General features: G+C 37.3%; 2 protein-coding genes and 1 non-coding gene across 6 annotated transcripts; 1 reads left to right on the top strand and 2 right to left on the bottom strand.

The window, feature by feature from the left end:
- Nucleotides 1-28833: 28833 nt before the first annotated feature.
- Nucleotides 28834-31708, bottom strand: LOC145121852 (uncharacterized). 4 transcript variants are annotated; one of them, XR_013714607.1, is made up of 4 exons: nt 31404-31708; nt 30424-30733; nt 29476-29829; nt 28834-29402 (listed from the first exon to the last, which is right to left on the bottom strand). XR_013714607.1 is itself a non-coding variant. In XM_079057547.1 (2 exons), exon 2 carries the CDS (start codon nt 30688-30690, stop codon nt 30055-30057), a length of 636 nt encoding a protein of 211 aa, XP_078913673.1. In that variant the 5' UTR covers nt 30691-30733; nt 31404-31682; the 3' UTR covers nt 29887-30054. The 4 variants fall into 4 exon arrangements, 1 of the variants encoding a protein (XP_078913673.1); XR_013714606.1 differs by having other exon boundaries at nt 28834-29104; nt 29197-29829; nt 31404-31706; XR_013714605.1 differs by having other exon boundaries at nt 28834-29829; nt 31404-31677.
- Nucleotides 31709-51287: 19579 nt separating this feature from the next.
- Nucleotides 51288-51394, bottom strand: LOC145122953 (small nucleolar RNA R71). Its single transcript, XR_013714836.1, has one exon. It is a non-coding gene; the product is annotated as a small nucleolar RNA R71 (small nucleolar RNA).
- Nucleotides 51395-52022: 628 nt separating this feature from the next.
- On the top strand, nt 52023-52751 carry LOC145121484 (uncharacterized). The gene has a single exon (XM_079057222.1). It carries the CDS (start codon nt 52023-52025, stop codon nt 52749-52751), a length of 729 nt encoding a protein of 242 aa, XP_078913348.1.
- Nucleotides 52752-72089: the final 19338 nt, after the last annotated feature.

Here is a 72089-nt window from a genome sequence, read left to right as displayed (position 1 = left end):
CAACCTCAGGTTGAGACAAAAAATCAAACGAATCAAAATTTGGGTCGGGTTGTGGTTGTGTTTATGGAAGTGGTTGTGTTGGTCGTTGTGGTTGTGAGAATTGTTGTGGATAATACGATAGCATATCGTCATAGTGATAATACGGGGGTGAACAAAATGGTTGATCATAAGACTTGGGGTTGTGGTATTTCTAGTAGGTGTTTTTTGGTTGTTTGCCTTGTTGGAGACGACATGTTGAGAAGTTTTGAAAAAAAGAGAGTGAAAGATGTAGAAATTAAGTTTGATTAAAGTTTGGTAAATTAAGGGATGTATATATAGATAAAATAAAAGAAAAAAAATGAATTTTAAAAAATTTGACCGTTCAAACGGTCAATATAAGGAGAACTAATCAAAAAACACAGCCAAATTCTACCGATGCACGGCAAAACCCCACTACAAGCCGTATAGAAGGCGGTGTTCCCTTGCCAACGTGGCAAGGGTTGTGGCCAAACTGCACCGCACTCCCTTGAGTCTAATTAAATTTCTTTACCAGTTATCCTTTTAATTATTTATTTTCATAAATTTTAGTAATTTATCCTCACATTTAAAATATATTATAAAATTCTTATTGTTTGTTCTCTCAAGCACAAACAACGCTTAGACAATTGTTTGATTATCACGTACAAATAAAAATATAAATAAAAGTATATTCTATCTTTATTTTATATATATAATATAGAAAAAATTATTATATTATAGTTATTGAAAAAACATTAGAAATATTATATACTCATATGAAATTTATATTTTATAAGTAAATCAAGTTACAAGTTGATATTTAATAACTTTGGATGATTATAATATAAATAGGATACAAAACGATGTAGAATGATGAGGTTGAGTGTCTAAGCTTATATAAGACTTTAAGGTGTATTTACTTTTCACACACACACACACACACACACACACACACACACACACATATATATATATATATATATATATATATATATATATATATATACACACACACTTCCATACCCCTCAACCCTCAGTATATGCAAATTCATCCCTCCTATCTCACATAATATGATTCAAATATAGAAGCACAAAGGTAAAAGTTGAGAGTAAAGAAAAGAGAACAGGAGTGTCGGGCTCTTCAATCCTCTCAACCCACACATTTGGCGGTACCTTGTTGGTCAGAATCGTATTCACTTCCCACTTTCCAACTCGTATGACTCCTTCATCTCTAATAGTAATTAGCTTTAAAAACATCTTTCATTGTAGATGCTTTGAGGATTATTGAGAAGAGTGATTCTACTAATATCTGTTATACCCATATATATATATATATATATATATATATATATATATATATATATATATATATATGTGTGTGTGTGTGTGTGTGTGTGTGTATGTGTGTGTGTATGTGTTTTATAATGTATCGTAAGTGATGACAAGATGATGAACATGATTATGTATAAATAATTAGACATAAATGGTATATAAATATATAAAAAAAAAACATTAGGGATTATACTTAATTGGACCACATTCGGAGCTAGGAGTTAGATATTTTGGGAGGTCTTGAGAATCATTTGGTGAGATTAGAAATTCCTGAGGTTTCATATGATTCCATTAGAAGGTGCGTATATGCTAAAACGGGTGGAACCAAGTGATTTGTGTTCTAGTTGCTAGATACGTATAGACGAAACGATGTGACAAGGATACTTAGGTGACTTTATGAAAGCTACAATGATTATGGTGATCCTAGTTGATCTATATGTTTAAGAATCATTCTAGAATGATTTTTACCAGTAACATATGATCTTATTAGGTCAAACCTTTATAAAGCTGTCACTTATTGAATATTTATTAAGAATTTGATTATTAATAAATACATTTAACTCTTATGGAATGATTTAATCATATGGTATGATTTAATATGGTGTGTACAAGTTTCTGGACTCTTTGCATTCCATTAGACTTATCAATATACATTAGTTTAATGAGGTGAAGTGTTTAACAATCTATTCTCTTCATCTCTCTTCTTATTGGCCGAAAATTAACAAGAATGGGAAAAGGTTGCTTGTTATCTTTTCTCATACACACACCATACCCTTAAGAAGACTTAGTGTTGACTCTTTGAAGGTGTGGCCCTTGGATTTTGTGTATAAGTATATAAGAGAGTAAAGACTTTCATTTGAAGTTAGTTTTTCCTTTTCTTTTCTCTCTAGGTCGAGAGCATCCCCATCCTCTCTATTCTTCATCTCTTTTGAAGTGTAATGGTAAAAGTAAGTCCTTATGAAGTTCCTCTCCTTTAAGACTTATTTGTGATAAAATCTAAATTCTTAAGAAGTATTTTACAAGAGAGAACTAGCATTCTTGGTGAATATAATCTTGTTGGTGGATACATTATAGAGAAACTCTATTTCTGGTTTTTGCAATCTTCGTTAACTCGTCAATTGCTAAGTGGGATCAAAGTCTTTGAAGGTTGTCATCTAGACATCCTATGGTTGTTTGTAATCTTTCTAATTCATGTAATTGGATCCTTGATGATTTTGTTTTAAAATGGTCTTAAAATAATAGTTATTTTTAAATCGTGTCAGTTTTATGTTAATAAAAGTTTTATTAAAAATATTGTTTTTAGCTTATCAAACCTCCTTAGCAGTATCAGAGCCTCTATTACATATTAAAAAGATTTATTATTATGTTTGATAACCTTTGGATTTCGAAAATATGTTTGGTATTTCTTTTAGCTGAGAAATTACCAAATATATTTATTGTATGGAAACTTGTTATTTTATAATTGTTATTTTTATACAACCAAAATTTTTATGCATTTTGGTTGTATAAAGATGCATTAGAAAAACAAAAAGTTTGTTTGTATATTTCATATGATTATATTGTGTATAAACAAGCCATTAGGACCCTTATATTGTGTTGGTTGTTATTTATTTGTTCATAAGATGTAATAGATAAATATGTATTTTTTATTTATTTACTTGTTTGTAATAAATTAGCTTAGACTAGTTTTATTCTTTTTCCAATTGTAAAAAGATGAAAACTTTACCAAGTCTGGAAGACTGTTCCATGTCTTAACCACTTAATACTATAATCCTAACCTTGAGTTTGTACTCATAGTTTTGGACTTATTTATGGTCTTAATGGTTTAAGTGTCATGTCATCACAACACCTGGAGTCTTGAAGTCCTTTTGTAAGAAAGATTTGTTTTGGCAAATGGGAGCTAGATCACGTTTTAAAATGTCTCTTAAGTTCTTTTGAAACTACTTAATAATTCTTATGTTGGCTCACCAAAATTATTTCTAATATACTACTCGGTTTATAAAAAAAAATTGATGCATATTTGTGATGTTTATTTTATGATGTTATATATAATGTTATGTGTATGGAAATGTGTTTTGCATGCTAAATAATATTTTATCATAAATTAACATCATTGGGAGTTTAAGAATTAAATATTTTGATTATACATAAGACGTTTAAAATGAGTTTTCATTAAAAGTATTTTAAAATGTTTAAAATTGAGTTTTTGTTAAAAATATTTTTTATTGTAAAACTCTTAATGCCAACTTTTAAATATTTAAAATGTTTATAATATTTTTTAAACTAAATCTAAACTTCATGTCTTTTATAATAAAAGAATGTTTTATTAAAAAGATTAAAATTCTATTTATAGTGTTATAATGTCTAACTATAATATTAGATATCATTTTTACCTCAAAACTATATATATATATATATATATATATATATATATATATATATATATATATATATATATATATATATATATATGATATTGGGTTTTAAAATTTAACGTGTTATGTTGATGTTATGTTTATGTATGCTAAACACGATTTAAAACATAATTATCAACACAAGATGTATAAAATAAGATGTATATGTTTTATTCTATAATTAACGTCAAAAGATTTTTATATATGTTTTTTGGTTTATCAGAATATGACTTTTAACATAAGATGTATAAAATAAGTTTTATTCTATAATTAACGTCAAAAGATTTTCATTATTAAAATGAGATTTAAAATAATGATTTTAAAACTCATCCAAAACTCCAAGTTTGAACTATAAAATAAAGTTTTATTAAAAGAAAATAATTGGTTCTTAAAGTGTTCAATCGCTAAACCTTAATATAAAATATTAGTTTATAATTGATTGTGGCTAAAGGGTTCATAAAATAAAGTTTTATTTAGAACCAAAAGAACCTAATATAAGAATTATGTTTATTACAAAATATAACATGAATTAAGATAACATGAATTGTTGGATGAATACAATATTCATGAGACCATGATTTTAAAATTAGATTTGTAAAACATATATAAAAACTTTTCTTAAAAATGCATGTCTATATCATCGTTTTTAACAACACTGATGCATCATTGTGCGATCATTGTGAGTGATGGGTCACCTAACCACTTGGATTTTGTCTTGTGATGGCTGAGGTGGTTTTCGTATTTTTTTTGGTGGGATAAAAGTCACTTAACCATTAGTTAAATGTCGATACCGCAAGTTTTTCAAGTAGGATGACTTGATCTGTAACATCCTATTTTCACAACAAAAAAAATCATTTTTATTAAGGTAAAACTCCACATTATAAAATTTGTATTAAGAAAAACCATTTTTCCAAATTACATTTGTAGAAAATCAAGGTAATATAATAACGCGAAATCTTCAGTGTTGCTGATGAATGTGTACAGTCACGCATTCGCCTTCCCACGGTAACCGATGATACTTGAAACCATAACAGTTGGGTAAGCACAAAGCTTAGTGTATTTCCCCCAAAATACCACACTCAACAAACAAACAAGCATGCATATCAGGTCTTCAGTCATCGGACTGGAATACCCCCAGTCCACAGTCTCCCGAATGGAATGCCCCAGGTTTGTTGGCTTGTCGCCTTAACCCAACCACTCCTCCCGAGCCTCGGTGCCTACGGGTTACAGTCGACCCGCACCTGGTATCTTGGCCTACAGCACACAACAATATCGCCTCAACTCGATCTGCCGCCATATGTAGACATATAAACAAACAAGGATTAAGTAGGCACATAATATAGGCAATTATCAATCATATAGCTCACTACCGCCTACTAGACCCCTCATAGCACACTGCTCCGTTACTAGTTAACCTCCATGGAATATGTAATCATAAGTAACTAGAGGCGAGATAGCCACCCGAACAGATGATCCTACTCTAGAGCCACAACCAAACAAGGAACAGATACGAAAGCCTAAATCAAGAGTTCTCAAGCTATCCTACATTACTACATACAGCCCCTAGGACACTCCACTAGACGATAACCAGCCTAAGGTTATATATAAATCTAGTATATCACTACAACACAACAACATCCTATACATAAGGATACATAACCAACAATCCAAGGAATGCATAACCATATGGACCCAGAGGTGAGATAGACACCCGGACAGATGATCCTACTCTAGAGCCACAACCAAACAAGGAACATGCAAGAAAGCCTAGATCAAGAGTCCTCAGTCTATCCTATGGGACCAAATACAGTCCCTATGACATCTCTCTACTAAATGGTAACCAAAACTAGTTGTTCGGCATTGGTGCCTTCGACCCACGGGTACAGTGAGGAAAACTCACTTGAAATGAAGAACCTGGAATACTGCAACATGCTTCTCTTTCTGCACTGCTTTCTCCCGCGATCCCTATAACACCAAAACATGGAAGAATCTTAACTAACAGACCAAATCCTTCAAGTTTAACCCAAAGTCAAACTGGTCAAAAAGTCAACGGTCAATGATCAATGAAAGTCAACTGTCAACTATCACTCACGGCGTGACAGGCATAGCCTCACATCGTGTGATCTGTCTGAATGACATTTTGATGAATAAAACCCTTTAATCCATTAAGCCGCTAATACATCTTCTCCAGAAGGCTTCCTAATGTCCCAAAGACCATAAAAATCGATGCTTTAAGGTCTTGCATGTCCAATGCAAGACTTGACTCAAATTAGGGCATCTATGAATAAGAGGAGGTCAAAACCTCATGCATAATCTCAAACATCACCCAAACTTCAGATCCACCACATATAATCACCAAGGGACTCCAAGGACCTATAAAGTTGCCAACTTTATAGAGTCCCGACACTCTAACTCATCTAACCATGGCAATAAAGTTTGAATCTTGGTTACTCACAATGGTCCGGAGATGTTGCTAGAAGATGCAAATGAAGATTCCAAGTTGAATCTAAGCTCCAATGGCGATCCCTTTTTCTTCAAGCCACCAAAATACCACCAAAAGCTCAAAAATCACAATGAGAGGCTAGGATTTCGTTTCCAATGAAGAGAGGCTGAAGAATGTACCCTAGGTTATGAGATAAGTTTCTTAAATATGGAGAAAACCCTAAAATTTGTAGGCTTAGGCTGCAACCGGCCTCACGACGCGCGTATTATAATGTCATGCCGTGACTTTCATTTACACGTGTCACGTCGTGACCTCCTTATGGTCACGTCATGACACCTATTTTCCCTAAAATTCATGTCTTTGACTCCTTGATGCCCTAAACCGATCTGTTCTAGAAACTGGGTTTTACAATTCTCCCCCACTTAAATTAGATTCCGTCCTCGATATTGGGTCTCACTTCCACTCTCTGAGTAACCCCTTGTGCGTCCTTCAAACTCGACTCCTTCCAAGCGGTCTGAGCTCACTTGAATGCTAGCACTTACAACCAGCAACAACCAAGTTTTCAAAATCAGACCCATTAGCCACTTCGAGCAAAGACTCCAGTGGTATGGATAGCAACTACTACAACATCCCTTGATCAGTTTACCACCTCCCGACACCTCTGCAAACTTTAGCAGGAAACAAGCAAACTGATGAAACTACTACTCTACACAACATCCTTAACCCGTAAGAGAAGAATCCACTTCTCAGGACCTGCAAATCCTGAAACCATGGACAACCTTCAGGTGAACCAAACCACCCCAATTGTCACCCACTCTAACCAAAACTCCCAACCTGATCTGACCAAGGTATCTTGTCCTTATGCCGCTCATCGAACACCCAAAATAGGAACTACATCCTACACCATAGCTGCCAACCCCACACACTGATGCAGACAAGGCTAAACCACCCTTTCTATCAACTATGCATACCGAAATCTACAGATTTGATCAGTCCTAATCCTTCTCAGCCATACAAAGTCCTTCTAAACAATGAATCTTAGAACTCTCGGTCGGCCGTCTTATGCTAATCCCGCATATGAAGCACCAACGCAAGGAAAACCAACGATCACAGACTAACTAGACCATACTTTTACTCGGCTCTAACAGCCTTGCTCTACTATCCACTGATAACACTCAGGCTTACCCCCGATCTGCTAACCAATAACTGCAATCAGGCTTACCCCCGATCCTCTATCCAATAACTACACTATCAAACATCGACCCCAATAAAACTTAACTAACCCTACCAGGCCTTTAGGTTGTAACTCAAACTTCCAAGCCTTAATCAAACAAGAACATACAAGGAAATCCTCCTCACAACCCTCAACCTGGGCTCCTAACACCCTAGAGTCTAAAATGCGAGGACGCCCTACAAATTACTATCACAACTAAAACAAATACAATTCAAAAAGAAATCCAACAACTGATGATGATTCCGATGTGAAATCAAAAGATTAAGTAGTTGTGCGGAGGTCTTGATCTTGGAGAAATCTGGCTGAGAATAGAACCTTGGCATAAGGTCTTACTGCTATGAGGTTTCCACTCTTCCCCACTTGGAATATGCTAGACTCCGACAACTTCAACAATCCTTCAAATCCTAGGCCAACGTGAATTCTACTACTTGATCCCCGTCCTTAACATTCAGATGCTCGTGAAAATCTATACCCACAACAACATTCACAAATTCCAACACGCAAGCAAAACTACCAAGGATAATAATCCATCTCTTCAAAATAATAAATTACATAAAACCATAGCTAAATAAGTTAATTCCATTCCATTGATCATTCAAGATTACAGCCGAATTTCGAAACATAAACACAAAATACATATGAATACTAACACGGCAGTAACCGACTAAATCATAGAACTGATAACTTAATCCTCAGTCTCTGGGACTCCGACCGTCCCATAACGTCTGTCAGGTAACTGCCAAGCTAAGGGTGCAGGGTTCTGAACCTCGCCAAAAAAAAGGGACAAACTGCTCTGATCTGGCCCTAAACTGATCTGCTAGACTTATCAATATACATTATTTTAATGAGGTCAAGTGTTTGACACTCTACTCTCTTCCTCTCTCCTCTTGTTGGATGAAAATTGACAAGCATGGGTAAAGGTTGCTTTTTAGCTTTTCTCTTACTCATATCATACCCTTAAGAAGCCCTATATTTGACTCTTTGAAGGTATGGCTCGTGGATCTTATGTGTAAGTATATAAGAGAGTAAAGTCTTTTATTTGAAGTTAGGTTTTCCTTCCTCTTTTATCTAGGCCGAGAGCATCCCCATCCTATCTCCTCTTCCTTTCTTTTGAAGTGTGGTTATAGAAGTAAGTGCTTATAAAGTACCTATCCTTTAATAATTATTTGTGATAATTTCTTAAAGGCTTAAGAAGTCTTTTACAAGAGAGTACTAGCATTCTTGGTGACTTCATTTTTTTGATGGATTCATTATAGAGAAACTTTACATTGAGTTTTTGCCAATTGACATATTCATCAACTCCCAAATTTTCAAGTAGGATCAAAGTCTTCTACGGATGTCATCGAAACATTCTATGGTTGTTTATAATCTTTCTATTTCATGTAATTGGAACCTTGGTGGTTTTGTTTTAAAATGGTCTTAAAATAATAGTTATTTTCAAATTGCTTTCATTTGCCATTAATAACAGTTTTATTAAAAATATTGTTTTTAGTTTATCAAAACCTATCAGATCCATGGTTCATGTTAAGGTTAAGGTGAATGGAGCCTTAACCATACATAATGGAATATGTCAAGGATAAGAGGGTCACAATGGACTGAAACTTTGTACATTGTAACTCTATGTTCAGGATGATGGGATTATAATACATTGAATAAGTGTAGATTTTAATGGATTAACGTATCATCATTTCATTTTTCATGCAATTTTATTATTTTTCATTTTTCATGCAATTTTAAAAACTTTTTTCCCATTAAACGCCAGCATTACATCCCATTATGGTTGAGTTTAATATGTTGAATGTCAACTAGACATTCCACTTCATTTAACTGTTTCATTAAAATGTTCATTGTAGATGCTATAAGAAAGAACATGAAGAGAAAGTTAAGATCGCTAAAAAAGTACACTCATTATAAGAATTGATTAAATTTTGGGGTCATCATTGGCTATGGTGAATCTAAGGAACCCTATTTGAAAGATGGTATATATGAATCGGATAATACAACTAGGTTGAGTTTTCATGTGAGAAATTTGGTGACATATTAATAAAGAGGTATATATAAGCTATCTCATGAACTAGAGATGTTACGAAGTAAAAGCTATTTTTAGGTTGATAACAAAGTGACTCTAAAGACTTTTAAGAGGAAAGTTATATGACACCTGCAAATCAAGATGAGTTATATTTTAGCATTATGGTGATCTAATACTCATTTTTTGTGATTATTATGGGTACATTATGTAGGTGAATAATTAAGGACAAAATGGTGATTTCAGGATTGTGTATATTCTGTAAAACTTATAAGGCACAGTAAAAGTCTATAATACATTGCCATTACGTTGATTCTTCATTAATTGGTAAAAAAATATGTGTCATTGAAAAATGTTGTCTGAGAAGATGAGTCATTAGGGAACTAAATCTATTAATAGATTTAATTATATTAAATTAATATTCAAGAGTTTTAAGAGATTTTTAAAAAAGGTTTAAAACACAGATATAGTGTTTTTTTACAAAAGTTGACCAACAGAGTTGACAGGGGAGGATTATGATGTTGATGCATTAATGAATGAGTAATCAAGTTATGATTGATGATCGATCAAGAGCATGAGTTTTGGCGTGGAAAATATTTCATTCACATTGTTTTTGTGGTAAGTGAGCAATCCTTAAAACCCCAATTAAATCGCAATCTTCATTTGGTCTAGTGATAATTTTTCGTGTTAGGTGTGTTATGATGGATTTATTAGGTTACAACAAAATGCTCAATGCAGAAAATAACTTAACATTTAATAAAGGGCACATACAACGTAAGAGGATCTATGTATTTCACATTAAGGCTACATACTTTAAATAACAAAATCTAGCATAAACCCTAGCAATTTTGAAATCTAGAAGTTAGGGTTACATACCTCAAACTTGTTACAGCAAACAAGTTACTTCAATCCTTCCTTTGAAGAGCTTGGAAAGTTAGCACCAAAAGGATGATTCATCTAATGGCTCACACCCAAACCGTAGAACTAGAAGACACTTGAGGAGAGTGGAAAGAGGTATAAATTTCGTTCACCACATTTAAGGGAAGTGTATCAAAAAATTTGAGGTCCTAAGGGTTCATATTTATAGTTTAGGTAACTTAGGGACAAAACAAGATTTGAATAATTAAATAATTGATTTAATTCTAATTCAAATAATTTCCTTAATTACATTCAGGAGGCTTCTGGAAACCCTAAAATAGCTTCCAAAACCGTCCTCCCGATGATGGTTCTAGAATTGCCTCTTTTGTTCAACTACTGAACAATTATAATTCACCTCTTGCACCTTTAATTAATTCCAATTAATACCAAATTAATTCTGATTAATAATTAATCAATTCTAATTGATTTCTCATTAGTTTAGTAATCATATAAATTAACAAATCAATTATAATTGATCTCATATTAATTTATCAATGACATAATAAATTAACAAATCAATTGTCTATTTCCAATTAGTTTATTAATCATATAATAATCTAATAAATCATCCTATGTATAATTGTCATTCTAATCAAGTTCTATTTATGAGGGCAACCCAAAAAGGACTTTGCTTCTATTTGCAAGTTTATAGCAATTTAGTTATGAGCTTAGACAGCTTAATCCAACATGTTATTCATCTTAATGGTGATATTTAGGTGTTTTGTATCATGACATATAGTCCAAAACATGGAAAGCCATAGTACTAGTAGTGGAGTGGCTTGTTATTTTCAATCAGAAAAGGAAGATTGAGCAATGCAAAGGAGAAAGAAGTTGTCCCCTCTTATCTGGTAACCCGCCGCCGCATATGTCGAAAAAGAGGGAGAGGGGAAGGAAGAAAAACCGTTTTACTTTGGCACATGAGGTGGCAGGTTTGGCTAGGTAACATAATGGAAATGTATCGGACTGCAAATCCTGGTATGACGGTTTATGAGATTCCAAGGGGAGAATCGAATACGGTTTTAACAGCATTATTGTTCCCAACAGGCATCAGAGTATGATAACCTTGAGGTTGGGGTTTGTAAATAGTAGATTATCACTGTAAAAATCCAATGGCGTGGGATGACATAGTCGTCTCATCATATAGCCCATGATGTTGATCACGAAGCTAATAAAAATAAGCATAGAATTTGGAGGAACATAAAACATGAAAGTTATAGGTAATTGATATGCCACTTTATAGCTCTTTAAATGAGCCTAACTGCCTGTTGTTGGTTCCAGATAGTCATAAATAGAGTAAATTTGAAAAATAATATATTGGAACTACATAATTATTTAAATAATTTCAATAACAGAAAGACAAACAAATTGAGACACGCATCATTTTGTTAACATACCCTCTACTATTAATTAGATAACTTAAACACATAACTGTCTAGTGAAAACTATTGTGAACAGAAATATACCATGTCTAAGCTTAACATTACAATATATAATAATCACTATATAAACATGAATAACAACCCATAAGATCCATATATAACTTTAGTGCATATCTTTCACATGGTTTTCCTATCCTTATTGCTAAATTTTTTATCCAACTTAGAACTTTATCTTCAATCCAACTAAGACTTACTTAGAGTCAAGTTGTATTCAATATAGTTTGAAACTAACAAGTAATCCTTAAAAACAAACCATTCTAATGCAGCCCACATTGTCTTTGTTATCCAATTACTAATATAATCATATTTCATTGACTAAGTCAATATTGGTTTACTATCATGTCAGCTTGAATTATACTATTACAAAATATATCATCAAATATATCTTAACAATCTACTCCTATTTGATGATGTTAAAACCATACATATATATATATATATATATATATATATATATATATATATATATATATATATATATACTTGAAGAGTAATTGTCTATGCATAGTCCTTATACATTAAAAAATGAAATATTTTTGTTTTGTTTTTTTCAATTTTTCTTAATTACTAATGAAAAAAAACATGAGCATGATTATACCAACCTCAAAGGATTCTCAATGCCTTCATCCTCATCCAAATTTCTTTCTTAATCTAGATGAAATATTCCTCCTTCTATTCATCTTTCATTTTGAACAGATCCGAAGATATCAACATATACGATCCTTAAAATTTCCAAATGTTTGATTTGATTTACTAGGAAAATTAAGTGAGAGGTCGTATACAATTGATTATTCATCTAGAATTTCATTTATTGAAAGCATCAATGTTGAAGATTCTATAAATCAGGCTTGGTGAAGAACACGTTCTCAATAGGATCAACTCCAGCAGGCAAGAACTTGTTAAGACTTCAAACACCATGAGGAATCATGCATGCACTCACTTCCCTAAGAATTGTTTTTCAAGAGTGACCATGGCTTTTCTTTTGTATGTAATTCTCTTTCAATGAGCATATTTGGAAACTTCAGTAGCTCTAATAACTCCATCTAGTATTAGATCAAAATCAAAATCAGTAATATTCATGAGTCCCTCGGTAATTATGGTATTAAGTCCATGATTGTTTTATGTATAGCTCCTTACAAGAATTTCATTATCTACATCCACTCACTGAAGCTATAACCAATAAGTTCACTAGCCAATATGCCTTCCTTATACATCATAATCCATCGTCTAAACATGAAAATATAGGTCTCAATCAGTTTAAATCAAATAGATTTTGATAGAACCGATCCAATCCATTTATCTATTGGATGGTGATTGGATAATTATTGGAGTCATATTGGATATCCAATTGGATGGATATTGGATTGGTTCGGTTATTCATTGGATTATTGAGGTGATCCAATAACCAATCTAATCCAATTGGATTTTGAAATTTTGAAATAGATCCAACCCCATTGTAATTGGATATCCAATCTAGTCGATCGGTTCGTAATTAGATCAGTTAAATTCTACACACCCCTACATGAAAACATAAAGAACTCAATTCCTAGTAGGTTTGTTACATTCATAGCCACAATGTCTTCTGCATGCTTCCTTGTGTTGTAAAGATTATGATATCTTTGACAATTTCTTTAATTATTTCTTTTTATAATTTCCAATCGGTTAGAACTAGGGCTATAAAAGAACTGAACATTCAACGAACTGTTCGTGAACCGTTGGGAGGAAGTTCGTTTATTTAATAAATGAGTGAACATGAACACAAATTCTCGTCTGTTTAGCTAAACAAAGGAACATGAACAATGATCTTGTTCATTCAATTATGTTCGTGAACATTCATTTATGTTGTTCATTTACGTTCTGTAACGTCCCAAAAATCATGATAAAAATTTTCATTTTCCAAAACCATTTTATAACCCATAAGTCATATAAAACATTATTTCCAAAACATAGTCATAAAATCAGAGTATCCAAAAACATCTTTCAACATAAACCCAAGGATGATGCGTATGATTATGCCTTCTCCTTGTCTCGGTCATCTGATGTACCTGAAACCATGAAATCAAACTGTAATCCAAATCTTAGTGAGCTCCCCCAAAATACCCCACACAACAAAACATATACAAACATGCATGTTGGGTCCACAGTCATCAGACTGAATTTTTTCTGGCCTACAGTCATTAGACTGGATTACCCTACACACTGGGTCCACAGTCATCAAACTAGATTACCCTCAGGTCCACGGTCATCGGACTAAATTACCCCTGGCCCACAGTCATCAGACTGGATTGCCCTGGGTTTGTTGGATTACAGCACAGAGCAGTAAAGCCTCAACCCAAACGCACTATGTCGACATATGCAACAGATGAACAATAATCAACAAGTACATGTAATCATACAGTTCTACCAATATAACAGATCACTACCGCATAGCAACATTCTATAAACAAGGATACATAACACAATCTAGTGGGACGATATTAGTTCCTTTGACCCACGAGTACAGTGAGCAAAACTCACCTCACAGAACTGGAGAAGCACAACAGTGCTCTAGCTCCTTGCATTGATCAATCCCTCAAACCGACTAACACCCAAAATAGATAAATCCTCAATTAACACCCAATTTTTCCAAATTTGACCCAAGTTCAAACCGGTCAAAGCTCCCAAGTTCAACGGTCAGCTTATTCAAAGTCAACGTCACACTGTGACCATTCCTTGTTCGTTGGGATGCAAATACAAAACAATCGTGATTCTGGGCATCGTCATGTCGTGACACATACTACGTCATGTCGTGACTTCTGGTCAAAAAGTCAAATCTTCATTAAGTGCTTAATCTCTTTAGACCAAGGCCCATAATCTCATATCTACTTCCTAAATAGCTTCATAATGGATAAAGTTTCCAAATTCATCCATTAGGATGGTCCAAACAACCAAGATCTAATCTTTAAGTCTTAAAAAGGGCCAAGAATGCATCTTTCTCAAGTTAATCCATTAAGTCTAAGTTTCCAACCTTCTAATCTGAATCAACATGATGTTTAGATGGATAAAGTTTCCAACTTTATCCATAATAATGTCCCAAACTTTCAAGATCTAAACTTTATGATAGCTTATTTTATTTCCTTATTTTTTATTAGTTTATTTTAGATTTTTAGCTCTTTTTATTAGTATTGCATTGTATATTCTATATTTTCTTCATCATGGATCGTATCAGGGACTTTTTATTTTGCATGAGGAATTTTGCACGGTTTTGGAGCTTATCGCGATTGTGGATTAGAGTGAAGACGGACTTGTGGGCTCTCGAGGCGCTATTGGGCTTGGCGGATCCATAAAAGAAGACTTCGGCCTTAAAGAGTTGAAGACTTGGATATTTTGGGCTTGTGAAGATGGGTCATAAACTTCTATTTTTGGGTTTGGAGCATCCATTTTTGTAGCTAAATGATGATTGGTTGGTTTAAATCACATGGATATGGAGGGGACCAAAGGAATCTTTAGTAGTGGAAGGGTAGAGTGGAGGAATGAAGGACCAATAGCATTCCAGCAGCACTTGTGCGGGTGGAATTTTTGTTGCGCGGGTACCCGCGCAACTGCCCAGTTTTGGGCATTTTGGTCATTTAGCTTGCCATTACCTTGGGGGGATTGGATCTTTCAGCTATTACTTCGATTTTACACCATTAGAGACCAGAAGAAGGCGATTTTGGAGCTTGAGACTCATTTCTTTTCATCTTTCCAAGTTATTGGTAGTTTCTTTATGCAATTAGACTTTTGTGATTGTTATTCTATTGCCATGAGTGGCTAATTTATCTATTTTGGTTAGCCTTGGCTAAAACCTTCGAATGTTTGTGGGTTTTTGAAGGATTCATGTTTATTTATCATTTATCTTATGTCTATGATTCTAGTTCATATTTCCTATGTTTGTTTAATGCTTTGATCATGAGCTTGGTACTTGAATAAGCAATTGTTGGTTTATTTCTTTGGTTTAGCATTGAATCATTGAATTTACTTAGAACAATGGCTTTATGATGGTAGAAATCATCTCTAGCTTATGAATCATAACTCCTTTATGGATGTGTAAGCATTGACATCCTCTAGGAATTGGGGATTCCTTCATTCTTAAGGCTAATCAACTTCTTCGGTTCAATTGCTTCAATTGGATCTTTGATTTTGATTAAGAAGGTGTGTTGTGGGCTTCCCCAACCTCCATACTACCTATGAGGAATCTTGGCATATCATGCTTCATGATTGCTATAACCAATTTGGGATTAATGATAAGCTTCATATTGAATCCTAATGATAAACACACAGATGTTCATTGTGTTGAATTTCCTTGGTTAACCAATTCTCACCAATATTTGAGCATCTCATCATATTGCTTAATTGCAAGCTTTTTAGTTATTCAAGTCTTTTAGTTTTCAAGCAATCACAACACCCCCCCCCCTTTTAGTTTAATTGTAGTTAGTTAGTTTATTTACACTAGTTCTATTGGATTGCATTGGTGATTGAATACAACCATTTTCCCGAGGATCGATACTCCTTTTTACCATTATATTACGTTTTATTTGCAAACAAAGGGTGTAATTTGCTTGTTGGACTTGACATCCCACCAAGTTTTGGCGCCGTTTCCGGGGAAATTGGTTATTGTTATTTGATTGTTTATGCCTAGGTCTACAAGAACCGGTGAACTACTCTACAATCCAGAAATTAATACACCAAAATGACCAAAAGGACCAAGATAACTTGCATGGCTAAAAGGGGAGGAAAAATATCATACCTTTCCTAGTTCATGAGGTCCAAGAAGCATTCTAAACTGATCAAAATATGTTAGAGTTCACTAAACTCCAAAATCACCCATAAAATGGACCAAAAGTACCAAAACCCACAAATGAAGAGATCTAAAGACCTAAAGAGAAATATATGAACTTTATACTCACAATAGTCCAGAAATGGAGTGACTTTGATGGATCCAAACTTGAAATAACATTCCTTGCAACCAAAATAACCTTCTTGATCTTCAAGCTTCATCAAAATATCACCAAAAGCATCCAAAAGAGGAGAGAGGATAGGGGAGGAGCTCAAATATCGAAAAGGGGGGCTAGGTTTGCTCCCAAGGAGTTCTAAATGTGATGGAGGCTACAAAAATACCCTAAAACATCAATCCTTACCTTTAAATATGTTGAAAACCCTAAAATCCATAGGCTTGGACTGCACAACACTCACCTCGTGACAACTCTTGTAACGACGTAAAATTTTAAGACAAATTTTAAATTTCAACTACGATAAATCACATGTCACATTTCACCAAAACCTCAAATTTCAATATCAAACATTTTTCAAGTATTGTTTATCATAAAACCAGGATCCAAAAACAAATATAACTCCATCTCGGTTGTGTGTGTACAATCAAGCCGGTGCCTTCCCGCGATCATCGGTAGTACCTGAAACACATAACACATAACACGGTAAGCACAAATGCTTAGTGAGTTCCCCAAAATATCACAAGTAATGCATTAGCCACTCGAGGCTATAACTCTGAAAGACCCTCTAGTCAATGTGTCTCATTGGGACCCTCCAGTCCCACAACTCTGGTGGACCCACCGGTCCTAACTCTTAACAATACATAGCATAAATCACATAGGAATGATGCAGTATATCACAATCAACATACAAGATACTCTGGTCACATAACTATAATTACCACTCTAGGTATGTATAGTTGAGAAGACTCACCTCGAGCTAGCAGGTAATAGACACGTACTCGGAAACCACGAACTAGCCTCCGCCTAACACATTAGACATGCATCACTAATCAATACCTATTCCTACTATGGAACACCACAAGTTCTCTTATTCCCTTTATAACACTTGGGATGGGTAAAAGACTGTTTTACCCCTCCATGGTCTCGAATGCTCATAAGTGACTCATCTTCAAAGTCAACAGAGTCGATACAAGTCAACTGTTAGAGTTGACCTAACTCGCCGAGTCCACTCGTCTCCTCAGAGGTCTTGCTAGGGTTTCTCTCCGCTCGTCGAGTAAGACCCCCAACTCGTCGAGTATCACTGGGTCAAGAACGCTGGAACAAACCCGACACGACTCGTCGAGTCCTCCTATAGACTCGACGAGTCTATCCAATAGAGTTCCATACTTGGGCACTTGAAATCAGATCTGCAACTCCAATCTCTAGATCTAGCCTCCCAATGTCCAAAAGTTACGTAAAGTTTCGATCTTGATGGTCATGCATGGCGTATTTTGCTCCATATGCCACCATGACTCCATTAATGTTTCCACAATGCAAATCTCTTCATTTGGGCTACTAAAGTTCTGAACTTTTCGACTCTCTGGACCTCACAAGGTCCAGATCTGAAGTCTAGACTTAACAAGGGGTTTGATGCATTCAAATCCCCAACAAAAGGTGATGCAAGCCCTAAATCTCAAGAACATGAGATCTAACCATTCTACAAGGAAAGGTAAAAGCTTTTTACCTCTAACTGAAGCCTGAGATGAAGAAGAACAGATCCACTGGCCCCTCCTTCTTGCTCTTGTGATGAAACTCCCTTCCTCTTCAATAGAATGAACCAAAAAGATCACAAGATTAGCTATCATCTCTACTCAAGCTCACTAAGGACGTTAGGGTTTCTCTCAAGGGTGTAAGGGTGCTGGTGAGACGGAATGGAGGCTATAAGTGTCCTTAAATAGGGCACAAACCCGAGAATTTAGGGTTTCCATCAGCAGCGCTGACTCGGCGAGTCAGCTCACAGACTCGTCGAGTCACCTCATTAATCCACATCACCGAATGCGACTCTACTCGACGAGTTGAGGCACCAACTCATCGAGTCACTCCACAAGTCGAAATAAATACATTAAAAACATTATACCTGGAAATCTGGATGTTACAATTCTCCCCCACTAGAATCAGACTTCGCCCTCGAAGTCATGCCCCTCAAATAGCTCAGGATGCTGCTCCCGCATCTCTGACTCCGACTCCCAAATCATATCGGATCCCTTCCGATACTGCCACTGGACCTGAACCAGAGGCACTTCTTTTTTCCTCAGAACCTTCACCTTTCGGTCTAAAATCGCGATCACCCTCTCAATGTAGTTCAGGCTCACATCCACCTGAATGTCCTCTAGCGGTACTACTGCCGTCTCATCGGCCACACACTTCCTCAACTGGGACACGTGGAAGGTGTTATGAATCTGGATCAACTCCGCAGGTAGCTCCAACTGGTATGCTACCCTACCCACTCGGGCGGTCACTCTAAAAGGACCGATATATCGGGGCCCCAGCTTGCCTCGCTTCCTGAACCTGAACACCCCTTTCCATGGGGATACCTTCAGGAGTACAAAATCTCCGACCTGAAACTCTAGCTCAGATCGTCGCCTATCCGCATAACTCTTCTGGCGACTCTGGGCTGTCAGTAACCTCTGTCTGACTAACTGAATCTGCTCAGTCATCTTCAGCACTATCTCTGTGCTGCCCATCACCCTCTGACCCACTTCTCCCCAACAAATGGGAGTCTGACACCTCCTCCCATAAAGAAGCTCAAAGGGAGGCATATCAATACTCGAATGGTGGCTATTGTTGTAAGACAACTCGGCCAATGGTATGTAGGTGTCCCAACTTCCTCCGAAGTCCATGAAACACGCACGCAACGTGTCCTCAAGCGTCTGGATAGTCCGCTCGCTCTGCCCGTCTGTCTGTGGATGGTACGCAGTACTGAAATGTAGGCGCATGCCCAACTCCTCATGAAATTGCTTCCAAAACCTGGAAGTGAAACGCACGTCTCTATCCGATACGATAGAGATCTACACCCCATGCCGTGCTACCACCTCTCTCACATAAATCTCCGTTAATCTCTCCGCAGAAGAGCTCTCACTAATAGCAAGGAAATGAGCACTCTTCGTCAGTCGGTCCACAATCATTCAAATTGCGTCGACTCCTCGCGCAGTCCTCGGTAAATTGGTGATAAAATCCATCGAGATTTGTTCCCACTTCCACTGGGGAATCTCTAGAGGTTGCAATGGACCATGTGGTCACTGCTGCTCTGCCTTGACCCGGCGGCAGGTTAAACACCTCTCAACCACCCAAGCAACATCCCGCTTCATACAGGGCCACCAGTAATCTCTCTTCAGGTCTAAATACATCTTAGTGGCTCCCGGATGGATCGAGAATCTCGATCTATGAGCCTCTTCCATCAATATACTCTGAGCTCCGCCCGTATAGGGCACCCAAATCCGCCCTCGGAAGGTCATAAGCCCTCGGCTATCCGTCACAAACGCGGATACCTGTCCAATCACCCGCTCCCTCTTGCGGTTTTGTGGTCTCACGGCCTCTGCCTGGGCCTCTCGTATGGTATCCAAGACCGCAGTCATCATTGTCATCCTCATACACACATCTCGGATCGGGGCATACTCTGATCTGCGACTCAAGGCGTCGGCTACCACGTTAGCCTTGCCCGGATGATACAAGATCTCACAGTCATAGTCTTTCACCACATCCAGCCACTTCCTCTGGCGCATATTCAGGCTGGGCTGATCCATGAGATACTTCAGGCTCTTGTGGTCCGTGTATATGGTACACTAAACCCCGTACAAGTAGTGGCGCCAGATCTTGAGGGCGAACACCACCGCCCCCAACTCTAGATCGTGAGTGGAATACCTCGTCTCGTGAGGCTTCAACTGCCTCGAAGCGTATGCTATCACGTGCCCTCGCTGCATTAGCACCGCACCCAGCCCAGATATAGATGCATCACAATAAACCACAAAGTCCTCCATCCCCTCGGGAAGAGCTAACACCGGGGCTTCGCACAACTTCTGGCGAAGAGTCTCAAACGAGGTCTGCTGCTCAGGACCCCAAGAAAAAGTAACGCCCTTCCGGGTCAACTTGGTGAGGGGGACGGCAATCTTGGAGAAATCCTGGATAAATCTTCGATAGTAGCTGGCCAACCCTAGAAAACTCCTGATCTCGGTGAGGGACCTCGGAACCTCCCACCTCATGACTGCCTCAATCTTGGCCGGATCGACCAAAATCCCATTCTGGTTAACGAGGTGTCCCAAGAACTGGACCTCTTGTAACCAGAAATCACACTTGGAGAATTTGGCATAAAGCCTCTCCGATCTCAATACCCCCAGAATCTCCCTCAAATGCTCCTCATGCTGCTCTCTAGATCTCGAATACACCAAAATATCGTCGATGAACACGATCACCGACCGATCCAACATGGGCCTGCACACCCTGTTCATGAGATCCATGAACGTTGTCGGTGTGTTGGTGAGTCCGAATGGCATCATCACGAACTCGTAATGCCCATAACGAGTCCTAAAGGTCGTCTTCTGGATGTCTTCCTCCCGAACTCTCATCTGATGATATCCAGATCTCAAATCGATCTTGGAAAACCAAGATGCACCCTGCAACTGATCGAACAGATCGTCGATTCTCGGAAGTGGATAACGGTTCTTGACCGTCAATTTGTTCAACTCCCGGTAATCAATGCACATCCGGTGTGAACCATCCTTTTTCTTGACGAAAAGGATCGGCGCTCCCCAAGGCGAGCTACTCGGTCGGATGAATCCACTCCCCAACAGCTCCTGAAGCTGCGAGGATAACTCCTACATCTCCGGCGGCACAAGGCGATAAGGGGCCTTGGCAATACGCGCCGCTCCCAGAATTAAATCGATCCAGAACTCCACCTACTTCTCGGGAGGCACACCCGGTAACTCCTCAGGAAAAACATCTGGAAACTCACTAACTATCGGAACCTCGGCGATAGAACTCGATCTCTCGGCAGCAACTTGCATATCCATAACATACACTACGAAACCCCTGCAACCCTGCTGTAGACTCTGTCTCGCTCTGGCGGCCGAGCAAAATGCTGACCCAGATCGGGTACCCTCGCCGTACACTGTAAGCGCTCCCCCACTAGGGTCTCGTATGGTCACCAGCTGACGCTCACAGTCGGTCACAGCTCCGAATCGACTTAACCAGTCCATGCCCATGATAACACAGACATCCCCCATCGCGATCGGTACCAGATCTATCGAAAACTCAACTCCAAAAATCTCAAGCACACATCCCCGGATCACATCAGTCGCAAATACTGCACGCTCGTTGGCTATGGATACTCTCAGAGGTCGACTCAACGCCTCTCGCCAGATACTGATATGACGACTAAATGCTAATGACACGAAAGATCGACTCGCACCCGAGTCAAATAACACCAGGGCAGGCACAGAACTCACAAGAAAAGTACGCATGATCACAATATAAGCACAAAATGTCTCAAATAAAATAAGCACAAGAATACATACTGGCTACAACATTAGGTGCTGCGCGGACCTCCTCCGCTGTCAGCTGAAAGGCTCTCCCGCGGGCCTTAGGTGCCTCGGCCTTCACTGGCCGACTCTCTGTAGCTCGAATAGCAGTAGGTCCAGATCCCTGTGCTGATTCCCGAAGCAGATGGGGACATTCGGCCTTCCGGTGGCCGGTCTGGTTGCAGTGAAAGCAAACTGCAAATCCCTTGGGGCAATCCTTAGCCATGTGCCCCTCCTTGCCACACTTGTAGCAAGATCCTGCTCGACAAATCCCCTCATGAGCCTTGCCGCACTTCCCACAAGTGCGACCCTTCTGACCTCCAGATCTCGAATCAGCGGGCTTAGCCCGCTTGGCTGCCGGCTGAGACTGTGCCAGTCGCCGATCCCTCCCCTGAGACTCCGCCTCCTTCCTGGCCTGAGTCTCCAGCTCAATCTCCCTCTTCTGGGCATTTTCCTGAAGCTCAGCAAATGTCCGGTAAGACGAGTTCGCCACGAACTCGCGGATATCCCTCCTCAATATGCTCAAATACCGGCTCATACGTGCCTGCTCAGTAGACACGTGCTCAGGGCAGAACAACGCCCTCTCATGGAACATCCTCGTAATCACTGTCACTGACTCTGTCCTCTGCTTGAGGGACAGAAACTCCTGAGCCAACCGTTCCCTCTCCACCGGGGGAACATACTCCTCTCTAAACATCGAGGTGAATCTCTCCCAAGTCACTGCAGTGAGCTCCGCAGGAGTAAAATGAGTTGTAACAAACTTCCACCAGTCCTTCGCCCCCAGGCGAAGCTGGTTCAACGCGAACCGCACCCTCAAATGTTCCGAACAGGAACAAGTGTAGAAACGCCCTTTGATATCAGAGATCCATCTCATCGCGGCAATCGGATCCTGAGTCCCATCAAACTCTGGTGGCTTCGTGTTGCTGAACTCCCGGTACAACAACGAGTCACCTCCCTGTGGCCTAGCAGCGGCGACAACTGCAGTGGCGGCAGCAACAGCAGCCTCAGTGATAGATGTGTATCGCTCATCAAACGTCTCGATCAGGGTGGTCTTAATAGACCTAAACATCTCCGGTATCTCTGCTCGAATGGCTGCAGCCACCTTCTCGTGGATCATCCTGCGAATCTCCTCGTCACTAGTACCACTGGTACCATTGCCCCCCGGGTTGTGGCGCGTAACCACCATGATGTCTCTGAAACACAACATAAAATTGTCAGAGGCTCGCTCGAGTATACACACACTCGATCACTCACCCCTACTTGTTCCTTAGTACCCTAAGGATTCTTACTTGGACTGTTCACCGATCCGGTGCTTCCAGTAGTACGGGCCCAATACTACCTTCCACACCGCATCCGTACTCATCCTAAGTCCTCCTCCTAGGATCCCAGATCGCAAGTACTCGATGCCTCTCCAAACACAGACTACCCTCTAGTAGACCTCTCATAAGCTCCTCACTGCTACCTACTCGCACTCAAAGCAACTTACAGCAGCAGTAACTCCTAGGCTAAGGCATCACACATCAGGCCACTCTAGTCCTAGAACATGAAATACCTAGCCTACTCTCTATCATGCATAACATATATCTCATAACACATAAAGTAAGGGTATTTTGGGAAATCACCGTTCGGGCGCTGGCTGATTGTACACACTGCTCTTTTCCGCTTTTCTCTTAGAAACTCTTACTTGTTTTTAGAAAAATCGTTTTTCTTGAAAAATTTTCTTAAATCCTCAGTTTGAGTCCAGACATACCCGAAGGTGTATCCGAATCCCTCAAACCAAGGCTCTGATACCAACTTGTAATGACGTAAAATTTTAAGCCAAATTTTAAATTTCAATTACGATAAATCACATGTCACATTTCACCAAAACCTCAAATTTCAATATCAATTTTTCAAGTATTGTTTATCATAAAACCAGGATCCAAAAACAAATATAACTCCATCTCGGTTGTGTGTGTACAATCAAGCCGGTGCCTTCCCGCGATCATCAGTAATACCTGAAACACATAACACATAACACGGTAAGCACAGATGCTTAGTGAGTTCCCCAAAATATCACAAGTAATGCATTAGCCACACGAGGCTATAACTCTGAAAGACCCTCTGGTCAATGTGTCTCAGTGGGACCCTCCAGTCCCACAACTCTGGTGGACCCACCGGTCCTAACTCTGTGGACCTTTCGGTCCTAACTCTAAACAATACATAGCATAAATCACATAGGAATGATGCAGTATATCACAATCAACATACAAGATACTCTGGTCACATAACTCTAATTACCACTCTAGGTATGTATAGTTGAGAAGACTCACCTCGAGCTAGCAGGTAATAGACACGTACTCAGAAACCTCGAACTAGCCTCCGCCTAAAACGTTAGACATGCATCACTAATCAATACCTATTCCTACTATGGAACACCACAAGTTCTCTTATTCCCTTTATAACACTTGGGATGGGTAAAAGACTGTTTTACCCCTCCATGGTCTCGAATGCTCATAAGTGACTCATCTTCAAAGTCAACAGAGTCGATACAAGTCAACTGTCAGAGTTGACCTGACTCGCCGAGTGCACCTATGTGACTCGCCGAGTCCACTCGTCTCCTCAGAGGTCTTGCTAGGGTTTCTCTCCGCTCGTCGAGTAAGACCCCCTAACTCGTCGAGTATCACTGGGTCAAGAACGCTGGAACAAACCCGACACGACTCGTCGAGTCCTCCTATAGACTCGACGAGTCTATCCAATCGAGTTCCATACTTGGGCACTTGAAATCAGATTTGCAACTCCAATCTCTAGATCTAGCCTTCCAATGTCCAAAAGTTACGTAAAGTTTCGATCTTGATGGTCATGCATGGCATATTTTGCTCCATATGCCACCATCACTCCATTAATGTTTCCACAATGTAAATCTCTTCATTTGGGCTACTAAAGTTCTGAACTTTTGGACTCTCTGGACCTCATAAGGTCCAGATCTGAAGTCTAGACTTAACAAGGGGTTTGATGCATTCAAATCCCCAACAAAAGGTGATGCAAGCCCTAAATCTCAAGAACATGAGATCTAACCATTCTGCAAGGAAAGGTAAAAGCTTTTTACCTCTAACTGAAGCCTGAGATGAAGAAGAACAGATCCACTGGCCCCTCATTCTTGCTCTTGTGATGAAACTCCCTTCCTTTTTAATAGAACGAACCAAAAAGATCACAAGATTAGCTATCCTCTCTACTCAAGCTCACTAAGGACGTTAGGGTTTCTCTCAAGGGTGTAAGGGTGCTGGTGAGACGGAATGGAGGCTATAAGTGTCCTTAAATAGGGCACAAACCCGAGAATTTAGGGTTTCCATCAGCAGCGCTGACTCGGCGAGTCAGCTCACAGACTCGTCGAGTCACCTCATTAATCCATGTCACCGAATGCGACTCTACTCGACGAGGTGAGGCACCAACTCATCGAGTCACTCCACAACTCGAAATAAATACATTAAAAACGTTATACCTGGAAATCTGGATGTTACAACTCTCATGTACTGACAATATGCTTGTCACCTCGTGACAGCTCTCACATCGTGAAAACATGCCTATCACCTCGTGACGACGGGTTTTCACCCAATTCCACTCCAACCTCAAAACGTCATAACTTCTTCGTTTCAACTTTGTTTTTAGCGGCCTTTATATGAAAGGAAATGTATTGACGAGCCCCACAGCTCTATATAATTACTTTTGACTTAATATATGTCAATCTAAAACCATAATTCATGCAAGAAACCCGAATATTACTTTTCTCATTTTACCCTTTTGATTCAAAGCACAAATCGAGGGATTAAATCACTCAATCCTACATTATCAACATCCAAAAGGGTCTAGACTATATTCTCTTGAAGACCAATACCTTTACTCGATCTATTTGCGGCCCATTATCATGGTATTAGAAACATCTTAAAACTTGGTGTTACTCGTTCGTTTATGTTCGTTCATAAAAGTCCCTTTCGTGTTCATATATGCTTAATTGTGTTTGATTACATTACTATATTATATGTTGATTGATATGGTTTTATTTAACTATATATTTTAGGCCATTATCTTAATATATTTGAATAAAAATGCTATATTATAAGATATATGATACTTAATATGATTTGAAATCTTCATTTACAGTTAAAATGGGAGCTGGGATGCAAAAGGAGAAGAATGGGGCTGAAACTGACAAAAAACGACAAAACCGAAAAAGACGCAGAAGTTGTGTCACGTCCTTTATATGGCGCGCCGCGCCTTATGAAAATTCTGCAAAAATCATGTTTTTTTCCCTAGGCGGTTTACGACTTCATGTCCAACACGGAATCCCGATACCACGGCGTGACAAAGGGATTACCACACCGTGGCGATGTTGAAACCTATAAATTAAGCCGAAAATTAACCCTAAAAATATATCTTACATTTCACTTCGTTTTCTTTGAAAATAAACATCGGGGCTACGATTTTGAGAGTCTACAAGGCGGCGGGAGGGTTGTTAAGCCGATATGGAGTGAAGATCTTAACGATTCGAGAGCGAATTCATGATGGGAATCTTTCGGTTTGCTTTTCTGATCATGATTAATATTCTGATTGTGTTCCTTCTGTTTTTACTTTCTGAATTTTGGTGTTAAAACCTTTTGTTTTGCGTTTTAGATTAGATGAATCATGCGATTTTGGATTAAATTGCTATTTGAATTGTTTATTCTTATTTAATTTATGATGTCAAGTTTGATTGAAGATTTGTGTTAAAACTCATTACTTTATTACCTATTTTTTTAGTTTACGTGATTAGAAGAACAATCTAGTTATATATTCATGAATCATAGTTGTTTTATTACCATAAAATAATTGTGACTAGTAAACCTAGGGATAAGTTAATAAAGTTATGAACTTTAATGTGTGTGCATGTTTTAAATCACTAATCTTAGCATGATTTAATTCTAATAATCTTTAAGATTAATAAAAATTAAATCTTACGTGATATGAACTGAACAATTAATTTAGGGATAATTAATGGCATGACGATGAAATTAAAAGTCTTTAGCGTCATTAGTATTCGTGTATGGACCAAATACATGAATCAATTTAAGAATCAGTAAATAATGAATAAATGACCTTTTCACTACAGTAATTTTCCATAATTTTGAGATTTAATCTAATTTGAACCAAAGTACCAGTAATTCATTTCCAATCAGTTTATTTAGTTAGTTTAGTTATTGATTTCTTGAGATTTAATAATAAAACCCCCTTTTATTGTTTTTTTATTAGTATAACCTATAATTAAATATTTTAATATTAATTCACTACCGTTCCATTTGAGTTCGACACCCTCGCTTATCAAAACTATACTATACTCTATCAGGTTCACTGCATGTAAGGTATGATTTATATGCGATAGACTATGAATTATAAATTTAAAACAAATGCATTAAAAATGCACATTATTCATTTATAGTCATATGTGTGCAATTATGTTTCTTTATATTTGTTCGTTTATATTAATTTGTTTATGTTCGTTTAGCATGTTCACGAACATAAACGGATGAACATGAATGATGTAATTTGTTAAACGAACGAACATGAACAAGAAAACTTGTTCGTTATCCATTCGTGTTCGTTCATTTGTTCGGCTAACTTAAATAAACATGAACAAGCACACATTCATGTTCTTTTGGTTCGTTTACAACCCTAATAAGAACCAAATAGATTGTGTTTTTTTAACTCTCTTTCTTGATCAAAGATTACAGGTTTCAAAGAGACCGATCCAACCTAAGTCACTATATCTTCCACAAACTTTGCATACAAATTTTGCATAGATTCAAGAATCAAGCTTGTTTGCAAAACTTGGCATACAAATTTTGCATAGACAATGAAGCTTGTTTGCAAAACTTGTCTTACAAATTGTGCATAGATTCCACAATCAAGCCTGTTTGCAAAACTTTATTGTTTTATGTGGCAATCTCCTAATTACTTTGCCTTTTACCTCCATTATACATTATTGCTCTGATTGTCATTACCAACATTATTACTTTGCCCATATCTTTAGGAGTGTCAATTGATCACATGACACGACAAAAATATGACACATAACGAAATTTAAACAATTTAATTTGAATTTGTGTCGTGTTTGTACCTAGTGTAGAAAACACGACACGATGTCATGTTTGTGCTAAAAGTTCGACACAATATTAACTTGTGGTTGTCATGTTTTTCGTATTTCTTGTATTTGTCATGTTTTGTATTATTAAGTATGATCTAAATAAACTGATGATTATTTTATATCATCGTTGTCGTGTTTGCTTAATTGAGTCGCTTCCGTGTTAGTAGAAAAACCATGACATCATGTTAAATAAAATTTATCGTGCCATTGTATCGTGTCAGACAAAAACACAACACAATTACTTGATTTGACATTTCTACTTAGGGTGGTGAGTATGGATCATTTCCATCCCTAGCATCCTCTCTTCCACATCATCATCACATTAGCTATTTTTCTCATCTGGTCAACCATAGCAAATGTACAAGTACCAAAGCAATATATTACAACCATCTAATGCAGAGAGGATGAAAATTGAGGTATCTAAACACCTGGAATGGTGTTCATTTGCAGTACCTAAATGCCATATGTGACATCCCTTCTGGTCCCAAGGGCATGTCACTCTACCATACAAAGCAAACTTGAAATTATAATGAGTTCCACAAGTTTTCATGTCATTAATGATAACAATAATAAAAATGAACTATTTTAAATATTATGCAATATTCTTTTATATAATTAATGGCTTGTATACATATGTATCCTCCCCAACTTAGAACACACTTGTCATCCTATAACAGAAAGTGTTCCTTTTCCCACAATCATCTTATAAACAAATGTTGTTCCATCATTCAAACTACCTTGGAATACACGTTTGTTTCATCATCATCTCGAAACACACAACATCCCTTATCATCATCAACATTTGGTAATCAAAAGTTACCATTAATAACCTATCACCTCCCTGCCATAAAAGGATAAAAAAGATCCTCAAAAGCAATAAAGATAACATCAAATCCATTATGATCAACAAATAAATGTGTCACATAAAGTTACCACAATTTGATGATTCATGGCCCACAAGTATCCAAATAATGTATTTGTTGTGTTTCTATTCCTCTTACTCAGACCGAGACTGGGTCAGATTCAGACTGTTTGATACCATACTTAGAACCTGGCTCCTCAGATATGCCTCTTACTCGGTCAGATTCAAATTCAGGAGTCAGACATTGACTCAATCAGATCTTTGACTCAATCAACAGCTATTAAACAATCATTCTCTTACATTGTTACTAACAAAGATCTATGAAAAAAAAAAGAATCTTTAATACTTACAGTTCCTTTTGAGGATTCTTCTCACAATAAACCTGCATTGGAGTTAATATACATGCATATAACATTGAATTGTTGATAGTTAATAAACAGGAAATGTTGACTTCTTTAAAGGGAAAGAAACACCAATAAAAATGGTAACAAGAGGACCAAAAAGGAAACATTTTGGATAATCAAAGAGCAATCTGAAGACATTCTTGTTTTTAACAAGAACACTAAGATACAAAAACTATATCTTATCTGAAGTAGCAAATGCAAATGGATCCTGCAAAACTTTTTTCCAACAGAAAGGCAGCAGAATCAGAATCTTGTTTGGATCTTTGGAAGCAAAAGATGCATGCCTCCAATTTTGTAACTCTGGAAAACGTACACCATCATTATTAATTAAACATTATAAAAGAAAAAAATAAATAATAATATAACAAGATGGGATCTTGATTTCAATTTTCATCTCATAAAATACATTGCATGACTAATTACAAAATCGAAACCGATTTGGGTAACATCTTATATTACTTCTTACATCTTTATTGGAATTGTACAAGAAAACCCTAATCTTGATAAAAAAAAAAAAAAAAAAAGTCAATTGACTCCAGAAGAAATTAAATGCCTTAGCTCTATCAAATGTTCATCATTTGAAATATGGAGATTAATTCGAAGATTTGTCAATAATGCTTCTTTTTCCCAACTTAATGGGCCAGAAGCATATAATGCCTCCAAAGTGGATCGATAAGCATGCAACTCTAACCTATGAATACTCACTGCCACGTCATCACTTGAAATATTCAAAGACTCCCCATCACTATTATCATCACTAGGATTAGGAACAACACTACAACTACCAACAGAGCATTGGTCACTATCAGTATCAGACTCATCATTAGGTTCTGATATTCTTTTTCTTTTCTCCATTTCATCATAATAACCATTTAAACTATTGTTGTTATCTACCTTTTTATAAGAATCGCATGAAACATATCTTCTTTGACTCCCAGGTTTGACTTTTTGACTTGATTCATGAACAGATGAGCAAAAAGGGGAAGCTCTCTTTTGTTTCCTAGATGCATCTTCTTCTTCTTCCTGACAGATCTTTGAACCAATCTTCTTTCTTACAAAAGGCTTGATGAATCTCCTAGATACCTTTTCCACACCACCTTCATAATCATAGTAACTAACATTGTTCATAACCTCCATTTTGCTACCTTTTTTGAACCTCATTGTATTTTTAATTCTTGTGAATGGAATGGATTTTACACAAAACCTGCAACAACAAAGAAAAGAAGAAGAATCTAACATCAGAAACAAGAACCGAAACATATATATGAACAAGATAGATAAGAAAAGCAAACAGAACATGTGAAAACACAGATCAATTGTTAGTTGTTAGGTATACAAGGGATAAAGATCCGGAACTTCTGTTTATCAATCCAGATTAGCAGATATTACATAAATTTACAACTGTCACTTTGTTTTAAATCAACGCAGATCTTTGTATAAACTAGATTACCAGAAAACAAAAAAGAAAGATAGGAGATGAACGATTTGAAGATGATGAAACTATAAACAAGTGATTGAAAGCAAGCAACAGAGAATCTGTTAATCGTTATACAAAGAAGAATTAGCAATAAAAAGTTGAAATATCATCGGAATACATCGGAATTACCTCTACAGCAAAAAGCATGATCGAATCAAAGCGTCAAGTATTTAAATTTAATAAATATGAATACTTGACTTTAATCCCCCAAAACCTAAACTCATTAAGCAAAACAATCAACAAGATATACAGCAATAACTCCAATCATCCAAAAAAAATAAAAAATTAAGCAGTATAAACTACAGAAAATAAAATTGAATAAATTACAGAAACGATTGAAACAAAACCAGTAAATTGGGGAAAGAATCAAAACGAGAAAATAAACAAAATCACTAACCTTTTTGTTCAAATTCGAAGATGAATGTGTATCGATGAGTTGTTATTAAGATGAATTGATGTTTGTTTAACTCTGGTATCACCAATTTGTGTTTTGTATCTTCTAGGGTTTGGTTGTTCTTAATTTTTATTTGAAAAAAATATAAAGAAAATAAAATCAAATTGTGAAATATATATGAGGTGGAGGGTATTATTGTAAAATTAGCTTTGGCTTAAACCTAAAAAAGGGAAAAGGAGAGAGAGAAGGGTGCGTAATGCGCGCAGTCGTACAGAGAGGGCCTAATTCGTGTGGGAGAGAAGTTTTATCTCCATAGATACCTTTCTTCACGCGTTCTTAAGAGCGTGTAATACCATCCACTTCTTTCAAAATTTATCCACAACTAAACCTATCAAAATGTGATATGATACCTTAACCTAACATTACCGTAATATAAAATAAGGATAATAATTTAAGTGGATAATATATTTTTTATTGGCTGCTATTATTATATGTAATTAGTTATTAGAATTTTTTTTTTTTTTTTTTGTATATTTGATCATTTATTTTTTTTTTTTTATATTCAGTCTTTATAATCGGTTATTTTAGATTATCCGGAAATATTATTTAATTGGGTAATATAACTTTCAGTTGGTAAACATGTAGTCATTAATGTTTTTGTACGTATTTGGTTTTTATGACCGGTTTTTATGACCGGTTTCTTAAGATTTTGTTCACGACATCATATGTGGGACAATCATTAATGAAGTGTTCTCATGTACGGCTCATCCTTCACTTATATCAGTAACCTAATTCACGATTCGATCAAATAATGTTGGTGTCTTACTTTTCTCTTATGCATTCGGATTCGGTTTCATCTATCTTCGTGGCAAACAACACAATTGTAATGTCTAAACCTTTAAATATACATGTTGATATGGCATGACATGAAAAATAAATACATAATAATGTTAGTATCAAATTCTTTTAACCCATTAAATATTTTCATTAATGCGATAGGACACGATTATAATGTCTCAACCTTAAACATTAACATGTAATATATGGGTCCGAGTTAAAGGTTCCAACTCATTTTAAGTAAATTTATTGTCACAACATAACACGAAAGTTAAATGGGTAAAGTAAGGATCAATTTTTTCAAATCGAAATTGGTTTAATGTTTTAACTAAACACAAGCCTAACATGATGTGATATATTTGTATAACCTGTTCAGGTCTATCCAAAATTATTCAAATCTTTGTTATGAGACAAAATATTTAATTATGGATCTATTCATAAATGTAGTATATCTTGTCTTTGTATAGGAATGTTCAAAAACTAGTTAGACCTAAGAAATTACATAAAAAAGGATTATACATTGATTTTTAAGCAAGCCTATCCAATTTATGTTTTAAAATGACATCTACTCGAAATTCAATTAAAGAATCGATAACAACTTGTTAGGTTTCGGGATTTATGTTGTGTCAACTCTTGTAAGCGACTGTGTTTGCAAGTTGTCTTGTATAGATAAAGTCTTCACTTCAGTATGTGAGGTGTGTTGTTTCCATTTCCGATATTTGTTTATGTTTAGGTTCGCAGCTTAGTTGTTGACTTAGACTTGTTCCTTTCTGACTCTCTTTCGGGATAATATATATAGAAGAGTTAGTTAGAAAAGAGAGTACTTTTTGACAGAATAGTTCCCTACTCTTGTACCAAACTGTTTTGTACTCTCTAATGAAAGTTTGATTTTATTTACATCATCGTGTTCATAATCTTTCTCTTGATCATGTTGTTCTCTTATTAGAATCATTTCGTTCCTAAAAATATATCAAGTGGTATCAGAGCAACTGATTTGTGTCCTTCAGATTTCTACTTTGAATTTTTGATCGTTTTCGAATTTTTCAAGTTCTTCTGCAAACTGATCTTAAGTTCTTTGTTCAGATCTCTTTCTTCGATTTAAATTTTGTTCTTTAACTCACAAATATGATTCTAATTAGATTTACTAGAAACACCATGTTCTGAATCGTTTCCTATTTTGGGGTGGTGATCAAGGATCGGGTATTAGAAGACTTAGGACCTTTGAGGAATTGAGATCTAGACTCATTTTGAGGTGGATGATGTAATTTAGATGATTCGGGTGTTCGGTTTGTGTTTTGGAGCCAAAGGGTATTTTGGTAATATGTCAGTTCGGGCTTTTATGGAAATTGGATTTTTGTTTGGGAAATTGTAAGGCAAGTATGAGTTGATTAAAGCGTAGAGAATCTCGTTACCTTTTCATGGATATAAGGATTGTCGAAATCGGATTTATAATGAGGAGGTTATTGCCTTCGGAGTATATTAGGGTTTAAGGGAAACCCTAGTACGCGGGGCGTACCTAGAGAGTACGCACGGCGTACTGGTGCGAGGTGCGGTACACGAGGTGTACACTAGTGTACATAGCGTACTAGGAAGGGCTGATCGTGGATGCGAAACCTCGTACGCTAGGCGAACGAGGAGTTAGTGGAAACCCTAATTTAGGGTGTTGTGCCCTATATAAGCACTTCAAGTCTTTAGGGTTGGTCTCTGTACCAGCCTCCAAGCCCCCAAAACCCTATAAATCTTCCCTTAGCCTCCATTGATGTGCATTTGAGCTCTTGAGGAGAATTTGGTGTTTTGCTCATTTTGAAGGAATTGAAGAAAAGTGAAGTTTCATTGCTTGGTGTGAAGCTTTAGATCCAAAATCCCCCCTCATTATGCAAGCCTCTTGAGGTATCAAGTTCATACCTTGGCTTTTGAATGCTTAGATCTCTTTACGTATTGAAGAGACTTGGAGTTTCAGATTGGGGATATAGTTCTCCTGAAGGTGTCACCTTGGAAATGTGTCATTGGATTCAGGAAGCAGGGCAAGCTAGGCCCCAGGTATATCGGTCCTTTCAGGGTTATAGCCCTGGTGGTCAGGGTAGTGTATCGATTAGAACTTCCGGAGGAGATCAGTTAGATTCACAGTACTTTTCATGTCTCGCAGCTGCGGAAATATTTGGCTGATGATTCCACAGTGGTTCTATTGGAGGACATTTAGGTGGACGACCGCCTGAACTATATCGAGAGACCAATAGCGATCCTCGACAGGAAGACAAATACCTTGAGGAACAAGGCGGTTGAGTTGGTTAAGGTGCATTGGCAGCACTAAAAGGGCTCATAATGGATGTGGGAGCCGGAGGAAGAGATGAGAGAGCATTAACCAGAATATTTCCAGCAGCGGACTTCGAGGACGAAGTCTAATTCAAGTGGGGGAGAACTGTAGCACCCGAGTCGCCAAGTATGAGTTATTGATTCATTCTATTTAAATCTAAGTAAAAAGGTGGTGGGGGACTCGTGAGTATGTTGGGCGTATATTTGGTACGCACGACGTACTCCTTGCATGCGCTTCATCAAGTGATCCCCTACGTACGTTGGGCGTACCCATGCGTACGATGGGCGTAATCAAGCCAGGGGTAAACCCTAATTTTTAGGGTTTGCACCCTATTTAAAGAACTTATGGCCCTCAAGTTCGTTACCATCTCAGCCTCCACTGCCCGTTTAGTGTCAATCTCGAACCCTAACCTTCTTGAGTGCATCTTTGAGCTTAACTTGAGTATTTTGGTGTTCTTTGGTGGTTTTGAAGAAGAAGGAGGTTTGGGAAGAAGCAAAGGAGAAGAAGGAGCTTGTATATCCAGAGGTTGTGCACCATTTCTAGCCTATTTAAGGTATAAAGTTTGAACCTTGATCATTACAAGCTTAGATCTAGGTTTAGGGTAGAATATGGCATCTTTTGGTCCCATAGCTTGGCTTCTTGGAGTATGAGTAACTCCAGGCCATTTGAGTTGTCCTTTTGGACCCTTGGAACTGTTTTGAGTCATAAAAATCGGATCTTGGTTGTTAAGACTCAACCATGCAAGTGTTAGTGACCATCCAAGTGAGTTAAGTGACTTAATTCATGGTTTAAGCCCCATTTATGCATGCAAAAGCATAAAGTTTGAAACTTTATGGCTTAAGACGTTATTTTGAGCTTGGATATATGTTTTGGACGTAAAGGTTGAATGGATTAAGACATGGAAATGAGTTGGGTTGACTGGCCAGTACGTTGGGGGTACTATAGAGTACGGTGTGCGTACTGGGTGAGTGTCCCGACTTTAGATGCGCATTAGCGTATGCTGGGCGTATGAGCCGTGTACGCTGCGCGTATGAAGTCTGTGGGCTTAGATGAATTTTGGGCTCGATTAGTGTTAGGCTTTTGGACTTCTTTAGGTTGGGCCTCAGGCCCACCTATTGTAACAGGACATGTTTGGGCCTAAGACCATGTTAGGTGTTCTTGGGCCATATTGGGCCTTATAGGCCTTGTAGTTGGGCTTGGATGCCTTTTTGGGCTTTTAATAGATTTGGGCCTTAGGGGGGAGGGAGGCCCATGGAGGCAAGGATAAAGGAGCGTTTTTTACCTTAAGTCAAGAATTAGGGTTTGGACCTTTGAGTTGGAGTGTGGCCTAATTTCTAATTAGGGTTTTATGCTTGTGCGTTAGGAAGAGGTTTTCATGAGTCATCTGTCGAGTGAAATTTCATATCTTCAGTCTGAGGCGAGTCTTCTTTCGCAGTATCCATGGGTCAAAGGCACCAATGTCGGCCCACTAGTCTATGATGTAGTGTGATGATTGTCTTTGTGACAATTGTCAGTTATGCCTGTATTTGCTTGATGACTCTGTGATTTCTGTTATTATATTATGTGGTAGTAGTAGGGGATGAGATAGACCCGGTATCCGGTTGAAATAGACCGAAGGGGATTGCAAGCACCCATATATGCTTGATAGTATCCGGTTGAAATAGACCGAAGGGGTAGGCAAGCACCCATATATGCTTGATAGTATCCGGTTGAAATAGACTGAAGGGGTAGGCAAGCACTCAGATATGCTTCGCAGTATGTTTATTTAGTATGTGGTATTTTGGGGGAACTCACTAAGCTTTGTGCTTACAGTTTTCAGTTTATGTTTCAGGTACTCCAGTTCGAAGGGGAAGGGATCGGCTTGATCGCACCACATCACCCTATGTTTTCCGCACTTAGTGATTTTGGGAATTTATACTCTGATAACATGTTACTATGATACTCTTTTGTCTATTTTGATATTAGTGTCATGTGATTTGAGTGAAATTAAAAACAAAATTTTATCCATATTTTTGGGATGTTACAAATACCATATCTATCTAAAAATATATAACCTTTTCCCACTTAGGGTTTTCTTTCCTGGTAAGTATATGAAGCACCACTCGTATGGGTTAGTTTGACATAGTAATTTAAACATCTCAAAAAGGTTTTTAAACCCACTTATAATATTTTGGAAGTTCTAAAATATCATAAGCTTTTAACAAAGAAAATTAGGTTCCATTTTCTTCATGTCATCTCACGAAATCTTTTATACACCTGCGCATACGTTCTACTTAAAAAAGAAGTTATGATTTTCATACACAAAAATATCGCATACGATCTGGAACGGAGAAAAACTACAACAACTTCGTTAGAAGAAACCATCAAAGGTTTTGATGAGCAGTTACATATATTAGAGACTATTCGTTCTTATCTATTTTCTTCAAGTACGTCAATGACAGAAGTCCTACTATACAAGTCAATCACACTTCATATCATGCTTGTTCCGTACTTAATGGAGTTGGTCAACTTTCTTGGTGAAAGGATCAACAAGAAGATATATTTGCTTGATGAATGCATGAAAGACTTAAAGATTGGCACTTGTTTTTTTGTCTTTTTTATAGCTTGTTCATATATGTTAGAATTTAATTCGTGGTGTTTCAAAATTCTTAAGTATACATCAAAAATAACTACTTTGGTTTTTTTCAAATTAAAACATAAAACTATTTTACCTTTTTACATTATAGGGATAGATAACAAATAAGAAAAACTTTTGAGAACATGATTTGATTCTATCATACTGGAAATAGTCTAATAAACTAGACACCGAATATATTAAGCAACCAAATCAATTATAAGTTTGCACGCAACACCAAATATATGTCCCCAATGAGCGACCTTCCCACCAGACATGTATTATTTTACCTTGAGATCGTCGTGCATCGAATACGTTTGTATGCCTAACATGTTCTTGACATCTGAGTTGAACGTAATCAATCAACTTTTTCCATTCCAAAATGGTCATGAAAGTTTTTTTTTCCATACATCTAGAAATAGTTTTTGTGTTATATGTACCGACTACCTTAAATCAACTACAAGTTTGCACACACTACCAAATATATGTCTCTATCTAGTAAGCGACATTCTCACTGGACATACCATATTATGAATAAGTTTTATGCCTAAAGAACATACCATATTATGAATAAGTTTTATGCCTAAATATATGTTCTTGACATTTTAGTTGAACTTCATCAATCAACTTTTTCCATTTCCAGAATGATCATGAAAGTATTTTTTTTTCATACATCTAGGCTCTTTAAATAGTTTTTGTGTTAAATAGTTTTTGTGTTATATATACCAACTACCTTAAGTTTCACTGATTTTAATACTTACATAACTTCTAAAAGGGCCATTAAACTTTTATTTGTATATTTGCATCTTGAAAATCAATTTTGCTTTACATTTCTTATGATTATTAAACATTTATTACCGACAGTATTATTAGATATGCAAGAGTGTTAACATTGAATTATATTCATATAAAAATTAGTTGGATAGTTTTAGGAAGTTTTTCGTTTGTTTTTACATTAAGAATAATGCTATTTAAAAATGGATAACAAATTCAAAATATAGCAAAAAAATATGACAAAAGACTATTTTATATAAATTAGGGTAACACGGGAAAAAATACATTGAGATTTCTTGACAATATCTAAACTTTATATTTGCCTGAACTTTTGAAGTAGTGATAACTTCACTATACCCTCAAACACCATCAAAACCTTCTCCAATGATGTTTCTTATTTATTGGCTCTCTTGATTACTTTAACAATATAGTTGTATGATATCTCTGCTTATAAAGTTAGGAGATGCAGAAACAGTTGAAATTATTGCTACTTTTTGTTGGTGTACCATATTTATCATTTCCCATATGTCTTGAAACATTTTCATACTTTCACCACCCATATGCACATCATATTGTATTTATTTCTCAAGCTTGGTTCTTTTTACAAAAGGTTTAAGTTGCCATTGTTGGATATGTTAATGGGATTCTTAATAGTGTAATTTTAGCGGTAAGTGAATGCTTGTGTATGCTACTCGTAAGCTTATATAATAAAGGAATCATATATACACAATCATACATGGTTTCCAAAATATATATTCAGGTTTGGATGAGATATTTTGGTGTTTACACGCTTCAAGAGTATAAACACATTGACGTCTATTTATGTGAATTATTTACTTAACATGACATTTGGGTTGCTTCTCTCCCTTTTATATATATTTGTCCTACCCATTAGAGTACTCTCTCTCTCTCTCTCTCTCTCTCTCTCTCTCTCTCTCTCTCTCCATCTCCATCTCCATCTCCATCTCCATCTCCATCTGTCTCTTGCGTCCATCTTTCAGCATGTCAACTAACATAAGCAGTGAGAAAGAATACAAACATGAGACGATTTTATTTTCGGAAGCTTATAATGAGAAACTAAAGGTCTACAACACGTTGATGGTGGATAACAAATCTTTCCTTGAATCCAACAAACATGAAAAAAATACTTGAGGCAACAGATAATGTTCTGATTGGGTCCCTAAAAGAGATTTTGGAATGCTTTGAAAAAGAGAACATTATCTAGAAGCTTTTGTTTTATTTTATAAGATAGTATAATGTTTTAATATGTATGTAAGTTTTTTGTTTGAATATAAATAAATCAAATAAGTTTTTTGTTTGAATATAAATAAATCAAATATGTTTGTTTACATATTGTTCATAATCAGTTTTAATGAGCAATGTCTACGAGACTTTCAAGTCCGTGTTTACACGGGCATATCTAGTAATTAGAGAATATGTTACCTATGAATGATATCTTCTCCTTAATCATGTACAAATACATAAATGCAAGGAAATAAGAGGATCGTATAAAATGGGCTTAAAATGACTCTAATAATACATTATCTATATACAGTAACAATTTTGAGAGTAGATATTAAGCAATTGTTGATTAAACATCGCATAGAGTTAGCACCTTGGTGATACGGATCATGTGAGTGTCCGCATGTGGATATTGTAGAGAGTATATTGTTGCTATCCTTGGAATTCAAGTGGCAAGAGTGTCTGTAAGGGAGGAGGGAGTCATTCCCTCCCAACCCACTGAACCCACTGTCACATCAATTTTTGTCTCTAATTTTTCTTCATCTTTCTCAACACACAACACACGGAAATCCTATCTTTCTCAACCCACTCAATTAAAAAAATACAAAACAACTAAGGTACAAGTTTTAAAACACATGGTACAAGAAAAAATGAGAGAGAGAAAGTAGAGAGAGGGGATGAAGTGGGCTAGTGAAACCAATTAAACAACCCGCTGAAGAGGGAGTGATACCGGCGGTAACTCTATTGCTAATTAAGATTTTACCTTGATTGTTTTGTATTTTTTTTTAATTGAATGAGTTGAGTGGGTTGAAAAAGATAGGGTTTTCGTGTGTTGTAGGTAGGGAAAGATGAGGAAAAATGAAAAAAAAAAAAACTGATGTGACAGTGGTTTTAGTGGGTTGAGAGGAAATACCTCCCTCCTCCCTAAGGTATAAAATTATAAACCCCTTATGAGTGAGCTTTTGTTTAATGTCTAGGATTTATTGTTTTATTCATTTCTTTATGTTACTTGTATGCGATTTAGTTACAACAAAAAATAAAATAAAAAATACATGTTTTCCGAATTCCTTAAAAGAATAACTTTTAAAAAAGGAGAATTTTTTTTTTGAAATGACAATTTTATTAAAAACTAGCAAAACGTTAGAAAAGACCCATTACAAAGAAATGAGATTTAAGACCGGATTTTGCAACGAAGAAACTCAAGTCTAATAAAGATTATAGGCTATAGCCATCATATGTGTATTCTTTTTATTGTAAAGAGATCAAGAAAAAATCTCACTCGAAAGTTTTAAAAGTCGTTTTAGTTAAACATAAAACTTCCAAGTTTATTTGAATCATATAATAAAACGTTTTACATCTATTTTATATATGAAAGAACAAAATTGTGGACCTCATGGATGTCTTGTGTGCGCCATCGATGGTGACCCAAATATGTGGTAGTGGTGCTTTCTTTAACTTCTTATTAAATTTCTTCATTCAGTAAAGTTATTTATTTTTCATAAATAGTAAATTAAGATTTTTAATTCCAAATACTTTTTCCTTTTCTGGAAAATATTATAATAATTAGACAAAATCACATAAATGTTCAATGGTGTGGTTTATCACAACTTCAGTCTCTGTTAATTTGTGTTGATAAACATAGTCCTTATGGTTTTCTACAACTTACATAGTTGGTTCATGAGTCACATAAAATGAACTACTTGTCCTTTTTAATTTCATTTATTTCTTTGAAACTAAGTTCAGTTAAAAATAAAAGAAAGTAAATACACGCTGCCCCTCCTCTTATTTGAGAAAACAATCACAAGGCTCAATTGTGATTCTCACAAGAACTCTCCAAAACATAACTACAGCAGGAGTACTCCAATTCTAGCGAAACTTCAGTAGCGCAAAACAGCTATTTTCGCTGACTCTTGAACGGATACTATCTATTTACATCCCAACACACTGTGAAAAAAGGAACCAAGACTTGGGTTAAAGAAGATTACCAGATGAGATCAATTATATCTTTAACACTTCAACATCAAACAAACACTTGTGTGATCAGCTTTCAAGACATGAAGATTTCTAGATGAAATCACACAAAAAATCAATTGCAATTCGAAATCAAACACAAATACAAGAAATCAATTACCAAAAATCGATTATCAAATGATTGTGTGCTGAAGACCATTTGTTTAAACCATTGTTGTGAAAATCGCTCTAGGCGACTGATTAATCGCTTGATGGTCTTCATCTGCCAAAGAATAATGCTAATAAGTATTATTAGGCAGGCTAGGTCAAAATCGATCAATTAAGCAGGCTAGGTGACCATTAATCGGCCTAGACGACCGATTAATTGGTCTAGGCTCTCAAAATTAGTTAAAATGTCAAATGGTCAAAATTATCAAACAAATGAAAAAAGTCAAAAAAATCTATAAAAAAATAAAAATTAAAGAATAAAATACACGAATAGTAAATTAAACGCCCTAACTACAACATCACATCTCTTTTCCTCTCATCACACTGACGTCTACGTTTCTTCGTCTCTTATCGGCTAATACCGACATTCACAACGAACCTAGTTTCTATATATCTAAGCATAAAATAAATTAGACTTTTTATTTGGTGATATATATATATATATATATATATATATATATATATATATATATATATATATATATATATATATATATATATATATATATAAACGTTTTTACAATTTAAGGTCTTTGATTAATCTGCGTTGATCACAAATAATCATTTAACTCTAGTCGAGCGACTAATTACCTCCTAACAATTTTTACAACCTTGGTTTAAACTAAAACACACCAAAATCGACCACTAGATGAGATCAAACCAAAAATAAGAAATCAGTTACCAAAAAATGATTATTAGATGATTGTGTGCTAAAGAACATCTATTTAATCTAAAACACAACAAAAATCAATTACCAAAGATCAACATCAAGGAGTTGTTGGTGTGACGTTGTAACATCCCAAAAATTACAAAGATATTTTTCAGTTTTAAATAGATTAACCAATCAATATTTGTTTTAAAACCCACTGAATAAAATTTGATTGATTGAAAACCATACATCATCATATTTAAGTTTACAAAACTGCGGAAACTAATATCATTAATGCGTGTGTACTATCCCGCCGAACTATTCTCACGAACGACCTACAAAATGTTTAATCCACAACCGTAAGCATAAATCAATTACCAAAGATCAACATTAAGGAGTTGTTGGTGTGACGTTGTAACATCCCAAAAATTACAAAGATATTTTTCAGTTTTAAATAGATTAACCAATCAATATTTGTTTCAAAAACCACTGAATAAAATTTGATTGATTAAAAACCATACATCATCATATTTAAGTTTACAAAACTGCGGAAACTAATATCATTAATGCGTGTGTACTATCCCGCCGAACTATTCTCACGAACGACCTACAAAATGTTTAATCCACAACCGTAAGCATAAATTTTAGTGAGTTCCCTAGTATACCATATATTCCACCATACATAAAATACATCCACATACAATCCTCGACTCTAGCGTCGAGAAACAAAAACTACTATTCACATGCATATATCATACATAACGGGCCCAACCCAAGAGTTCACGAGCCCAACCCAACTCATATAGCGGGCCCCACCCAAATATATATAACAGGGCCCGCCCAACCATACATAACGGGTCCTGTCCAACCATACATAACGGGCACCGCCCAAGGAGTAAACAGGCCCAACCCAAAATCCATTGCCAGAAGCTACATCCTGGTCTTCTATACTATTTCGATGGGCCAAATCCAGGTCTTCCATACAATGCTAAAGCCATACATAGTCGGAATCATATAGACATTGGAACAGATGATCCACCCAAAAGCAATAAATCAGACAAGAACCATGCAGTCGGGCATTAGACCAAGAGTTCTCTTGCTATCCAACTTGAGTACATACAATCCCTTAGGGTAAACATTCAACAACCAGTCAATACTAACATTAACCTAACTAATCATGGCACCTAGCAATATCATATAATCAACAGTCAAAACCCTACCAGTCCAGCATAGCAAGACACCAAGTGTTCTAACTACACATGTATAACAAGGAGTTAACTTAGTCAAATAGAATACTCGTACTCTCGCAGTACCTTTATCATACCAAGCAAATGATATATAATGTGATATATGAAACTCACCTGAATTGAAGAAATGGAGAAGAACAACAACACTCTCACCCCTTGCACTGATCAATCCCACGAACCGACTAACACCAAAAAAGGTGAATCCTCAATCAACAACCCAAATCCTCCAAGTTTGCCCCCAAGGTCAAATTGGTCAAAAGTCAATGGTCAACGGTAAACGAAAGTAAACGGTTAACCAAGTTAACAGCCACCACGACGTGGAGACCTCTAGACCGCCTTGTGGGCATGATAGGACAAAAATAGACAACATGCAGGACATCACCACATCATGGACCCTCCTTGGCCATGTCGTGGGCATATCCGGACAAAACAATCGCAAAGCTGGACTCCACCACGTCGTGGTCATTCCTTGGCCCAAACAATTGTGAAGCTGGACTCCACCATGGTTACTAGTAGAATCAACAATTCTTCATTACTGACAAAACTTCAGATCTAATCCTTATCATTGACTTAATGGATAAAGTTTCCAAATTTATCCATTAGGACCTCACTCTAGGGCAAGATCTAAAACCCTAAGTCCATTAAGTCCTTAAAATGTCCAAAGCTTGCTCAAGAACACACGATAGACCCAAACATGACTCTTTTCTCACTTCTAGTAACCTAAAGACCATTTAAGAGTCACAACAAGCTCTGGAGTTCCTCAAACTCCAAGTGCATCCATGGAAGGGACCAAAATCATCCAAAATGAATTCAAACTTGAAACAAGAAGATCAAAAGTCAAGGTATGAACTTTATAACTTCAATAACGTAGAAGTCAAAAGAGGGTGATGGATCCAAGCTAGTTCCTTGCTTCCTTGCACCAATATGAACTTCCTTCTTCCTCACGCTTCACCAAAATCAAGGAACAAGCTCTTCAATCAAGAAAATAAGCTCTCAATCATGCATAGAGGCTAATTTTTTGAAATGAACAGATAGAGGCTGATTGAGAAGACCTAATCCATGAATTAAGATGCTTAAGTATCGAAGAAACCCTAAAAATCATAGGCTTGGGCTACTACAGCCACCACGCCGTGGCACACTACTTGTCATGTTGTGGTGTCCAATAAAATACGCGTTCCTCGGATGCTGATATTGACATATTTATACATATATTTAGGCATTGTTTTAATACATTTTAAGCTATAGTTTCGTTAATTGCATAAATATTTGGTATTTATTAAGTTAAATTACATTTTATAGCAAAAAGGACACTCTTGAAGAAAAAGGATTGAAAATGACAAAAGTTGGAACCTGGAAGGACTAGAGCTGAAGTTGGGAGCTTAATCGTGCTTAAAAGGAAGAAAAATCATGAAAATACATTTACCACGACGTGGCTTTAGAGTTCCATGGTGTGGCTCATGGAAAGATCGCGATCATATGCGTAAACTAGAAGCTCACGACGTGAGCTATTGCCATTCACGCCGTGAGAATGAATATTCTAGAAGATTACTACATGGAGTACAAGTTTCCTTGTTGATTACACATTTCTACTGATCTCACTACGTGAGCACTATAATCTCACGACATGAGGAGCGTTATAAGGAAACTATATATCCTTTGATAGATCGACTTGAAAAGGATTGGAGAATCATTCTGAGGGCTTTAGTCGATTTTTGGGATAGAAAGCTGCGAAAAATAACCCTTGGGAAGAGAAGAATATTGAAGTCTAAGATTTTTGAAGATTGTTGAAATCATTCACACATCACATTCGGTTTGATTTAGATTAATCACATCTAGCTTGAATTCTATTGCTTTTATGTTTTTACTTTCTGCAATGAGTAGCTAAATCATTAGGCTTTCGTTTAGTGTAGATGAACCCTAATACTATGTGTTAGTTTCTAGCTTTCATGGATTTTATGAAGTTGGTTTAATATTGTGTTTGATTATCAATACCTAGCATGCTAAAGATTTAATCTTTGTTGCTTAGATTCAAGTTAAGTGTAGTTGAATGATCAATTTAATTGCATGAACTTATTTACCTAATAGTTTATGATCATTAAATTGCTAGAGCTAGGATTAGCCAAATCTTAGATTAGGTAATAAAGGTAACAACTTTAACTGTGTTAGAGAACATAATTGGATAATACTTGGTGTTTTGGTAATTAGTCTTGATCATAGATAATTATCTTAGATAAATATTACATAGCCCAATAATCTCAAATAATCTATTTTGTGTTTACTTGTGTATGATCATTACATAGTAGTTCATTAATTGGTGAAAACATTAGGAGATCGGATCAAGATTCTTAATACCAATTATATTGGTAACCAACAAAATAAATACTTGTGTTGAAACTATGTGACATCCCCAAATTTCATGGCCAGAAAAGACCGATTTGTTTATGCTTTGTTTTAAAATCAGAGAAATCTTTTAAAGAAAACTGTTGCGGAATTTGTTCCTAGAAAACATGATAAATACTTTATCCAAGCATCTCCGAAGAGATGTATTTTATTCGTTTTAAAACATTTGGGATGTCCTGGTCAATATAGACACATAAGCATAAACCGAACTTACATTCATCTACACTAATGATATACATCTCTTTAATCTTTCAGTGTAATGTGTCTTTGTATCGATACTTGTGATACAAAAATACTGAGTGGGTCAGGTTTGGAAAACCTGGTGAGTACATAGGGATTTCAATCCCACAATGTTATAACATATATATAATTTAGAATTCACATAATATAAATTTTCTCTCTCTCTCTCTCTCTATATATATATATATATATATATATATATATATATATATATATATATATATATATATATATATCTATATATATATATATATATATATATATATATATATCTATATATATATATATATATATATATATATCTATATATATATATATATAACCAACTCTTACCCCACCCCGTCAATCCTCTCAACGAGACTATCCATACCCTTGGACCTTAAATTTTAACTCTTACTCCCGGATCTAATCCATATTCTCGAGTCCATGATTGTGCCCATTCCATACTCCCGGATAAGGGACAATTGGTCTATGTCTAAATCCATACTCCCGGACTAATGACAGATTCTATGTCCTGTCCATACTCCCGGACTAAGGACAAATAACTATGTTTTAATCCATACTCCCGGATTAATGACAACTGACTAAGTCTTAATCCATACTCCCGGATTAATGACAATTAACTAAGTCCAATCCATACTCTCGGACTAGGGACGAATAACTATGTCTAATCCATGCTTCCGGATCAATGACATATTTTAAAGTTCTATTCTCCGTATATATCTCACTCGTACTCATAAAGAGATACTACCCCATAACCATTATAACAAACCTTAGGTTTACTCTTTAACCTAAGTTATCATAAACAATCAGGTATGTTCTTTAACACTTAATTCAGACATCATCAAATAACTCACACAAAACATATATTTAATACATTCAAACAATACTTGTATTAAAATCATGTTCATGAAAGGGACTATGCACTCACTTGATAAGACGATGATCGGACAACACTACGGCTCTATAAAGTAATATTCTTCGATGAAACCGGGATATCTTCAAAAACCGGGCTTCACGCGGGCAGAGTTTCGGCTCGAAAACTCTTTTTCTCGGGATCTTCGAGGCTTCGGGACTTGATTCGGGTGTCGGGGATGATATTGGGACTTTGGGGGGCTAAAAGTAGGCTTAATGATGAGAAAAGTAGGAGAGAGGTTGAGAAATTAGCAACCAAAATTGGTTGCCTTCGATTTCTATTTATAGGGCTGAATTCTGTTATTCACGTCGTGAACCAGGCTTGTTCACGTCATGAACTTGGTCGTCATCAGGTGCGTAGTCGCGACATCAGTCTGTCAGGCTCTGAAGGGCTCTGAAGGTGTCAATCACTGAGTTCACGTCGTGAACTCTATGTTCACGTCGTGAGTTCTGACACAGGTTGAAGTTCGTGCCCCGAACTTCAGAAATTCATATCTTTCGCATAAGAGATCCATTTTCGACGTTCTTTATATCCACGCGTAAGTGAGATTATGCTCTACAACATTCATTTAGACTCCGTCGGCTATTTTTGACTTCATTTTTAATATTATATTCTTAGTAGGCCGGGACAGGAAAAGTCTGTTATAAATTCATAACTTCTTCATCTGACGGCCGTTTTCGTCTGTCTTTTTACCGTTGCATTACTATTAACGAGATCTTTGATTCTAGTTTAGATTGATTCGGCTAAAAATAACTCGATCAAATATCGAGTTTTGGGCTGCATACTGCTAAGCTGAAACTTAGAAAAATCATAACTTCCCCATACGAAGTCAGATTTGGACTTTCCTTTTATGCACGCTCTCGGTTTAACGTATTCTACAACTTTCGTTTAGATCGCTAAGGCTAAAAATTGCTCTATCGTAAATTCACTATTTACGTCCTACAGCGTCGTGCCGAATCTGTCGCGAAACTTCGACAGGTCATAACTTCTTCGTTATAACTCGGATTTCAGTGTTCTTTATATATACGGAAACCTTGTGACATATACTACATCTTGGTTAAGATTATTTATTCTAAACACTCTTCTATCAAAAAGTAATTTTTGACGCTTATCATCTCTAAATTGACTAGCTCGGATCTACGGGTGTTACAGATTACCTAGTAATTTAGTGAAGATTAGATTATTAGAGTTAAGATTGAACCAATCTTAGATAAGTAATTGAAGTATTGAATTTGGCTCTACGGGCGTTACAATTATCTCCCCCTTAGGATGATTACGTCCCGGAATCATCAACGAAATAGGTCTGGTATAATGATTCCATACGTAATCTTTTCATCCTAGGTAATAATCGTACTTCTATGTTTCTTCGAATGAGTATCTAACTCTTAGACTTCTTGACCGCAGGCGATGCTCAATCTTGCACCTGCTCCTCGTACTATGTTGGACTTTCAATCGTAACCTTCGAGTTACAAAATAAATCCTTATTGAGGACTCCTTCTTCTTCTTAGAATAAGTACTTTCCTTCATTTATTGTAACAGACCGATGGGTCATGTTCTAATAACCTCTCATCGTATGATGCAACACTTAGACTCAAGTCTCTTAGAGTCAAATTCCAGAATGGAATATACCTTCCTTCATATTCTAATGTGATATAATCACATTTTTAGCATGTAGCATTTCTAGCTACTAACTTCTTTAACAACGAGAATGATACTATTGATCGCTTTGATTTCAATCTTCTGGCTTAAGTCAGATGCTACATCGAACTTGGTTCTCCGAACCACGTAAAAAAACTCATCGTAGTCGGACTCAATTTGATATGACCACTAGGGTCGGAATAACAATCACCTGCGTAGTTTATTACCGAAACAATGGTAATGACATACTTGAATAAACCGGAATCAATTACTAGCTTCTTGGTAACCTTGTGACTTTCCCTGATCCAAGTGTGAGTCATGTGCTTCCGGTAGTATAGGCCTCTACTACTATTCACACCTACTTATACCCGTCCCAAGTATTGTCTCGCAGTCCCCAAGTTCTTATCTCCTAAAATCACAAAACAATTTAACACATACGAATGTGTCCAAATAATCATAAAAATTTCCCTAGGCTCTATAAAGTAATATTCTTCGATGAAACCGGGATATCTTCAAAAACCGGGCTTCACGCGGGCAGAGTTTCGGCTCGAAAACTCTTTTTCTCGGGATCTTCGAGGCTTCGGGACTTGCTTCGGGTGTCGGGGATGATATCGGGACTCCGGGGGGCTAAAAGTAGGCTTAATGATGAGAAAAGTAGGAGAGAGGTTGAGAAATTTGCAACCAAAAGCGGCTGCCTTCGATTTCTATTTATAGGGCTGAATTTCGTTATTCACGTCGTGAACCAGGCTTGTTCACGTCGTGAACTTGGTCGTCATCAGGTGCATAGTCGCGACATCAGTCTGTCAGGCTATGAAGGTGTCAATCAGTGAGTTCACGTCGTGAACTCTATGTTCACGTCGTGAGTTCTGACACAGGTTGAAGTTCGTGCCCCGAACTTCAGAAATTCATATCTTTCGCATGAGATCTGTTTTCGACGTTCTTTATATCCACGCGTAGGTGAGATTATGCTCTACAACATTCATTTAGACTTCGTCGGCTAATTTTGATTTCATTTTTAATATTATATTTTTAGTAGGCCAGGACAAGAAAAGTCCGTTATAAATTCATAACTTCTTCATCTGACGTCCGTTTTCGTCTGTCTTTTTACCGTTGCACTACTATTAACGAGATCTTCGATTCTCGTTTAGATTGTTTCGGCTAAAAACCACTCGATCTAAATATCGAGTTTTGGGCTGCATACTACTAAGCTGAAACTTAGAAAAATCATAACTTCCCCATACGAAGTCAGATTTGGACGTTCCTTTTATGCACGCTCTCGGTTTAACGTATTCTACAACTTTCGTTTAGATCGCTAAGGCTAAAAATTGCTCTATCGTAAATTCACTATTTACGTCCTACAGTGTCGTGCCGAATCTGTCGCAAAACTTCGACATGTCATAACTTCTTCGTTATAACTCGGATTTCAGCGTTCTTTATATGTACGGAAACCTTGTGACATATAATACATCTTGGTTAAGTTTATTTATTTTAAACACTCTTCTATCAAAAAGTCATTTTTGACGCTTATCGTCTCTAAATTGACTAGCCCGGATCTACGGGCGTTAGAGATTACCTAGTAATTTAGTGAACATTAGATTATTAGAGTTAATATTGAACAAATCTTAGATAAGTAATTGAAGTATTGAATTTGGCTCTACGGGCGTTACAAACTAACCATAGGAAAAGGGGGGATTCAAAACTAAATGAAATTGTCTTCATTATCTTGATAACAATCATCTTAGTTAATTGTTTGCTTTGTTTTTGAGTTAATTAAGTAGTTAATTGAACCAGAACTTGCAAAATCATATAAAACCACCAATTTCTTTATTGTTTTTAGATTAATTTTTAGTAGTTATTTTATTAGCTAAATTATGTTCCCTAGGTTCGATACCCAACTTACTTACTATACTATAAACTGACTAGGTACACTGCCTAGAAGTGCATTAGTAGTTAAGTTAGGTTAAGTTATAAATTTAAAACTGGTAGGTATATCTTTTTCACATCAAGTTTTTGGTGTCGTTGCCGGAGAACAGTGATTTCAATTGTTAATTTAATTGCTTTAGGTTAATCGGTCATTTTTGTAGTGTAAAAACCGCAAAAAGTTAAGTGTCTGTATTTAATAATTTTTATGTTTTTACAGTTCTCACGACGTGAGTTCTGTTTTTCCAGTTTTTATTTTATTTGTTTTTTAGTTTGTTTTTACGTTTGTTTTTTTTTGTTTTTGTTTCAGTAATATATGACCAGGGGATCACAACTTCATACCATACCACCACTCAAAGATCCAGAATCAACTTTCCACAAAAAGAAGATAAAAAGGTTGGCGAATCGAGTAACAGTTTTCAATCAAACAAGGGTTTCGAAAGCTTCGAGAACACTCCTAACGAGAAAGGCATTGGGCACGAACCAGAAACCGAGGACGATTCAGAGGACGACATAAAAAGCGAGGTAGAAGAGATGGCCGACATAGAGGAGATGATGATAGAGGAGTACAAGAAGTGGATACGAAACGACAACGATCCTGGTCTTGTTTCACCTGAAATACCAGCTGCAACAAACTTTGAGTTTAAAGGCCACATTCTCTCAATGCTCAAAGACATACCATATTTCGGGAAAGATTACAAAGATGCCTTCAAACACATTGACAAAGTCTTGGACATTGCAAACTATTTCAATGTTCCAAATGTTTCAAAGGATACAGTTGTAATGAGGATGCTTCCAGTGACACTAACTAGAGATGAAAATATATGGTTGAAGTCGTTAGCACCTGGAACTATAAGAACTTGGCAGAACCTTCATGAAGCATTCATAGAGCAATTTAGTCCTTCTTCAAAGATAGCCAAACTTAAAAAAAAGATTGCTAATTTTCAACAAGAAGATGGAGAGTCCCTATATGAAGCTTGGGAAAGATACATGGGCCTTTTAAGAAATTGTCCTCAACATGATTTAAATGTGCAACAAGAAGTTTCCATATTCTATAATGGGGTGAATCTGACCACAAGGCAACTCATTGATTCTCAAGGACCAATGACTAAGAAGAATCCTATTATGATCAAAGAGTTAATTGAAGAATTCGCAAAGCACTCTGGAGAATACCATAACCCGCGAGATGATGTGACAAGAGATAAAGGAAGTGGAGATGTAGGATGTGACAGCTTGGCAATGGTGATGGCAAAACTAGATAATATGGACCAGAGGATGATAGAGATGGGTTAATCGATTCATCTCATACAAGTAGGATGTGAAAATTGTAGTGGAACTCACTTAACGAAAGATTGTGATTTGGACGAAAATGGGAACCGGTTTGAGTCGATGCGTAATAGATTCATGGAAGCCTCTGAAAAATGACATGATGCTACTGATGTTACAATTAGAAACCAAAAAGCTTCAATTAAAAACATCGAGACTTAACTCGGGCAATTAACTATATTCGTTAACAAAGGGTTACCATCCAAAAATCGTGATCCAAAACCACAACCTCACGTCATGGCGCTAACCACTTAAGAGGAGCCTCATTCTGAGCTTCTAATGATCCATAATGAAGCCTCGAAGCAGCTAAATCCATCGCCGAAGAAGATGGAGATCGAAGTAAAAGAGCAATCTAGTGCCCAGTTCTCACAACGTGAGCAGATACCTCTTACGTCGTGGGCCCAGTCAAATCAGAAAAAATATTCTTTTGTCAAGTCGTATCAGCCTCCGTTATCTTGTCCTTCTCGAGTAAGGGCACACCCATTAGAACTAGAGCATATGAGGTTTATCAACCAAGTTAAGGGTATTCCAATTAATACCTCATTTATTGAAGCATTAGCTAAAATGCCCAAATATGCGAAATTCCTTCAAGATCTTCTAGATACACCCCAACAATTGGAAAAGACTTCTAAGGTTGTTCTTAATGAACAATGTTCATCGGTTATCATGGAAAGAATACCAACCAAGATGGGAGATCCAGGACGCCTTACACTACCATGTGAGTTTGGAAATGCCACAAAGACATTCGCTTTAGCGGATTTTGGAGCTAGCATTAATTTAGTGTCATATTCTTTTTACCAAAAACTTAGCCTTCCAAAATTAAATTCAACAAGGATGACAATCCATATGGCGAATTGTTCAGTGACTTATCTGAGAGGCATAGTAGAATACTTCTTGGTTAAAATTGGAAACTTCGTTTTTCCAATTGATTTTGTGGTCATAGATATAAAAGAGGATGAGGATGTACCCATTATTCTTGGATGCCCACTACTTAATACGGCAAGAGCCTTGGTAGATATTCGAGAGTCTAAGCTCACATTACAAGTAGTAAAATAAGAAATGACATTTGGGGGTGATGAAGGATTCAAGAATTCTAAGTCATAATATGAAGTATTCTTTCTAGATGAGGACAATGACATAGAAGAGTTCGAAAATTTAATGGAAGAAAAAGTCCAAACAAGGGAAAAGCCCAAGCTAAAAGAGGAAGTCAAGCTTACCAAGCCAAGAGCATCGATTCCCATGATTTTTTAAGTTTTTGCATTTTCCACACCGAAAGCCCAAGTTGAGGATAAGGAGACCAAGCTTGACTATGGAAGTGAGCAAGAAGGAACTCGCTGAAGATAAGGAGAAAGGCACAAATGTTAAAAATTTTCAAGGAGTCAAAAGAAAACACAATGCAGGCGACAATACAAGGAAAAGGAAAAATTCAAAGAAAGCATATATATATATATATATATATATATATATATATATATATATATATATATATATATATATATATATAAGGCGAGTTCAGGCTTACAAAAGAGGATGGAAGGAACAGAAGGAGAAAAGGGAGATTCTGCTCCCAACCGACACAATGTTGAGCGGGACGGAGTCCGACTCATGACTCCATTAAAAGCAGCATTTTTCGGGAGGCAACCTGATGTTTGAAGAATTTTTATCCTTTTAATTTTTATTTTAGTTTTCTTTGTTTCATTTTTATTTTTATAAACGAATGATAGTGTTGTTTTATTATTTCACTTTTAGCATTTCCGTGGTTTGTTTATTTTCACATAATCATTAAAATATCGAGAGAGAGAGAGAGAGAGAGAGAGAGAGAGAGAGAGATAGAGAGAGAGAGAGAGAAAGAAAGAGAGCAGAAGAAGAAGCCATGAGAGAGTTAGAGTTTAAAAAATTGAAGACCACAATTTTTGATAAGGATGGGGTGAAATTCGTGTAGGAAGAAGAGAGAAGAGCAAAGTTACAGAAAAAATAGAAGTTTTATATGGGTCTTAAGTAGTTAAGAGCTGAATTAAAGTTTGCAACAAAAGAGCATTTTTGAAGAACTGCTTTCTCTGACCACTAGTATTCACGACATGACCATCTATATGTCACATCATGAGGAGTTTTTACATCGTAATTTCGAACCAATTATGCTAAATCCACGACGTGACAATTATCCCTTCACATCGTGAGGTCACCATCGCTATTTTCTGCTCTTTCATTTGACTTTATGACGTTATGTATGCTTTCCCACATTATTACTGAAGTTCCATACATTATTTTGAAGATTCTTGCACCACACTTTTCCAAGAAGCAAGTCTTTGATTCATATTTTATCCGACACATTTACGAGTAGCAGCAAAAGTCCAGTTCCAGCAAAATATTCAAGATGTTCAAGCTTTCCCACCAACGATCAAATTCGATCTCGCCACAACTACTCCAGGGGATTCTGTTCATTCTTCTCCCGTTTATTTGCATTTATTGCATTAATTATTTTAAGCATACAATGAGGGCATTGTATGAAATAAGTGTGGGGTAAGGGGTCGAAAAAGGATAATCAAGCATAAAAGTAGTTAAGTAAAAAATGTTAGAAATTTTTAAAAATTAATAGGCTTGCAAAAATAGTCTAATAAATCTAGTCATTTTAAAATTTTAATATTATTGCATTTGGGCTAGTTTGCTAGTATTATGTGGGATGATTCGATGTGAACCCTAAGATTTAGTTGAGCCAATGTGTTATAGTGTATTTGTGGCTTCCCAATCTTAGTGAAATCATGAGACAAAAACACGACCTTGTGTAGTTTAAGGGACATAATATGTTTAGCATCATGTACCAGAAATGTATCCAGGATAACTTATGTAGTCATTGCGCTTTAGACTAATACCTCTAACTAATAAAGGTTGAAGTTAAGTTCCTTTGCTTAAGCATATGTTTTTCTTTTTAGGATTTATAGTTTGAGTGAAAAAAGTGAGTATGAAAAAAACAGAAAAGAAAAAAAAGTTGCAAAAGTTTGAGTGAATAAGAGTCTACAAAGTTATGAAGATCAAGAAATGTTATGAAGAAAGTTCCAATTATTGAAGACTCAAGTTGAAGAAATTCAAGAATAAGGCAAAATTGCCAAATTATTATTATTGTAACTTTTATTTATAGGTTATTTTTTTATTTGTATGCTTGGAAGCTAAACCAAAAATACCTTGAGGTTAAGAAATATTTATGGGGATGGATTAGGAGGGATGCATAAAATGAATGTTGTTCAAAATATATGAGAAGCATTTATGAGGATCATAAGTATTTAGCGTTGGGCGGTAATTAGGATTTAGGCACAAACACATGCATTGATGTGACACATAGTTAGTGGGTTTAATTCGGATTGTTTTGTATGATTTAGTTGGCATGGTTCTATGTGGTGTATTAAAAGAAAAAGTTTTTCTTGAGGGCAAGTAAAAGACAAGTGTGTGGTATTTTGATATTGTCATACTAATACATATATTTAGGCATTATTTTAATACATTTTAAGCAATAATTGGGTTAATTGCATAGATATTTGGTACTTACTAAGTTAAATTATATTTTGCAGCCAAAAAGGATACTCTTGAAGAAAAAGGACTGAAAATGACAAAATCTAGAACCTAGAAGGACTGGAGCTGAAGCTGAGAGCTTAATGGAGCTTAAAAGGAAGAAAAATCAGGAAAATACACTTCTCACATCGTGTCTTTAGATTTCCAGGACGTGGCTCATGGAAAGATCGTGATCATATGCATAAACTAGAAGCTCACGACGTGACCTATTACCATTCATGTAACATCCCGAAAAGTGGTATACTTCGCTGACCTTAATCTTTTATGCATTTGTCAAGACTAGTCCTTATTTGAGAAAAGGGTGGCAATTGGGTACGTGTGTACGCGCAGCGTACTCAAGCACTTTGCATGATCACGGAGGCCACCTAGTACGCTGGGTGTACTAGGCTCAGAGTAAAATCATAATGCCCTTGTGTGCCCCTATTTAAGAAACATGATGGCCTCATTTCCAGCCACCATTTCCAGCCTCCAACCTCCCTCAAACCCTAATTTCGTATTCCTAGCTTGTATGAGTGTTTGTGGCTCATTTGAGTGTTCTTGTGAAGCTTTTGGTGAAGAAAGAGCCTTGAAGGAATGATAGCTTGTTCTTCTAGCTCTTGCATCCGAGTTCTACTCTTGTTGGTGCATCTTCCTGAGGTATCAAGTTCGAAACTTGCTCATTGTTGTGTTAGTTCATGTTTCGGGACCATTTTTAGGGTTTTATGTCCCAAGTTTGGAGCTTTGTGAGTTTGGTTAACTCCAGAGCATATCTCTTGTCCCTTTTAGTGTATTTGATTGTCTAGATTCATAAAAATGGGAACTTGATAGTCTAAACCTCTCCATGCATGAGTTATGTGGACTTTTGTGTTGAGAAGATTAGAGTTTATGAGTTTGGGACTTGTTCAGCCATGCTAAGGCTTAAAGTCCACGACTTTATGAAGTATGAGGCCTTATTCAGCTTAGATCTATAGTTATAGCATTTGTCTTAACGGATTAAGACCAAGTGAAATGAGGAGTGTAAATCTGAGATGTACGTCGTGGTACTCCCAGCTACGCGCAACGTAGCATTAAGACCCCCCCCCCCCAATGCATGCATTGTTGGTTATACGCCCAACGTACTTGCTGGGTGTTGACTTTCGTTGACTTTTTAGCTCTTGGCCATTTTGTGGACTTTTGGTCAAGGAGGGGAAAAATGGTCTTTTCACCCTCCTGAGATTTTGTAGAGAGACTCGGCCTAGCATTTTAGGGTTATTAGTATTATTTATTAATTAGAGATGAATGTGATATAATTAGGCGGAGTCTAGACCGGGAGTTCGGGTGCGAGATTGATTGCTTTCCAGCGAGAGGTGAGTCTTCTCACTATACTTACTTGTGTGGTAACTTTGGTGTGACCGGAGGGTCTTATTCATGTTATGGACCGGAGGGTCTTAATGGCATTACTGACCGGAGGGTCTTATCTGTTTATCTATTATTATGCATTCTGTCTTCGTAACTTATGATATTATGTTATTTTGTGTATCTATTGAGCCGTGATCGGAGGGTCCATACCGGGATGTGAGACCGGAAGGTCTTCACTGAGACACACGAGCGGAGGGTCCTTATCGAGATATAGCCACGAGAGGCTAAATATTTGTGTATATGGTATTTTGGGGAACTCACTAAGATTTGTGCTTACAGTGTTGATTAAATGTGCTTCAGGTACATGACAGGATCGCAGGAAGGCACCGACATGATTGTACACACCAACTTGATGTTTAGAGTTTATGTGGATTCTGGGATATTTGACATGTTTCATGATATTTTGTACTTGAAACTTATATTTTGGCATGGGTTAATGCTAAGAACTATGTTTTGAGAATTTAAAAATGAAAAAAAAAATGTTTGAAAATTTGAGTTGTTACAAGTTGGTATCAGAGCCTTGGTTTGAGGGATTCGGGTATGTCTGGACCCAAACCGAGGAATTGATAAAAAAAAATTCAAAGAGAAATGAACTTTTTTTTAGATTTTAAAAGAGTAAAGAACTTTAAGAGAAAAGTAGGACGAAGCAGTGTGTACAATAAGCCAGAGCCCGAGCGGTGATTTCCCAAAATACCCTTACTTGATTATATTAAGAGTATGAGTTATTCTTGAGCTGTTAGAACTGCATGCTAGAGAGTGGGCTAGGTATCTTCATGAGTATGAGCTAGAGTTGCATTTTTTGTGATGCCTTAGCCTATGAGGTCGTTTCTTTGATTGAACCCATCCTTGTTAATTGCTCTAGGTATGCTGCTTAGTTGTACATGGCTAAGATTTTATAGCCTTTGAATGCATAATTTTGCCTTTCTTCCTATCCTTGTTTGGTTGTGGACTTGAGGAAGAATTATTTATCCGACTGACTATCGAGCCCTATATCATGTACAACTAGTGTGCGTGGAGCGGATGGCGAGGGTGGCGAAGATCCTTGCGAGGTGATTTGCGTCAAGGAATAGTGTAGGCTGAGTGTCTAGATATCTAGTTGAGGAGTTCGTTGAGGGATTAGTTAGATATCCACGTGGGATAGAGTACTTGAGGCTTAGAGTCTTAAGAGGACAACTTGGGACAAATACGGGTTGGTGTGGAAGGTAGTATTGGGCCCGTACTACTGAAAGCGCCGAATCCGTACGCGTCTCAAGAAGGAATCTTAGGATGATAAGGATCTTGCAGGGACATATGAGTATTGTGTGTGTCGTAGCCTATCCCTGATGATTTCCGTGTTTATGTTTCAGAGAATATGGTGGTTACCCGAGGTTCAGGCTCCAGCAACCCCGAGAGGACGAGTACCAGTGACGATGAGATCCGCAGGATCATTGCTAACGAGGTGGCCGTAGCAATCAGGGAGGCCATACCAGAGACGTTCGGGTCTATTAAGACCATGTTGATAGAGACTTTTGACGAGCGCTATGCTTTTGTCACTGAGGTTGCCGCTGCCGCAGCCACCATAGCTCTTGCAGCTGCAAGACCTCTGGGAGGTGATTCTTTGATGTTCCGAGAGTTCAGCAACACGAAGGCACAAAAGTTTGACGGGACCTAGGACCCGATTACTGCAATGAGATGGATATCTGATGTTGAGGGATGTTTCTATACCTGTTCATGCCCTGAGAACCTGAAGGTTCGATTTGCGCTGAACCAACTTCACTTGGGAGCGAAGGACTGGTGGAAGTTTGTGACGACTGATTATTCTCCTGCAGAGCATGCTGCAGTGACTTGGGAGAGGTTCACCCAGTTGTTTCAAGATAAGTTCGTTCCTCAGGTGGAGAGGGAACGGTTGGCCCAAGAGTTTCTGTCTCTCAAGCAGAGGACAGAGACGGTGACAGAGATCACGAGGATGTTTCACGAGAGGGCATTATTCTTCCCTGAGCACGTGTCTACGGAGAAGGCACGTGTGAGCCGGTACTTGAGAATTTTAAGGAGGGATATTCGGGAGTTTGTGGCGAACTCATCATATCAGACATTGGCCGAGCTGCAGACCAATTCCAGGAGGAGGGAGATCGAGCTGGAGACTCAGACGGGGGAGGAGGGAGAGTGTCAGGGGACAGACAAGAGGCCAGTGCAGTCGCAGCCGGCGACCAAGCGGGCCAAGCCCGCTGATTCTAGAGCAGGAGGCCAGAAGGGTCGCACTTGTGGCAAGTGCGGTAAGAGTCACGAGGGACCTTGCCGATCAGGGATTTGTTTCAAATGCGACAAGGAGGGGCATATGGCAAAGGATTGGCCCAAGGGTTTTTTGTTTTGTTTTCATTGCAACCAGACTGGCCACAGGAAGGCCGAGTGTCCCCAACTCACTCATGGATCAGCTCAGGCCCCTGCTCCTGCTACCTTGTGTATTACTGATGGTCGGCCAGGGAAGGCTGAGGCTCCGAGGGCTCGTGGGAGAGCTTTTCAGCTGACTGCAGAGGAGGTTCGCACAACACCTGATGTCGTTGCTGGTATGTATCTCTTATTAATATTGTTGATCTGAATTGTTTATGCTGATGATTGTGTTTCTTGTTAGGTACATTTCTTGTGAATTCCGTGCCTGCTTTAGTGTTATTCGACTCGGGCGCGAGTCGATCCTTTGTATCCTTATCCTTTAGTCATTGTTTTAGCACCATGCACAAGGCCTTGAGTCGGCCATTGAGGGTTTCCATAGCTGATGAGCAAGCGGTTTTGCTACCGATGTCTTTCGTGGTTGTATTTTGGAGATTTTTGGCGTTGAGTTTCCGATTGATCTAGTGTTGATAGCGATGGGGGATGTCTGTGTTATAGTGGGTATGGATTGGCTGAGCCGATTTGGGGTTTTGATTGATTGCGAGCGGCAGTTAGTGACGGTTCGGGACTCAAGTGGGAGGGTGCTTACTATTTATGGCGAGGGTACCAGATTGGGATCAGTTTTCTGTTCTGCCGCCAGAGCAAGACAGATTCTGCAACATGGATGCATGGGTTTCCTTGCTTATGTGGTGGATACTCGGGTTGTAAAAGAGGGGTCAATTTATGTTTCTGATGTTTCAGTGGTATGTGATTATCCTGATGTTTTCCCCGAGGAATTATCGGGTGTGCCTCCTGAGAGGCAGGTGGAGTTCCGGATTGATCTTGTTCCGGGGGCGACGCCTATCGCCAAGGCACCATATCATCTTGCGCTGCCCGAGATGCAAGAGTTATCCTCGCAGCTTCAGGATCTGTTGGGGAAGGGATTCATTCGGCCGAGTAGTTCGCCGTGGGGAGCGCCGATCCTTTTTATCAAGAAGAAGGATGGTTCACACTGGATGTGCATCGATTACCGGGAGTTGAACAAGTTGACGGTTAAGAACCGTTATTCATTGCTGAGGATCAACGACCTATTCGACTAGTTGCAGGGGGCGTCTTAGTTTTCCAAGATCGACTTGAGATCAGGATATCATCATATGAGGGTCCGTGAGGAGGATATTCAGAAGACGGCCTTTCAGAGTCGTTATGGGCATTATGAGTTCGTGGTGATGCATTTCGGGCTCACCAACACATCGGCAACGTTCATAGACCTCATAAACCGGGTGTGTAGGCCCATGTTGGACCGATCGGTGATTGTTTTCATCGACGATATTTTGGTATATTCAAAGTCTAGGGAACAACATGAGGAGCATCGTCGAGAGATTCTTGGGGTGTTGAGGATGGAGAGGCTTTATGCCAAATTCTCCAAGTGTGATTTCTGGTTACGAGAGGTCCAGTTCTTGGGGCACCTCGTCAATCAGAATGGTATTTTGGTTGATCCAGCCAAAATTGAAGCAGTTATGCGATGGGAGGTGCCTAGATCTTCATTCGAGATACGGACCTTCCTTGGTCTGGCAGGTTATTATCGGAGATTTATCAGAGATTTTTCCAAGATTGTTGTTCCTCTCACTAAATTGACCAGGAAGGATGTTTGAGCAGCAGGCATCATTCGAGACCCTTCGCCAGAGGTTGTGCGAGGCTCATATGCTAGTCCTCCCGGAGGGAGTGAAGGACTTCATAGTTTATTGCGAAGCATCCATAGCTGGTTTGGGTGTTATGTTGATGCAGAAAGGGCATGTGATAGCATATGCATCGAGGTAGTTGAAGCCCCATGAGACGAGATATCTTACCCATGATTTGGAGCTGGGGGCGGTGGTATTCGCCCTCAAGATTTGGCATCATTATCTCTATGGTGTCCGGTGTACCATATACAAGGACTATAAGAGCCTGAGGTACCTTATGGATCAGCCCAACCTGAATATGAGGAAAATGAGGTGGTTGGATGTAGTGAATGACTATGATTGTGAGATTTTGTATCATCCAAAAAAAAGCTAATGTGGTAACTGATGCCCTGAGTCGTAGAGCAGTGAGTTCCCCGACTCGAGATGTATGTATGAGGACAGTAATGACTCCAGTCTTAGATGTCATCAGGGAGGCCCAAGCGGTGGCCATGAGACCACAAAACCGCAGGAGGGAGCGGGTGATCGGGCAGATTTCGGCTTTTGAGACAGATAATAAAGGGCTTATGACTCTCCATGGGCGGATATAGGTGTCGTATGCGGGTGGAGCCCGACAGATTTTGATGGAGGAGGCCCATAAGTCGAGGTTTTCTATCCACCCGGGGGCCACGAAGTTGTATCAGGATTTAAAGCACAATTATTGGTGGCCTTGTATGAAGAGAGATGTACCATGGGTTGTAGAAAGATGTTTGACCTGTCGCACGGTCAAGGCAGAGCACCAGAACCCTCATGGCAAGTTGCAGCCTCTGGAGGGTCCCCTTTGGAAGTGGGATCAGATTTCTATGGATTTTATAACCAAGTTACCGAGGACTGCGGGGGGTGTGGACGCTATCTGGGTGATAGTGGACCGGTTGACAAAGAGTTCTCACTTTTTGGCTATAAGTGAGAGCTCTTCCGCGGAGAAGCTGGACGAGGTCTATGTTCGAGAGGTGGTGGCTCGGCACAGAGTGCCAACATCTATAGTGTCTGACCGGGATGTGCGTTTTAATTCCAGATTCTAGAAGAAATTTCATGAGGAGTTGGGTACCCGGCTGCATTTTAGCACCGCGTACCATCCGTAGACGGACGGGCAGTGCGAGCGGACAATTCAGACGCTCGAGGATATGTTTCGCGCTTGCGTTATGGATTTTGGTGGGAGTTGGGTCTGACTCCTACTTTCCCTTGGATGAGTTTTCTTACAACAACACCCATCACTCCAGCATCGGGATGCCTCCCTTTGAGCTTCTATATGGGAGGGGGTGTCAGACTCCTATTTGTTGGGGGAGGTTGGACAGAGAGTTATGGGGCGCACCAAGATAATGCTCAAGACGACAAAACATATCTAGCAGGTCAGACAGAGATTGCTGACAGCCCAGAGTCGTCAGAAACGTTACGCAGATCGACGACGTTCCGAGCTAAAATTCCAGGTCGGTGACCTTGTTCTCCTGAAGGTATCTCCGTGGAAAGGGGTGATCCGATTCAGGAAGCAGGGCAAGTTAGGACCTAGATTCATTGGTCATTTCAGGGTGATTGCTCGAGTGGGTAAGGTGGCTTATCGGTTAGAGCTACCTGACGAGGTGAGTCAGATTCATGACACCTTCCATGTATCCCAGTTGAGGAAGTGTGTAACCGACGAAACGACAGTGGTTCCTTTAGAGGACATTCAGGTTGATGATCGCCAGAATTATATCGAGAGGCCGTTAGTGATCTTAGAGAAGAAAGTAAAGACCTTTAGGAACAAGGATTTACACTTGGTTAAAGTCCAGTGACAACATCGTAGAGGCTCAGAGTGCACTTGGGAGTCGGAGTCTGAGATGCGCGAGCAGTACCCAGAGCTGTTTCCGGAGGATGACTTCGAGGGAGAAGTCTGATCCTAGTGGGGTAGAATTGTAACATCCCGAAAAGAGGTATATTTCGCTGACCTTAATATTTTATGAATTTGTCAAGACTAGTCCTTATTTGAGAAAATGGTGGCAATTGAGTACGCGGGGCATACGCATGTGTACGTGAAGCGTACTCATGCACTTTGCATGATCGCAGAGGCCACCTAGTATGCTGGGCGTACCAGAGGGTACGTTGGGCATACTAGTCTCAGAATAAAACCCTAATGCCCTTGTGTGCCCCTATTTAAGGAACATGATGGCCTCATTTCCAGCCACCATTTCCAGCCTCCAACCTCCCTCAAACCCTAATTTCGTATTCCTATCTTGTATGAGTGTTTGTGGCTCATTTGAGTGTTCTTGTGAAGCTTTTGGTGAAGAAAGAGCCTTGAAGGAATGATAACTTGTTCTTTTAGCTCTTGGATCTGAGTTCTACTCTTGTTGGTGCATCTTCATGAGGTATCAAGTTCGAAACTTGCTCATTGTTGTGTTAGTTCATGTTTCGGGTCCATTTTTAGGGTTTTATGTCCCAAGTTTGGAGCTTTGTGAGTTTGGTTAACTCCAGAGCATATCTCCTGTCCTTTTCAGTGTATTTGGTTGTCTAGATTCATAAAAATGGGAACTTGATCGTCTAAACATCTCCATGCATGAGTTATGTGGACTTTTGTGTTGAGAAGATTAGAGTTTGTGAGTTTGGGACTTGTTCGGTCATGCTAAGGCTTAAAGTCCACGAATTTATGAAGTATTAGGCCTTATTCAGCTCAGATATATAGTTATAGCATTTTTCTTAACGGATTAAGACCAAGTGAAGTGAGGAGTGGAAATCTAAGACGTATGTCGTGCGTACTCCCAGCTACGCGCAGCGTAGCGTTGAGAACCCCCCGATGCATGCATTGTTGGTTGTACGCCCAGCGTAGAGGGCTGTACGCCCAGGGTACTCGTTGGGTGTTGACTTTCGTTGACTTTTTAGCTCTTGGCCATTTTGTGGACTTTTGGTCAAGGAGGGGAAAAATGGTCTTTTCACCCTCCTGAGATTTTGTAGAGAGACTCGGCCTAGCATTTTAGGGTTATTAGTATTATTTATTAATTAGAGATGAATGTGATATAATTAGCCGGAGTCTAGACCGACAGTTCGGGTGCGAGATTGATTGCTTTCCAGCGAGAGGTGAGTTTTCTCACTATACTTACTTGTGTGGTAACTTTGGTGTAACCGGAGGGTCTTATTCATGTTATGGACCGCAGGGTCTTAACTGCATTACTGACCGGAGGGTCTTATCTGTTTATGTATTATTATGCATTCTGTCTTTGTGACTTATGTTGTTACGTAATTTTGTGTATCTATTGAGCCGTGATCGGAGGGTGTATACCGAGACGTGGGACCGGTGGGTCTTCATTGAGACACACGACCGGTGGGTCCTTATCGAGATTCAACCACGAGAGGCTAAATATTTGTGTATATGATATTTTGGGGGACTCACTAAGCTTTATGCTTACAATGTTGATTAAATGTGTTTCAGGTACATTACAGGATCGCGGGAAGGCACCAACATGATTGTACACACCAACTTGATGTTTAGAGTTTATGTGGATTCTGGGAGATTTGACCTGTTTCATGATATTATGTACTTAACACTTATATTTTGGCATGGGTTAATGCTAAGAACTATGTTTTGAGAATTTAAAAATGAGAAAAAAAATTGTTTTAAATTTTAAGTTGTTACAATTCACGTCCTGAGAATTAATATTCCAGAAGATTACTACGCGGAGTACAAGTCTCCTTGTTGGTTACAGATTTCTACTGATCTCACAACTTGAGGAGCGTTATATATATACATATATATATATATATATATATATATATATATATATATATATACATATATATATATATATATATATATATATATATATATATATATCCCTTGATAAATCGACTTGAAAAGGATTGGAGACATATTCTGAGGTTTTTAGTCGATTTTTGGGACAAAAAGCTCCAAAAAATAACCATTAGGAAGAGAAGAAGATTGAAGTCTAAGAGTTTTGAAGATTGTTGAAAGCATTCACACATCACATTCGGTTTGATTTAGATTAATCACGTCTAGCTTGAATTCTATTGCTTTTATGTGTTTACTTTCTGCAATGAGTAGCTAAATCATTAGGCTTTCATTTAGTGTAGATGAACTCTAATACTATGGGTTAGTTTCTAGCTTTCATGAATTTTATGAAGTTGGTTTTAGCTTGTGTTTGATTATCAATACCTAGCATGCTAAAGTTTTAATCTTTGTTCCTTAGATTCAAGTTAAGTATGGTTGAATGATCATTTTAATTGCATGAACTTGTTTACCTAGTAGTTTATGATAATTAAATTGTTAGAGCTACGATTAGCCAAATCTTAGATTAAGTAATAAAGGTAACAACTTGAACTGTGTTAGAGAAAGTAACAGGATAATAATTAGTGTTTTTGTAATTAGTCTTGATCATAGATAATTATCGTAGATAAATCTTACATAGCCTAATAATCTCAAATAATCAATTATGTGTTTACTTGTGTATGATCATTACATAGTAGTTCATGAATTTGTGAAAACATTAGGAGATCGGATCAATATTCTTAATAATAATTATATTGGTAACCAACTAAATAAATACTTGTATTGAAACTAACCATAGGAAAAAGGGGATTCAAAGATAAACGGAAGTGTCTTCATTATCTTGATAACAATTTATCTTAGTTAATTGTTTGCTTAGTTTTTGAGTTAATTAAGTAGTTAAGTTAATCTGAATGTGAAAAATCATATAAAACCCTCCAATTTCGTTATTGTTTTTAGATTACTTTTTAGTAGTTATTTTATTAGCTAAATTTCGTTCCCAGTGTTTGATACCCAACTTAGTTTACTATACTATAAACTGACTAGGTACACTACCTATAAATGTATTAGTAGTTAAGAGAGGTTAAGTTATAAATTTAATACTGGTAGGTATATCTTTTGCCCATCAAATGTCATGCCACATCGTGGCATACAAGTTTCCTCAAAAATCATACATTTAGCTCCTTTAGGTCACCAACTGATCATTTATGGAAAACAGGTGTTACAGACGTTGAGAATGGACAATCAACAGCGCTGGAATATTCTTAAACATAGCCGTTAAGTTAAACTCGTAACAATTGTATCGAGGAGCTCATATTTTGGTGGAGACTATCATTGTTATCCACATAATCGTCTCCTAGTAAACTATCACTTTTTTCCACTATCTCCTACCCATTCTTACATAGTAATACATGTTATGAAAATTAGGTGTTACATTATATAACCTATCCCCAAGTACTCTCTCTCATAGTTTCACGGTGTGACTAAGTCACTTAATACCTCTATAGTTCCCAAGGGTTTGGGTATCACCTTTATTCTTATAAATTGAGGTCATAGTACTTTATCTCCACTCCTCTTGCATCTTGGTCCTCCTAAGGATTACGTTAATTAAGTTTGTCAACCATTTAACTGAAAGACCCCTTTCATAATTAACATTATTACTCCAAACATGCTACATGCATATTCATAAACATATTTTACATATATGATTTTCTTACAAAAGACTGGATACAAACCGACTAACGAGGTTTTTACAAAGTTTTATATATTACATAATTTCCCAGGAATTAATATACAAAATACAAAAGCTATAATATTATTTATTCTACATCTTCTAACAGTACATAACTATACTGGATGCTTATCACCTGCAATAATTAAACATTGAGAGGGATAAGCGGGTGACGCTTACTGAGTTCAATAACAGTTACAATATAACGTTATGCCATATATATATATATATATATATATATATATATATATATATATATATATATATATGACATAAGCAAAGACGGACAAAGAACAACAAAGGCAGATGAGTATCATATGACAGGATTTCCATATCAACGAATAATCTGATTCAAATATTTACAATCAATGAGATACAACAATTTCAACATGAAATACATCAATAAGACTTCAGCCCAAGTGGCATAGAAAACACAATTTCGAATTATCAGTTGGCTAGTACTTTACAGGCCTTCAGCCCTACCTAGCCTTCTGCCAATGCCAAAGTGATGCTTAATCATTCACTTCATGGTCAAAGGCTACATACCAATACCCAAGTGATGCTTAGTCATTCACTTCGTGGTCAAAGGTATAGCTCATTATCATAATAACACGGGAAAACACATTGCACATATAACACATAGCATATAATTGTCCCTATATTGAACTCACCATGAAATAACCGAATGATAAAATGATAATTTGGGCAACACTTCGCCTCTAAAAATGACTTTATTTGACGAAACCGGGGATTTTTGTTGAAAACCGGGCCTTGCGCGGGCAGAGTTTCAACTCGAAAAACTCTTTTCTCGGATCTTCGGGCTCTCCGGGGCTTGCTTACGATGCTAGGATGATATTCTTGGTTTAGGGGTATTTGGTGTAACATAAAGGAAAGTAGAGGGTGAGATAAGTGAAAATTGTAAACAAAAATCGGCTGGATTCGATCGATATTTATAGGGGACCGAGGGCTTGCATTACGTTGGGCGTAATTCTCCGGTACGCGGGGCGTACTGCCTCGCAAACCTCTTCGCTAGGCGTAACTTCGTACGCTGGGCATACGAAGTGGATCAGCTCGGACGCGTCAAGGCTACGATACGTGGCACTTATGCGAAGGAGTAGGGAGGGTGACGGACTCCGGATCACTTACACGAGTACGCTGGGCGTACACCTTCGGACCAGCCTCAAAGTTTGTGCCCAAAACTTCAAAAATTCATAACTTTCGCATACGAACTCCATTTTTGACGTTCTTTATATCCACGCGTAGGTGAGATTATACTCTACAACTTTTGTTTAGACTCTGTCGGCTAGTTTTGAATTTATTTTTAATGTTAAATTTTTAACAGACTGGGACAGGATAAGTCTGTTAAAAATTCATAACTTCTTCATCCGACGTCCTTTTTCATTTGTCTTTTTACCGTTGTACTACTATTGACGAGACCTTCGATTCTCGTTTAATTTGTATCGGCTAAAAATCACTCGATCTTTATTTCGAGTTTCGGGTAGTGTATTGCTATGCCGAATCTTAGAAAAATCATAACTTCCTCATACAAAGTCAGATTTGGATGTTCTTTTTATGAAAATTCTCGGTTTAACGAATACTACGACTTTCATATAGATCACTAAAGCTAAAAATTAGTTTATCGTAAACTCACTTTTAAAGTCATATGGCGTCGTGTCGGTTCTGTCACAAAACTTTAATAAGTCATAACTTCTTCGTTATAACTCGGATTTCGATGAGGTTTTCGCGTAAATGTTTCTAACGAGATAATATACAACTTTCAATAACATTATTTTTACTTATTTCTAGCTTTATATTTTCGTTAATTTCAATAGTTGACTTTTGATTGGAATCTCATAAGACTTCCAATACTCCCCGAATGATTCTAAACATAGTTTTACTTCAAATCTCATAAAACTATATTGTTAGAACTCAATGCTCAAAACCATATATTATTTAATAATATTCATTTTTAAACTAACAAAACACGATAACTGAACGTGTATGTTACAAATACCTCCTCATTTTGAGGATTTCGTCCCCGAAATCACAACGATTTAAACAAATGGGGATATTTCGTTCTTTTCTCATTCTTACTTTCCCAAGTATAATTTGGGCATCGATGGTGTTTCCACTTAATAAGCACTAACTCTACTTCTTTATTATGTAGATCAACCGTTCTCTCGTTTATAATCTCTTCGGGCTCTTCTACATATCTTAATTTATTATCCAGTTTCACCTCGGATAACGGAATTGTTTCATCATATATGCTCAAACATTTACGCATATGACTCACATGAAACACATCATGAATACCTGCCAAATCTTCAGGTAATTTCCAAGCGGTATGTTTGTTTACCAATTCTCTAGAGATTTTAAAAAGTTCAACAATTATAGGACTCAATTTTCCTTTCTTCCCAAATCGCATAATGCCTTTCCATGGAGATACCTTCAGTATTACGAATTCATCCACCTGGAGTTCTATAGGTCGTCTTCTCTTTTCTACATAGGACTTTTGTCGATCCTGGGCCGCTTTTATTCTTTCTTGTACAATTTGAATCTTATCATCGGTGTCTTGAATCATTTTAGGACCACCAAGGACTTTCTGTCCTACAACACGCCAATATAATGGAGTACGACATTTACGCCCATATAGTGCTTCATATACCTTCAATATATTTTCTACTGTTTGGATTGTTCTCTCCGTCTGATCATCTGTTTGGGGATAATAAGCTGTGCTGAGAGTGACACGAGATCCAAATTCACATTGCATACTTGGCCGAGAATGAGAAGTGAAGCTGCTATCACGATCGGAAGTAATCTTTAGCGGCATACCATGTCTCGCAACAGTTTCATCCAAGTATACTTGTGCGTATTTCTCCATTGGAGCTGTTTCACGCATGGCAAGAAAATGTGCACTCTTAGTTAGTCGGTCGACAATTACCCAAATGATATCATTCTGTCTAGCAGTCTTTGGCAATTGGAGCAGCACTAGACATAAAGTCAGTTCAGAATTCTATTTGCCTATCCGGGGGAAGTCCAGGAAAATCATCAGGGAAAACATTAGGATATTCATTAACAATGGGAACATCATTTACAGTTTTTCTTCCCCTCTTTTGAGATATCAACTGTATAGGCTAGATAAGTAGAATACCCCTTCGATATAATTTTACAAGTTTTTAGGAAATAGATTATTTTTCAGATTTTAAGTCTTTGTTTACAGTAGACATAAAATAGAATCCTTCCCTTCGATAGGGATGCGTACCATCTTTTCGTAACACAGGAGTTCTGTGCGGTTCTTTGACAACCAATTCATGCCGAGAATAATTTCAAAGTTGGTCAAGGAGATAGGAATCAGATTAGCAAGAAAACTATAACCTTCAATTTCTATGACACAATCTCTATAGATTTTATCAACAAGTAATGATACACTTCCCGCGGTATCTACATGAAATGATTGGGTGAATGTATAACAAGCAATTTGAAAAGAACGCGCAATTTCATGAGACACAAAAGAATCTGAGGCATTATAATCAAATAAGATGTGAGCAGGTCTAGAGTTGACGAGAAATAAACCAGTCACAACTTTCGGGTCCTCGTGTGCCTCCTCTATGGTAATTTGAAATGTACGGCCTTTAACTAAACGATTGTCAAACTCTTCAAACATCTTAATTGATGGCGGTGCTCAAATCTGCACTCGCTCTTCATTCTCTATTGGGCCTTCAGTCCTAATCTCCAAGTTAAAAACTCAATTCTTATTGCAGACTCCTGCTCCTTCTTAAATTTGATTTATAGACTCAACCCAAGATAAGGTCTTCACTTTTGCTGCAACAACAATTCGAATGGTCATATTCTAATGACCTTTGATTTCATAACGCAAAAGACACACAACGAATCATACTCTTATTTCTATTAGTCAAACACTATCCTAGAAGAAACCTTCCTTCATGTTCTAATATAATATAACATCTTCATAGCTAGTAGCATTTCTAGCTAATGGTTGCTTAATCCTTTAATGAAGGTTGTTATACTTTTATCGACTACTTCGACCATTTCCTTCTTCAATCTTCCGACTGAAGTTTCATCGCTTCACAAGACATGGTTCTCTGAACCAATCAATTCACTTCGCAGATCTATATTAGTCGGACTCGATTCTTTATGACCACTAAGGTCTGAACGAAAATCATTTTCTTAGTCATCACTGAAACGAAGGTAATGACATACTCGAACAAAAATGGAATTGATTACTAGCTTCTTGGTAACCTTGTGACTTTCCCTGATCCAAGTGTGAGTCTTGTGCTTCCAGTAGTATAGGCCTCTACTACTATTCACACCTACTCATACTCGTCCCAAGTATTGTCTTGCAGTTTTCCAAGTCACCATTCAAAAGTTTTCACAAAGCAACTTTTCACATCTGAGTGTGTTCAAACAAGTACATACAACAATTTCTCCTAGACTCAACTAGGGGTTTCACGTTTCAATCAAACATATCTTGGATTTCTTAAATTCACCTTTTAGAATTCTTTTTATGCATAAGCTCGATCTAGCATATCCTAATACTTTTCCTAGGTCGATAGGAATTTTACTTCCAAATTCTTCATATAAATTCTTTCTCGTGTAGTGTCTACTCTGCAAGACCCACTATACTAGAATTTACCCTAGTAGTATGGAGACAAACGGACTCCAACTATTTGCATCATCTTCTAACTCATGCAAATCACCATGCACATTTATTCATTTCATTATCCTTTCATGACATCGTCATTCCTTTATATGATAAAATTTTCTTCTCATGGGTGTATCTTTTAAGTCTACTTCTTAGGAATCTATCCTAGGAAGTCTGCATTTTTAACTGCATCTCAGCATGTTCTACTAGCTTCGACTTGGTTCTCTGTCATTCCTAACAACAACATCTCTTCTCATATAATACTATGAGTGTATATCTTCTTCAACTATATACTCTACCTTACTCTAACTAGTAAGTCATTCAGCCTTTCACAACCATCCTAATCATGTATGTTAAAGTCGGCTTAACACACTATGGAACTTTTATAAGGATGTGATAGAAGTCAATTGTCACTCGGTATTATTAAATACTAAGTCTGAGCATCTTGTATAGGGTTACATATCAGCTCTTACCATACTACTCAAATTGCATACTACATCACAATGTTAGGCAAGGTCTTGGCCTATTGAGTCTGAAAACTTTGTTAGCCTTTCCTTTGATCTTCATTGAATTTTTCTAAATCTTACACAACATCAATTTTCGATATTGTCGAAGTATTTATTACCATCTTCAGCTCTTCTAACTCTGTAAACCATCACTGCTTCAATCTGATCAGCGGTGGAACAACTTCATGGATTACACCAAAACATTCATCCCGTCTGAATGTACTTTGAACACACAACATTCCTCCAAAGGTGTTATTATTTTATCAAACATAGTTTGAATGTATAACACCACTCTATAGGTATTAATACATTATTTACGGTATCACTTGATAGATTTTATTTTACGATATCCCTTGACTGTTTATTTATGAAGTTATTGATGTCAACTATCGTAAGTCTCCTTATCACCTCGAAAAGTTTCATGCCGATGGAATAGAAGAAACAAAAACAGTTCTATCGACACGTGGATGCTTCGGAAGAGAAAGAGTGACACCACGTATCTCCAAGTCGTGCTCGCGCTTTCGAGTATTTTATTTATCTTTTAGCACATATTAGCATATAAGGCATTTCCCTTATAGTATGTTAGTGCACACTATAGCAAGTGAGGTATTCAACCTAAAGTATACTAGGCACACATTGTACCATCATTACTTAGCAGTTCAAGTTTAAGCCTAGAAATCCTTACAATTCCTAGTTTGCTTAAACTAATGCTCTAAAAATTTTGAAGTAGCTTAGTACTTTAAAAT

Source organism: Lactuca virosa, chromosome 6, assembly GCF_052849685.1.
Source record: "Lactuca virosa cultivar CGN04683 chromosome 6, Lactuca_virosa_CGN04683_v6, whole genome shotgun sequence".
NCBI lineage: Eukaryota > Viridiplantae > Streptophyta > Magnoliopsida > Asterales > Asteraceae > Lactuca > Lactuca virosa.
This window is presented reverse-complemented; position numbering and strand designations above follow the sequence as displayed.

What these genes read in the sequence shown, in the direction of transcription:
- LOC145121484 (XM_079057222.1), top strand. Translation starts at nt 52,023, where the DNA reads ATGGAGATCGAAGTAAAAGAGCAATCTAGTGCCCAGTTCTCACAACGT.
- LOC145121852 (XM_079057547.1), bottom strand. Translation starts at nt 30,690, where the DNA reads ATGAGGTTCAAAAAAGGTAGCAAAATGGAGGTTATGAACAATGTTAGT.